This window comes from Heterocephalus glaber, unplaced genomic scaffold, assembly GCF_053883595.1.
Source record: "Heterocephalus glaber isolate CG9 unplaced genomic scaffold, H.glaber_assembly_v1.0 deba00000621, whole genome shotgun sequence".
Classification (NCBI taxonomy): Eukaryota; Metazoa; Chordata; class Mammalia; order Rodentia; family Bathyergidae; genus Heterocephalus; species Heterocephalus glaber.
The window spans coordinates 33,159,814-33,230,882 of record NW_028258153.1 but is presented as its reverse complement, the minus strand read 5'-3'; the positions used below and the strand labels follow the sequence as shown (position 1 = coordinate 33,230,882).

Genomic DNA, 71,069 nt, shown 5'->3' with positions numbered 1-71,069 from the left:
ACAGGAGTGGTGATAGTGGACATCCTTGTCTTGTTCCTGATTTTAGTCCAAAGGATTTCAGTTTTTGACCATTTAGTATGATATTGGCTGTTGGTTTTTCATAGATGGCTTTTATCAGATTGAGGTAGAGACCATCTATTCCAATTTTTTGTAAGGTTTTTATCATAAATGCATGTTGGATTTTGTCAAATGCTTTTTCTGCATCTACTGAGATGATCATATGATTTTTGTCCTTGGCTCTATTGATATAGTGTATTACATTCATTGATTTGTGTATGATGAACCATCCCTGCATCCCTAGGATGAATCCCACTCTGTCAGGATGTATGATCTTCTTGATAATCTGCTCCATTCTATTTGCCAGTATCTTATTAAGGATTTTTGCATCTATGTTCATTAGAGAGATTGGCCTATAGTTCTCTTTTTCAGTTGGGTCTTTCTCTGCTTTGGGGATCAAGGTGATGCTTGCTTCCAGGAATGAATTCGGGAGTATTGCTTCTCTTTCAATTTCATTGAAGAGTTTAAACAGTAGTGGCAGCAGTTCCTCTCAAAATGTCTTGTAGAATTCAGCAGTGAAGCCATCAGGGCCTGGGCTTTTCTTAGTTGGTAAGCTTTTAATTACGTTTTCAATTTCATTGATTGATATTGGGTTGTTTAGAATTTTTAGGTCTTCTTCGTTCAACTTTGGTAGTTCATACATATCTAGGAATCTATCCATTTCTTCTGTGTTTTCCATCTTATTTGAGTATAGGTTCTTGAAGTAGGTATTGATGATCCTCTGGATTTCTGCTGGGTCCATTGTACTCACCCTTTTCATTCCTAATTTCATGGATTTGGGCCTTTTCTTTCCTTTTTCTGACAAGATTGGCTAAGGGTTTGTCAATTTTGTTGATTCTTTCAAAGAACCAACTCTCAGCTTCTCTGATTTTTTGTATCATTCTCTTACTCTCCATTGCATTGATTTCTGCTCTGACCTTTACAATTTCCTCCCTTGTAGGAGCTTTGGGTTTGTCCCGCTCTTCTTTTTCTAGAAGCTTGAGGTTCAGCATCAGGTTGTTAAATTGGGCTCGCTCTGTTTTCCTAATATGAGTATTCATTGCTATGAATTTCCCTCATAAGACTGCTTTCATTGTGTCCCCTAGATTCAGATATGCTGTATTGTCATTGTCATTTAATTGAAGGAACTGTCTGATTTCTTCTTTAATTTCCTCTGTGACCCATTGGTTATTCAGAAGCATGTTGTTCAATTTCCATGTGTTTATGAAATTCATGTGGTTTCTTTTGCTATTGATCTCCAATTTCATCTCACTATGGTCTGATAATAGACAGGGGATAACTTCACTTCCTTTGCACTTAAACATGTTCTATGAGAGAGCATGTGGTCTATTTTGGAGAACGACCTGTGTGCAGCTGAAAAGAATGTGTATTCTGATTTTGTGGGGTAGAACACTCTGTAAATATCTGTTAAGTTCATTTGTTCAAGAGTTTGATTGGGTTCTAGTATTTCATTACTTAGCTTTTGTCTAATTGATCTATTTGTGACAATGGGGTATTGAGTTCCCCCACTACTATTGTATTATTGCATATGTCTGATTTTTCATGTCCATTAGTATTTGTTTTATATAGTTGGGTACACTAGTGTTTTCTGCATATATATTTGTGTTTGTCATCTCTTCCTCTTGGATTGTTCCCTTTACAAGGATGTAGTGTTGATAGGGAAAAGTTTTAGGAAACTTAGTAGATTGAATATTAAGGTAGTTGTAGGAGCAAAACAAGTAATGTATTCATTTAAGATTTGTTTTTCCCATAACTCTTGTTGTTTAAGGTGATGGTTATGTGATTCTTTTTTTCCCCCCATTAACTTTATTGTACATTTTAGGTATACAATACAGTTACATTCATCATTCGGATCTTGTACCATTACGTGAGTCTCTTGGTTCTTTTTTTTTTTCCCCCTTCCCTTGCCCTCCCTTCCCTATTTGCAAAGACTTTGTTTCCATTTTTTTTCCTCTTCTCATATTTTTTCCTTTCCCTTTTTTCCCTTCCCCTATCCTTCCCATTTCCCCTGCTCTTTTAGACCTTTTCTTCCTGTTACACAATATCAGTTATATATTTTTTAAATTACAATATTAAGATCTAGGAGACATTACCACAGATTTTACAGAATTTAAAAGGATATAGAAAGCATATTACAAAAATCTTTTTTGAAATAAATTTGACAACTTCTAAGTACCTTAGAAGACAAATTAATGAAAATAACTCTGGAGGAAATATAAAATTTGAATAGCACCTATTAAAGAAAGTATATTCCTAGCTTGAAAACCTACTGATATGACAACAACAGGCTCATACACATTTTAACTGATAAATTATATCAAACAATTTAAGCAGAAAAAAGAAGGAACACTTCTCCCCTCATTTTAGGAACTCAACACTGTGCTAATCCTAAAATTGGATAAAGATAATAGAAGAAAAAAGTATGAACATAGATAGAAATTTGTTTAATAAAATTATTAGAAGTCAGATCTGGCAGGATGTAGAAAGTGGTTTTGTAATAGGGATGGCAGTGTTGGTTCAGCATTGGAAGATCCACCCCCAAAAGTCATCATTTTAACAGAGGAAAGGAAAAAACCATATGATCCTGTCACTAGTTGGAGAAAAAGTATTGGACCAAATTCTACAGCTGTTCATGGTAAAAGCTATCAGGAGACTAGAAGTAGAACAGAAACTTCTCAACAAATTAAAGACATATACTCCCTACTTCCAGCAAGAACGCCTTGTATGAATGGAGAAGATACAATGCTTTCTCCTTAAGGTGGGGAACAAAGGCAGATATGCTTACTCTTTATCTGTCCATTAAACTTTGAAACCTAGTCCCCACCAAAATAGTCTGGCAATAAAATGACACAACTAGGATAGGATTGGCACAGCAGAAGCAAAATCTTTTTATGTAGATGAAATGATCATCTACAGAGAAAATACTAAGAAATCTCTAGGAGCCCCTAGAACTTGTATTTGAATTTAGCCGGATTAGAAAACACAAGGTATATATAAAAATTCAGGTGTGTGTATACTTGCTATAAATGAAGAACTGGATATTGAAATTTAAAAGTTATGTAGGAGTACAAAGGACCAGAAAAGCCAAAAATAAAAACCAAAACAGTGTTGGAAGATGTTTAGCACCCAATTTTAAGACTTCTTCTAAAGCTACAGTAATCAAGGCAGTATTGGTGTAAGGAAAGACATATAGATCATTGGAATAAAACAGAGAATCTAGAAATAGAACCACACATATATGGTCCACTGAGTTTTGAAAGATTATTTAACATTAGCATTTTTTAGAATATAAACTCGATTCAAGAGCCAAGGAAGAGATAGTGTCTTCAGCCAATGGCACTAGAACACCTGGTATTAGTATATAAAAAATTAACCTCAACCTTTTTTTTCCATACATGAAAATAACTTGAATGGATCTATGAGCCTAAATAAGAAAGCCTAAAAGTATAAAACTTTAAGAAGAAATTATAAGGGAAAATATTTATGAATTCAGGGTAGGCAAGAACTACCTAGGATACAAAAAACATGATGTATAAAAGAAAAAAAAAAACGATAAATGAGATTTCATCAAAATTTAGAACTTTAAATGATATCATTAAAATGAAAAGTAGTCCTTAAACAGACCATATTTACAATGCATATAATCTATGAACAGAATATATAAAGAATTCTTAGAGCTCATTAATAGACAACTCAATTAAAATGTAGACATAAGACGATGATAAAGAGCCAGTATAGCGCAAGGAATGGTGTGCAACTCTAGAATCAGAAAAATACTAATCAGTAAAATAATAAGATTGAATTATACACTCATTAGGGAGATGAAGTTAAATGTTTTAAAAGCCTTGTCATGACTTTTTCTTTTTGTTGGATTCTCCCCCTTTGTGTTTAATTTGTCATGCCCAATGGATTCATTCTGCTGGGTTTCCTGGGGTTGTGATCCTCATTGTCTTTTCCTAGGGTATTGTCTAAAATTTTTTGGAGTGCTGGTTTGGTATTCATGAAGTTCCTGAGGTGCTCTTTATCATGAAAGTGTCTTATTTCTCCATCAATTTTGAAAGATAGTTTTGCAGGGTACATCAATCTGGGTTGGAGGCTGTTTTCCTTTAGGGCTTGAAATGCATCACTCCAAGCTCTTCTTGCCGTGAGGGTTTGCATTGAGAAGTCTGCTGTGATTCTGATGGGCTTTCCTTTGTATGTGATTTGTTTCTTTTCTCTAACTGCTTGTAGAATTTTGTTCTTCTGTTGGATTTCTGGAATCCTAACTATAATATGCCTATGTGTAGATTTTTTTTGATTAAGGCTAGCTGGAGTCCTATATGCCTCACTTATCTGTATGTGAAGTTCTTTTCCTCTCCTTGGGAAGTTTTCTGCCATCACTTCTGTGAAGAGTTTTTTTATGTCATCTGCACTCTCTCCTCTTTCTTCATTGACTCCAATCAGTCTTATGTTATTCTTCTTTGCATCATCTAGAAGCTGCTGGATTGATTTCTCGTGTTCCCTTACAATTTTAAAGCAATTTTTCTTTTCCTCCTCACTAATTGCAATCTTATCTTCTATATTTGAAATTCTATCCTCACATTGGTTCATTCTGCTGTGCAGACTTTTGATGGAGTTTTTAATCTCTTGGAAATCTGTTTGCATCTGTTTTATGGATTCCATTTGTTTCCTATGTTGGGATTCCATCATATTCCTCAGATCCTCTATTTTTTTAATCTGTGTCCTCTCTAGATTTATTAATCATGTCTTGCACCATGAGCACAATTTTTGCTGTTATCTGAATAATTATTTCTGATTTCATTTTTCCCAGATCCTCTTTTGTTGCCAGTTCAGAGAGTCCAGGTGGTTGAGTATCCGAGTGTTCCATCTCGTTTCCCTTTGTGGTTGCTGTAGGTGATGCAGAAGTCTGTTTTTGAGGCTTGTTTATGTGTCTTCTCATTTCCACGGAGGCGGGGTGGGGGGGATGCTTCTGGCACCCACACAGCTCACCTTCTCTGCCCTAGGAGCTTGGGATGGCAGTAGGGGAGCTTCCTTCCAGGTGCTGGGACTGGCTGAGCTTCACTGCCCTAGGAGCCTGGGGTGGAGGCGGGGAGCTTCCTTCCAGGTGCTGGGACTGGCTGAGCTTCCGGTTATGTGATTCTTTAACCAGTAACTTCATTAGAGATAACATTTTAACCTAACAAAGTTGTGATGCCTGGGTAAATTTACAACGTATATGTGTTTATCTTGTGTCTGTGACTTGTAAATAGGAACTGGAATTGTATTTACACATCAAAGACCACCAGGAATGAGATAACGGCTAAAAAGGATATAAAAAGGAAATGCCAAACAAAGGGCATGTAGACACTGACCAGACCGGTTTCTGGAGGTCCTGCCTGCTTGCAAGTAAACTTTTATTATTTTACCCGAATTTTTGTCTCCATGTATTTCTTTCTGTGATTTTCTGGAACAGTGTCCTTCTTTGTCTCTCTTAATCAGTATTAATTTGAAATCCACTTGATCTGCAAAGAGGATAGCTACTCCTGCTTTTTGGGGGGTTCCTGTTGCATGGAGTATTGTTTTCCACCCTTTAACTTTCAGTCTATGAGTTTCTTTTTGAATTGAGTGTGTTTTTTGTATGCAGCATATTGTTGGATGTTGCTTCTTGACCCATTCTGCCAGTCTATTTCTTTTGATTGGTGAATTGAGATCATTAACATTGATGGTTATAACTGATACCTATTGACTTATCATTGTCATGCCTTTTTCTTTTCTTTTGGATTCTCCCCCTTTGCATTTAATTTCTTGTCATACCCAATGGATTCATTCTGCTGGGCTTCCTGGGTTGTGATTCTCATTGTCTTTTCCTAGGATATTGTCTAAAATTTTTTGGAGTGCTGGTTTGGTATTCATGAAGTTCCTAAGGTGCTCTTTGTCATGAAAGTATCTTATTTCTCCACCAATATTTTTTTTTTGGTACCGGGGATCAAACTCGGGTCCTTGTGCTTGTGAAGCAGGTGGTGGAACCACTGAGCTAAATCCCCAGCCCTTCTCCATCAATTTTGAAAGACAGTTTTGCAGGGTACATCAATCTGGGTTGGAGGCTGTTTTTCTTTAGGGCTTGAAATATGTCACTCCAAGCCCTTCTTGCCTTGAGGGTTTGCAGTGAGAAGTCTCTTGTGATTCTGATGGGCTTTCCTTTGTATGTGATTTGTTTCTTTTCTCTAACTGCTTGCAGAATTTTGTTCTTCTGTTGGGTTTCTGGAATTTTAACTATTATATGCTTATGTGTAGATTTTTTTTTAACCAAGGCTAGTTGGAGTCCTATATGCCTCACTTATCTGTATGTCAAGTTCTTTTCCCCTGCTTGTGCAGTTTTCTGCCATAACTTCTGTGAACAGGTTTTTTTTTTATGTCACCTGCACTCTCTCCTGTTTCTTCATCGACTCCAATCAGTCTTATGTTATTCTTCTTTGCATCGTCTAGCAGCTGCTGGATTGATTTCTCATGGTCCCTTAGTATTTTAAAGAAATTTTTCTTTTCCTGGTCACTAATTGCAATCTAATCTTCTATATCTGAAATTCTGTCCTCACATTGGCTCATTCTGCTGCAAAAACTTTCAGTGGAGTTTTCTTGTTGTTGTTGTTGTACCAGGGATCAAACTCAGGTCCTTGTGCTTGCAAGGCAAGCAGTGGAACCACTGAGCTAAGTCCCCAGCCCCTGGAGTTTTTAATCTCCTGGGAATCTCTTTCCATCTGTTTTATGGATTCCACTTGTTTCCTATGTTTAGATTCCATCATGTTCCTCAGTTCCTCTATTTTTTTATGTGTCCTCTCTAGATTTATTAATCATGTCTTGTACTATGGACACAATCTCTGCTGTTATCTGAGAAATTATTTCTGATTTCATTTTTTCCAGATCCTCTTTCATTCAGGGAGTCCAGATGGTTGAGTATCAGATTGTTTCATCTCATTTCCCTTTGGGGTTGTTTTAGGTGACCTGGAAGTCTGGTTTTGAGGCTTGTTTAAGTGTCTTCTCATTTCAGGGGCAGAGGAGATTGTGCTGCTGGCGCCCTTGAGGCTCACCTCCTCAGCACTGAGGGCAGTGGTGCGGTGGCCCGTAAGGTTCATCTCCTTTGCACTGAGGATAGCTCTGCTCCTTGGTGCTGGGGGAAGTGGTACTTCGGCCTGGAAAGTTCATCTCTCCTGTAGCTTCTTGTTACCCAGATGGCTCACAGGTGGTATCATGACTTTTAGGTCTAACTACGTATCTTTGATTTCCACCCTTTAAGTCTTTTGCATAATTTTTCCAACAATGAACCCCTGGATTAAATCTCTTTCTGTTTGAAACATCTGGAGTGATTTCTATTTCCTGCATATCTACACAATTATCTTAGGGAGTGTGTTAGCTCTTCATCTCTATAACAAAATACTTGAGATAATCAACTTATAAAAGTTTACTTTGGCTTATAGTTTTGGAGGTTCCATAATAAGATAACCCTGTTGCTTTGGGCCTGCTGGCAGCAGCACAGGGAAGAGGAAACTGCTCACCCCATAGCAGCTAGCAATCAAAAAGAGAAACAAGAAAGAGCCATGGTCCCAACATCTCCTTCAGAGGCACACCCCAAAATGACTTCTCAAATATTTTTACTACTTCCCAACAGCACCAACCCTGTGGACCAAGCTTTAACACACGGACTTTTGGGGAACACTTACCCAAACCATAGCAGAGAGTTTGGACTAGTTAAGCTCTTTATTTAGTCAAAGTAACTGTCCCTCAAGAAGTCATATCCAGGGCTGGGGATTTAGTTCAGTGGTTCCACTGCTTGCCTTGCAAGTGCAAGGATCTGAGTTCGATTTCCGGTACAAAAAAAAAATAGAAGTCATATCCAAATCTGACTGAGAAGACAACAAAATATTCATAGTTTCTGGATTTGGGTGCAGCAAATGAATAGACTTCAGTTTCTCACTGAGAAGTAGGGTATTATGTATTGCCTGTAGGTGTGGGCTTTATTTAAAGAAAAAGTGCTGTGCAAAGAGGCTGTTTGTCTTTGAAAATTCAAACATTTCAACTCAGCTACACAGACTGCAGCTGTGAGGTGAACATCTGAGCCTTTCTTTGGACCCCAGTATGGAGAAGTCAGCTCAATCTTCCACCAAGACTCACAGTATATGAAATTCCCCCAATATGGCGAAAGGTTTCAGATGCTGGGAACCCCCCAAAAAACACAAATCTCCATAGCAGTAGTTTGGTTGAGAGTTTGGAAAATGAGGTGTCCATAGGAGCTGCGCTGTATCTAATGTAGCCTCAGGAAATGAGTGGAGATGCGATGTTAACCAGGGATCCAGAAGGATGGGAGGGGTGGCAGTGTCAGACATGAAGGACAGCACTAGATGACAGTGGAGATGATGATATGTTGAAGTGCAGATCCTATCTCCATGTATCTGAGCTCATAGATTCAGGTCCATGCCTGTATCTTTCTAACCCTGTACTTCAGTTTCCTCCCCTGTAAAGTAAGGGTAGTAGCTAACTCACTCCTATAGCTTGGATCTCAAATGTCCCTCAGAGGCCCATGGGGTAAAGGTTTGGCCCCCAGTTTGGTGCTATTGGGAGGTGGCAGAGAGTTTAAGTGGTGGGGTCTAGTGGGAGATTTGGAGGTCACTGATGGTAGCCCTTGAAGGGAAGAGTGGGAACCTCAGTCCCTTCTTCTCCTCCCTCTCACTTACAGCCATGATGTGAGAACCTTTGCCCAGCACACACTGCCACCATGTTGTGCTGCCTTACCACAAGCCCAAAAGCAACAAGGCCAATCCATCATGGACTAAAACCCACAGAACCATGAGCCAAAATTAATCTTTTTTTCTTTGTAAGTTGATTGCATCAAGTATTTATTATAGTAACAGAAAGCTGAACTAACACAACCAGGAGGATTTGGTAAGGACTACTGAAGATAAACCGCTCATGGCTTGAAAATAATCTAGGAAAAAAGTAAACAATAGCTACTTATAATGAAAATAATGATAGTAATAAGCATTTGGTGTGTGTGGCCCAAACTGTGGATTCAGTGCATTCTGGAGCTACATCCTACTGGCTGCAAGAGCCCACTATTAAATCTGCAGAATCCTTGGCCCTGATGTTAAACTTGGCCTCCTGAAATGTTCAGTTATACACACTTACAACTACATTTTATTAAAATCACAGTAAATTCACAATACCCATAACTTCCAAATTATTCTGCTACATTTTACTATTATCTATGCTCTTAAGGTTATTTATATCTATGTATCTAAATGAGGAATCGTCTCGCGATACTGTACATCTGTTCTCAATGCCGTTCAGTCTGGTGACATTGGTAGCTTGAAATTGACCATGGATAGATCATTTAGGCTACAGAAATCACAAAATTCTATAAATTGGACCTTTAATTTTTAGTAGGAAAGCAAATCATAAGATACCAACCTATCCACTATCTGATATCTATTATTCTTGTTGCCATGGAACAAACTGTGGGCCCCTTATTCATATGTAGAAGCTCCAACCCCTAACTTTACTATATTTGGAAATGGGACCTGTAAGGAGATGATAAAGTTTAAATTAGGTCATAAAAGGGTGAGGGATGGAACTAACAGAGCCGGTGCCATTATAAAAAGAGAAAGAGACATCAGAGGGCTCTTTGCACCATGTGAGGACACAGCCAGAAGGTGGTTGTCTCCAAACCAGGAAGGCAGGCCTCACCAACAACTGGACCATGCTGTTGCCTTGGGTCTTCAGGACTGCGAGAAAATAAATCTGTATTGTGCAAACCCCTCAGTATATGGTATTTTGTTATGGTGGCCCAGAAAATCAGTATACTTGCTGTTGGTGGTGTTGTTATTAAAGTAGAACGTTAGTATATGGGAGGACTTCTCCTTTCCCCTCTCTCTTCTCCTCTTCCACTCTGCCCCCTCTGCTTCTTCTTTGTCCCTTATCTCAGATGGAAACACTTCACTTCCAGCTGTGCCCCACGTGGAGTCTTTAAGCTGCACACAGCCAGCAAAGGGGTTCAGATGCCCTTTGTGGGGCCCTGAGGTTGCAGCTCATGGCTGACACCTCTCTGGTCAGAGGGCTCTGGATGTTGAACCTTATCTGATATGTTATTGGGAAGATTTCCTCCTAGTAAGTTTGTTTGTTTATTATTTATTTTTGTTTCTGGGATTGAACCAAGGCCTTTGCTCTGAGCTACACCCTCTCAAAATTTTTTATTTTGAGACAAATCTCACTAAGTTGCCCAGGTTTGTTGAAAATCAGCCTCACCACAAAGTCATGGGTTAATTTCTGGGCTCTCAAGTCTATTTCACTGATCAATTTCTGGAAAAAAGATCATGTAGAATTTCAATAGGGTCTATATTTAATCTGTAGATCAATTCAAGGAGTACATCAGAGCTTCATGAAACAAAATGCCCCAATGAAGAGACACTGGCAGACAATCTGACTGTTGGATGGTATACCAATTGTACACCTTCTCCAGAGCAAGCAACAGGACCTTCTGCCACCAGACACTGGAGGAGGGAGGTGGGGGTTCAGGCAGGAATCCCAAGGGAGAGAAATATCGACTTATCCATCAGGGGCAAGCCTGGGAAGACAACCAAGCCGTTTCCCATCCAGCAGCTCTATCATTGAAAGGCTGTGATTATATTAAATCAATAACTTTTACCAACTGAAATGTCCTCTTTCTGGACCAAGAGAATTGTTTAGAGGTCAAAGATGATGAACTCAGATATTTCTCACTGCATTAGTGAGGTTGCAGGATACCAAAACAAGGTGCAGGCTCCCCAGTGGAGTTAAAGTATGGCACATCGGTGCCATGGAGTACTGTGCAGCCATAAATATACATGGTATTCAGCGGGACCCTGTCTCAAAATTAAAAATAAGAGAGACTGAGGATGCAGCTCAGTGTGAAAGCCCTGCTGTCCATCCCCAGTACCACAAAAAATGCGATAGAAAACTATATATATATACAAATGTATACACACTTCAAGAAAAGAAAAACTCATATGAATACTTTAATACTAAATTTATTGAGACATCATGAGATTAATACAAGTTACTTTGGGGCTCTTCAATTACAAGAGCTGCTCAAAGTGGTGGCCATTAGCTTATATATATATATATATATATATATATATTTTTTTTTTTTTTTTTTTTTTTTTTTAGGTACCGGGGATCGAACTCGGGTCCTTGCACTTTCAGGGCAGGCGGCAGAACCACTGAGCTAAATCCCCGGCCCCAGCTTCTACATTTTTATTAGTATGGCAAACTGCTGCTTGGGCAACCTCGGTTATTATAATTGCTGCATGTGCATTTTCAATTTCTTCTCTAAGGGCTAGAACTGTAGTGGGCTTTCTGTGATGTACAACATCCTCTAGGGTTCCCCATATGAGGGTAACACCAAGTATGGAAAAAAATCATACTACTTTTCTTTTCTTGAAGTATGTTTACCTTTTTTTGGTGGACCCCCCCATGTATATCCCCTTGTGAAGGGTTTACTTTTCTCTGTGTATTTTGTGTGTATAAATATGTCTAACATAGATATCAGTGTTGTTTCTGATAAAAATGAACACTATAGGGTTAAAACCATGCCCATCACACTAGAAGCCACAGGCCTGGGGATGTAGCTCAATGGTAGAGCACTTGCCTAACACATGCAAGGCCCTGAGTTCCATCTCCATTACTGGAAGAACCCTAGAAGACACAGCATATGTATTTTCGCAGTTTTTTAAACTCAAGAAAATAGGTATGCCCTGGAAAAGTTAAAGTTAAATCACTCTGATTTTAGTTGACACATGGATAATTAGGTAAGCCACTAAGATATAGAGCTTTTTACTTCATTATGATTAAGTTTTAAAATTCTGAGATCACTGTTGACTCACATGTCATTTTTAAGAAATGAAACAGAAAGTTCTTGGTGTAGGGTTCATCCATCGCTCCCGTATTTTCTCCAAAGATGATACACAGATGGCCCATAAACACACCAATGAATTCTCAGCCTTATAGTTATCAGGGGAACAAATACAAATCAAAACCATGAGACACCACTTCACAGTCATTAGGATGGCTATTATTTTAAAAACAGAAAGTAGCATGTGTGGGTGAAAAATGTGAAGAAATTGGTACTCTTGTGTGTTACCAAAGGAAATGTTAATGGTGTAGCTGCTATGGAAAGCAAAAACTAAATAGAGTTTTCAGATGACCAAACAAGTACAGTTCTAGGGATATACTCCAATGAACTGAAAGCAAAGACTCAAACAGAAATTTGGACAACCATATCCACGGTAGCATCATTTAAAATGCTACTTGAATTTTGCATTCAAGGCATGGAAACCACTGGTGTCCACCAATGGACAATAAAGAAAATGTGCAATAGTCATACACTGGAAAAGTATCCAGCCATGAAAGGAAACCCTGAGGCCCTGGAGCCCCTCATAGCCCTGAGCCCTGCAGAGCTGGGAGGCTGAGGCCCAGCTCAGTCTCTTGTGGGTCCCATCACACAGCTTCCTTTTGCCTTCCTCAGGGCCTGATCCCTCATAATCCTCTTTTATTTCAAACTTTCTCAGCAACCAATTCCCACTACCAGAGAACCCAACTGGTCACAATTCCCAAGTGATTCTGGTCAATACCAGCTTGGTAACTGATGATGCAAATATTGTGACAAGAGTTTTACAGTCTGGTGCTACCCCCCTTTCCCTCTCCTGACACATATATGAGTGTGAACACACACACACACACACACACACACACACACACCCTATCATGTCCAGCTGCACTGAATCCACCCCACCCCCAGACTACACTCACCTATAATTCCACATTTTTGTGTCTGGGACTTTCTCTCTGAGGTACATCTTCTGTGCCTGACAAACACAAGCTCATCCTTTGAGGCTCAGCCCTTGTTTCCCAACTCCATGCTGCTCTTCACAGCCTCCAAGGCCCTGCATACATCTACATGATCTCAGTACTTAGCCACTCAAGTCTGTTCCCTCTGCACTATTAGCCTTTGAGGATGGGGCTGTATCCTGCTCCCCCCAGGGATAGCTGGGGTGAGGTAGGGAGCTGGGATGTGGAGTCACATAGATCTGGATTTAGATCCTAGATTTCTTCAGTTATACTATATGCTGCCCAAGACCCTCTGCTGTCATAGAGCATGGATATTCAGGGAGGCCACATCGTTAACCTTCTAGACAGCTGAGCCAAGTACACCTGGGTAGGATTGCCTGACAGGGAGAGATTTCTGCTCCTTGGCCAGCCAAAAGGGGCTCATGTGCACAGGCATAGCTTTCTAGGGAACAATGAGTGGGCAAACCTGCCAACATGGCCCAATGTGGGTCAGGTCTCAGCGGGGGACACATGCATAAAGATTCTGTTGGCTTCACATGGGATGTTGGAGATTTTGCTCACAAAGGCAGAGCAGGTTGACTAGGAGGACATCACTCCTCTTTGCTCCCAGCTCCCTGGCTATGTGGTCTAGCCCTTAATGGGGCCACCATATGCCTGCCTTTCTGGTACCCTCAACTCCCCACCACAATTTGCCCCATTCCTTCACCTATGCCAGGGCTGCCTCCATCCTCCTGCGCATTCCCTGCCTTCCCACCAGAGGGGGCATGTGACCAGGGAGCAGTGCTCCTGAGGCCAGGCTGGCCTGTGGGGACTGAACCCCTAGGGACTCTGGCGGGTGCCTCTGATGTGGGCCTGGAGATACTGGGTCTTGTCAAGCTCCCTGACACTCATTGGGATGATCCATAGTGTAACAGGACACAATGTCCAACAGAGGAAAATGAATGAAGCCAGGAAGGGAAATTGAGTACCAGGAGGGGGTCTGAAGGGACAAGCCACTCTGGAGCACGTGCAGCCTTGGAGGTGGCCATGGTGATTTGGCTTTGATTCTGAAAGGGTTTTGAATAGAGTAGGGTGTGACTTGACTTGGGTCTCAGGGACCCAAGCTGTTGTATGAGAATAGATTGGGCAGGGCGGGGGGGGGGGGGACAGGGAGGGCAGCATGGAGTTGACTGCAATGGTCAGGTAGTGGGAACAGGGTTGTGGCAAGGAGGGGTGGTTGGGACCAGCGGGAAGTCTTCACGCAGGATTTGTTCTGAAGCAGGGCAGACAGCCTTTGTTGTCAGAGTGAATGGGTTAAGGAGATAGGAAGTCAAGTGTAGAAGTCAAGAGTGATACCAAGGGTTTGGTCTTGAGTCTGCTTCCTCCTTTGTGAAATGGATGGCCTAATTCAAGATATCCTGAAGACTGAATGAGCTGATGCATGTCAAGGACCTGGCAATGTTGGAGTCCCGGGGAGCGGGGGGGGGGGGGCCTCATTGTCTGCAGGACAGGGAGGATCAGCTACTTCTCTTATCCTTGCAAGTCCTCTACTCCCCCATCTTGGCCAGGCTAATTTCTGTGCATCCTCTGGGTCTCCCTCAAGTATCCCTTACTCCGAAAAGCATTTCCTGATTCTCCCACCCCTACCTGTCACATACTGTGGGTCCTAGACTCCTCCTTCACAGCCCCAGCCAGTTGGTACTGTCCCTTCTGCAGGAAAGAAGTCTACAATAGTAGTGACAGACACTCTCCCTATAACTGAATGTGCCTGAGACCTTCTTAGCCCCTTCTGCCACCAGTTGGCTTCCAAGTTCTAAATACCCTTGTCAGTCTTTGCACCTGATTCCTGTTGCCCTCTCCCTCTCTCCTCAGACCTGCCCCATAGACAGTTATGGGGAGTGTGTGGGAGTTAAGGTGGGGAAGTTCCTGTCAGGCCGGGCTAGTTTAGGTGCAGACATTCCCTCGGGTGGGTACTTGTTGGAACAGGCTTGTTTCTCCTTTTCCTTAGGGTCTTTCGCACTTAGCACGAACAGCTTGCCAGGCCTGAGAGTGGGACTTTGTGTGTAAAGCCAGGACAGCCCAGGCAATCAGGCAGTTGGTCACATTCTGCTTCTATCATGGCCAAACTCTCTAAAAATTACTTAATTTCAGAAATCAAAATACATCTTTCATCCTTTAATTTCAGAAATCAAATACATCCTTCTTATTCAAATAAGACATTAAATTGCCACAAAGAATCAAGACTCTGTAGGGAAATGGCTTATGCTAGCTCTGGGACACAATGCACAACACAATCCTGATCCTGGAATGACTTGTGCCAGGAAGTGAGAAAGTGCTAAAAAATTAGGATGGCTTTAAAAGGATACAAAGTCAGCGTGGAGGAGTTCCCAGTGGCCAACTTTGCTAACACTGGTATCAGAGTAAATTAGCAGAGTAACGAATTGTAATTCATTGAGTAAAAGAAGAATCCATAGATACACACTGCAAGTGAACAAATGAGCAGGAACAGCTTTCTCTCAGTACAAAAGCAATTTATAAATGGAAAAGGACAGGTGGAAATAGTAATGTATCTAGTATGGTAATAATTTATTCAGGCAAGAGGTATCAATTAATACTAAACTATAGGTCATAGCTTGAGGAGTAATAGGATATTTGCAAGGCCTATGTCTTACCCTGTGAAAAAAACAGCAGTGGCATGCAAATCCACCCATGTATCTCATAGGGTGCCCTGAGAACTCTGCAACACCTCAGTAATGGTCTTGCCAAAAATGCACAACTTAATCTACTCATGAGAATAGGTCAGTATGCACTCACTGGTCTGTTCTCTTCAGAAAGGTCAGGTTGAAGGAGATTAAGGAAACCTGACAACTGAATGCAGTTGGATCTTGAAACAGAAAAGTCCTCTCTCTACAGGAGTGTTGGGACCTCAGGGAAATTGAAATGTTGATTGTGCATTGGAGAATAGTGCCAGTGCTCTGTGTTTCACGATTTCTAGTGTTATGGTTTCTTTCTAATTTGGTCTTGAGGTTTCCCTTTTGAGTGGCTGTAAGTCAAGATAGCCATGGTCACTCTCTAGAAGAGGGGCAGGTGTTGTGTCAGGTGACACACATTAGGAAGTGAAACCAAAATGCATAAAACAGAAATTTGTTACTCATCCGTCCTAGGGAGGCTGGGGGGTGGGGCAAGAGAAGAAGAGTGAACTGTAGGACTGTACCTTTTTGAGGTCCACGGGCACTATCCTTTAGGTTTTCCTTGGGAAGAGACCAATTGTGCATTGACTAAACAGGAGAAAGGATGACCTTATTTATTCGACCCCTGTTGACTATCAGGTTTATGGTGATCAGCAGCTATGGGGTATGCGTGGTTTGGGGACAGTAAGAGGACCAAGTGGGTTATATCCAAACCACCATACAGGGTGGGGAAGTTTTATGTTGGCTCAAGGTGAACGGTACGATTGTGTTTCAAGTTATTTAAATCACGCCTAAAAACGGGTGCCCAGCTGCAACTGTGTTAACCACATGGACGTCACTGGCTCACAGAACTCGCTTCACTCCCACGAAACACACCCTGAAGGACTGGGGGTCACAAGAGGAAGTAGCGGTTGGGCTGAGGCTCTCTTGAGCACCTAGCCGCGCTAGGCTAACCCAGATCCTTTTGTCGCCTCCCGCAGTTTGCCACATTTTCATCCACAGACGGCGCACGGAAGAGGAGCCACAGTGTCCAAGTTTCCATCACAAGCCGTACAATGAAGCTGTATACGCCGCCTGCTCCCTCGCCGTCCGCCTAGTTCGTCGATGGCCTGGAGCTCGAGACCCCGGCATCTTCCAGGTAGCTACAAAGATCCCGCTGACAGGTACCGTCTACTAGACGCGAGGCTCAGAGCTTCGGTCTGTGACGTCAGCGACGCAGGCCAATCACAGATGGGGACTGGGCGGGCACGGGACACTGCGCGCCTTGTAGTGGGCGCAAGGGCCGGACTGCAGCTCCCACAAGGCCCAGGCAGCTGCCGCTTCCCCGCGTTTGAGAACGGCTCCCATTAGTGTCCAAGCCAATCAGAGCAGGGATCGGTCGGGCGCGGGGCACGACGGGAAATGTAGTTGACGAGCCGCAGGACTGCAGCCCCCAGAGTGCTCCGCGCGCGACAGGGAGAAGAAGTGAGGCGGCCCGGGCGGCCGTCGGGGTTGGGCGGTGGCGGCTCAGGAAGGCCTGCTGGAGCTTCGGTGGGAGCCGGCCTCGGCGCGCAGCCACCATGTCGACGCCGTCAGAGGAGGAGGAGTACACGCGGCTGGTGATGGAGGCGCAGCCACAGTGGCTGCGCGCCGAGGTGAAGCGCCTGTCTCACGAGCTGGCCGAGACCACGCGCGAGAAGATCCAGGCAGCCGAATATGGGCTGGCGGTGCTCGAAGAGAAGCACCAGCTTAAGCTGCAGTTCGAGGAGCTGGAGGTGGATTATGAGGCCATCCGCAGCGAGATGGAGCAGCTGAAAGAGGTGAGCCGCAGCCCCGCCCTGCCGCGCGACACCGGCCCGCGACCCCTGCTGGGGCCGGGGCCTGGGCCTGTAAAGCGAAGGTCACCCTACCCCGCGGGGAGGGGCCCGCGGCTGGACGTGGGGCACTGGGGTTTGGTCTTGGCCAGCGGGCCAGTACCCCGCTGCGGCTGTGGGTTCCTGGCTCTCGGAGCCACCTCGCTGGCCAGCCTGCTTGGCGGGTCTCAGCGACCCCTTTCCAAGGGCTGATGCTCTGCGGAGGTTGTCGTTGCCAGGGCGTATCTGTGTGTGGGCGGGGCGGGGGGGGCCCAGATGCTAAAACCTGAGGACATGGACACAGGTGACCCGCTTGGAAAGACTGGGCCTGGGTCTCTGTGGGCGTTGCTCTGTCTGTCACCTTTAAGCATATCTTCCCCTCTAGGCGCAGCTGCTTTCAGGGCGTTTCATCTCATTCAGTGAAGGCCCTAAGGACTCAAAAGGGAGTGAATAGGAGCCCGAGGAAGTTGGGACTCTGGGTGCAGTGGCTGTTGTCACGGGCTGGGTTACCCCGGTGTCCCTTTGCTATCCCTGAGCTCTGTCCGTACCGTGATTGTGCTCCCACAGGCAGGGATGCTTGACTTCCCTCGCCCACTTCTGATCCTCCTCTCCCTTCCGGGTTCTCCCCCTCACTTAGACCCCTGGAGGAAGACCAGGGTCCTGTGTCCTTCCCACTGTGGGGAGAGGAGGTTAGAACCAACAGGCTGATGGCTGAGGCCATGGGCAGTCCTCCAGGAATGACTTAAATATTAGTGTTTCCCATCTACCCTGACTCCTCAGCCCTTTCGTGAAAGTTTGGGAGGGAAAATTTGCTTTCTGAGTGAATACACTCGAGTTTGGACCCAGGCCCCGCCCTTGGTTAGGGATGTGGCTATGGGCAAGGCCCCTTCCTAAGCCTTACTTAGCTTCCCCCACCCCTGCTGCAAAATAGGGGTACAGCACTGCTTGCCCACACTGTTCTGAGGATTGTGCATTTGGAAAAGCCTGGTGTGGAGTTAGACAGGTAGCCTGACAGTTTGATAATATGTCTACTTTCCCCCAGACTCTATCCCAGCCATGGGGCTCACCTCCTGGCACTTCTGCTCCCAGCCAGCATGGGCAGGTGCGGGACCTTTTGAAGCCTTGTTGTGTTTCTGGGGAGACCAGTAGGATCTCTCTCCATGATAGTAGAGAGGAGAGAATGAATTAATCCTTAAAACCTAGGCAGTACAGGTGTTGGGTTAGCACCAATAAATGACTGCCTGTCTGGACAGCTGGGCGCTGGGTCCTTGCACATAATCCTGAGGCCCTCAAGTGTGTTGTCAGCAGATATTGGCGCCTTCTCCAAGCCAGTCTCCACTGGCACTGGATCTATAAGAGGGTTGGGATGTGTGGCCATCCTGAATTGAGGTATGTGACAGAGGGGAGGTGGGGCTGTGAGAAAGTGTGGTATGTCCTTATCCCATTTCTGGTCTCCACCTCCCTCCCTCCCTCCCAGCACTATGAGCTAAAGCACCTCTTCCCTTAGCGCACCCCCTCCATGGAGGGCATGTGAACCCCCTCCTAGGCAGCCCCCACGGTCCCTTTTGTGTTACTAGCTTTTCTTCTGTAGTATTCTCTGTGAGAAGAGACCATTGATGACCTAACTTGTACCCATTTTGGAGCCTTTCAGTGGTCAGCTCTTTGCTCTATGAACACAATCGTTTTTGGTATAATGAAGAGTCATGGCATAATCTTGTAGCATGAATCTGGAGGGATAGTCCCTAGCAGAATTGGGAAGAGAGTGTAACCGTTTCTGTACCTGCTGGTTAGGTGTCTCCTTGCTTAGTTTAATGTCACCTCTGGCCTCCTTCCCATCCTGGCTACATGACCTTGAGCAGATTGCTCCTCTCCCCTTTGTAAGGTGGAATAAAGTTTCTGCTTGAAGTTCCTCTGGATCTAGAGGAATGCACATCAACATTGCGCCTCATACCCATTCTAGCACCGGCTCTGGTTAGCCTGTTTAATTTTGCTCAATATCATAGTGAAAACATTAACTCTTATTTAAAAAGTCAAGATTTAAGAAGATAGTATTTGTGGATGAGCCACCTTAAGTATTTTAAGTTTATTTCTTGAACTAAAGTGGGTTTAGTTACTAACAAATACTACAAATGGAGTTGTTTGTGTTCCTAGGAGCATTTATAGATAAAAATCTCTTTGAGGGAAGGAAGCTGGATGGCGGGTCCCAGGTAAGGGCGTTTATGTCCAGAGCTGAGGGGGGTCCTTTGGTGGGTGAGTGGAGTCAAGACCTACTCTGCTGCCTTTGTCCTGCGGATGCTGTGGCACACGTGGTGGCCCAGTGGCTGATTTTGCTGGTAATTTTCTTCTCAGTTTTAATCTTTTATTAGTATATGTTTATAAAACATAATAATTACATTTCTTGTGGGGAGTTGCTACCTGTACATAATGCATCTTAATTCTTTTTTTCTTTACCTTCCCCTAACTCTCTCCATCTCTTGATCCCCTTCTCCTTTGAAAAAGATCTATCTCCCTAGTTCCTATTATCTATATTTTATTTTGCTCTTTATTTATATTTTAGGTTTCTCATATAAAAGAAACCATGTAATATTTAAGCTGTGTGTCTGATTTTTTTCATTTAACATTATGGTCTTAAGGTATATCCATTTTCCTGCAAACGACTGAAATTTATCCTTCTTTATGGCAGAGTAGTACTCTATGGCATGTAAATAACACATTTTCTTTATCCATTCATCTTGTTGATGGACATATAGGCTGTTTCCAAACTTTAGCTGTTAAGAATTATGTTGCTGGGCCGGGGATTTAGCTCAGTGGTTCTGGTGCCTGCCACACAAGCACAAGGTCCTGAGTTCGAACCCCAGTACCAAAAAAAAAAAAAAAGAATTGTGTTGCTATTTGCTAATAATCTTTTGAGCCTAACTTATCAAGGGCCACAACTGTCCCAAGTCACTCTATTTCCTCTCCTTCAGCATGATAATGGGAGAGAATTTTATGAACTTTGGTCATCCACATAGTGTTTGTGGTCCCAAATGACCATGAGACATCCTTGTTCTGTGTCTTCAGCTGCAGCTTCCTGGAGACAGGTGTGCTGGGCTGGCAGGGCGAGGAAGGTACTGTTGGTACATTGGCTGAGTCTGGGTGCCTTATGTTTCTCATCAGAGAGGGGACTATGAGTGGGGAGGTCCATGAACAGTCTTGGCTCCACCTGGGCTTGGGCTGCAGGGTATGTCTGAACGCCCTCACTGCTTGCTGTACTGCCTTGGGTGGTGCTGAGCTCTGGGGTGTCACCATAGTAGTTTGAGTGGTGCATGTGGGTGGACTTGGGCATCAGCCGGGCATGTCACACAGCAAGTGCTTTGTCAGCTTCTCACCCACCTTGCATAGGCCTGGATCTCCTCATTGTACCTGCAGCTCCTCCCTGCAAGTGCCCCCTGTCTTTGTCCTGGCTCAGTCTTGACTGGCTCCTGTTGCCTCCCCCTGAGGGCCACTACATGTGTCTTGCCCTGCTAGTTCATGGGACCACGCTGCTTCTCATGGTGTTCCTGGAAGTCCAGCCCACCTTTCAAGCTTTGACATTTCTTTCTGGAAAGCTTCCCTGGCTGCTGCCTTCTGGACTTGCCCTTGCTGTTCCCAGCACTCGGTTCTCTGGAGGAGGAAGGGGTAGTAGGGGGACTTAAAGGAGCATCCTTATAGCCTCTATCAAGTTACTAGAAGTGAAGCCCAACCTCCTAGAGCAATGGCGGTGAACCTATGGCACGGCACACAGCAGGCTGTTTCTATCATTGAAAGCACTGTCCTAGCGTGTTTGCTTCTGGAGCAGGAAAAGTCCTGATTTTAATTAAGGCAAGTAGATTCTTCTGCTCCTCTAATCCCCACTGAGACCATCCTTGCATCGATTTCTTCAGCAGAGGTCTATTGGGGGCTTGGAGGCTCTGGGAAAACTAAGGATGTTTCTGAGGGTCAGGTGGTAGGTAGTATGGATATGTCTTTGTGAGAAAGCCTGAATTGAGGTGGAAGCTGGGTCCTGTAAGTCCTTGAGGCACTGAAAGTAGCCCTCTTCTCACAGTCCAATAGTCAGGAAGAGGTAGCTATAGGTAATGGGTGTGCGATTCCACTCTTGTCACTGACTGGTGGGTGACTTCTTTCCTGCTGGCCCCCTTTCCAACTACCAAATGTGGAGTGGGGGTCATGAAGGAATTTTAAAGGGCCCTTCTCTTTTAAAACTGTCTGAAAGTCCCACATCAAGTCCTGTTGCTGTTTGCTGCAGAGCCTAGGGACTAGGCCTGGTGGAGAATCTGCCCTAGGCATGTGGATGGCTGTTCCAGGTTAGCCTTGCCAACATATTGAGGCATGTGGCATTGGCTACCTCCCGCTGGACATGTGGCTGGCACAGCTATGATGGAGCAGGCCCATCTTTGAGGATGCCAAACACACTTTGAGGCTTAGCAGGTGGGGCCAGAGAAAAAGCCAGGAGTCCGTTGGCCCTGGGGAGCCAGGCATTGCCTGGGTAGGAGAGGAAACTAACTGCCTGTGGTGGGGGCTAGCCCTGAGGTTTCTACCCTCTGTGGTGACAGGCAAAGTTTGGACCCTACTTGGGCCCTCAGGGACTGTGTGCCCCTAGATGAGCCACTTTGCCTGGCTGGGTCACAATTGGTTAATACTGATGCCTGTCACAGCAGCCTGAACACTTGGGTGGTCTCTGTCCTTCTGTCTTAGTTACTTTTCTGGTTGCTGAGACAAAATACCCAACACCCAAAGTTAAAGGAGGAAAGGTTTATTTTGGCTCACAGTTTATAGAGGTTTCAGTCCATAATCGGCTGGCTGCAAGGCAGGGTGGCATGGCAGAGGGGCATCACAGAGGAGGGAGGAGGCAGCAGAAGACAAGCAGCAGCAGCAATAAGCAACAAATGACAAGTGATCACACTAGCCCTCTTTCTGTCCCTTATATCTTATCCAGGCTACCCACCCTTAGGGTGAGTAGCACTCACACCCTTAACACTTGATCTTAGCCAAAAGGCGAGAAGTGATGAGCCTTCACACCCTTAATCCTAGCGTCACACTGAATCAATCCCAGCATCACATCCTTGATCCTAGCAGCACACACTCTAGATCCAGCCATCTCTGAAAAGCCCCATGTATGACCTCATGAGGCTTTGGGGAGACATCTAGACACAAACCATAGCACCTTCTCTTGGATTTGAGCATCCAGGGCCCTGTAAGAGCCCTGGCCCAGGTTCATGGGGGATTCCTCCTGGGCCCCTGTCACTCAGGAACCCAGTTTCCTTTGAGAGCAGAAGCCAGTTTTGTCCTTGTCAGTTTGGGGCCGTACCCCAGCAGTCAGACGTGTATCTCCATGGACCAGGTGACAGGCTCTTATGCACACAGGGGTAAAGAAAGATTTGGTGTCTTCTTAGACAGTGAGCAAGGAGTTGGAGGTGGTGGCAGCCTGAACAGGACTGTACAGGCTCTGACAGATGAAGTGTTGACCCTGGACCCCATGTTGTCCAGTGGTCAGAGGGTGGCCCCTTGAGCCAAGCAGGAAAGGGCAGTGTGGCTGCCCAGCTTCCACCTCAGGATCAAGTCCCACCATCTTATGCCAGGCAAGCTCAGCCAATGGAGATGGGCAGAGAGAAGGGGGTTAAGGGGCAGGGCAGGTACCCCTTGCCCTGCTCAGGTGGATGATGGCATGAAGAAGGACTGGTGACTGGCTTTGTTTTTAGAAGTTACTGTGTTTTAAAAATTGTTTTAGGAACCTCAGAAAGTAAAGAGGACCAGTGCAGTGTGTCTGTGGGACCTGTGTAGACAATGGATGATACATGTGGCAGCATTGGGCATTTGTCCTTGTCGATTTCTTCTTCCCGTGAGTGGGCCAGATCCAGACACTGATTATACAGGGGAAATACTTAGTGCATTTATCACAATTTTTTAAGAAAGAGATATAGAGGGGTTGGGGATTTAGCTCAGTAGCAGAGCACTTGCCTAGCATGCAGAAGGCCCTGGGTTTAGTGTCCCATAGTGGGCTGGCCTGGGCTGGGGGTGGGGGATGATGAATATTTGAAGACAGCTTTTTGCATGGTTCCCTCCTAAAGACTTGTACTAATTTTTTAAAGCCACCTTCCCTGTTGGAAGTTTTTAACATAGCAAAAGTAGAGAAAGGGACATGGTGAGCCCACCTGTGCTTCTGCCGCTTCTGCCTGCGCCTACAGTTTGTAGCTGTGGCCAGTCTTGCTTTTGTACCTTAGTTAATCTTGTGTGGCTACTTTTAAAAGTACTTCAGTTCCGCTGAGAAAAGGATTATTTTCTTACAAAACAACCACATTTGATTTTTTTTACACCTAAAACCTAACTAATTTCTTAATGTGTTGTCTGCTGTCCAGACAGCATTTGGATTTCCCCAATTTGGCTCATAAATTTTGTTGTATGGTTGCTTTGTTTCTGTCAGGAGCCAGATAGGGTCTATTTGTTGCCTTTGGGTAGATGGAGCCACATGGGGTCTCTACCCTACAAGTGGGGACTCTGCAGTCAGAGTGAGAACTGCTGCCCATGCTCTCATGATTGTAGCCCTGACTTGGGTGCTCTTGACTTGACTTGTGACCTGAGTTGTCCCTCCCCTCTTGGCCTCTCTCTTTGTTTTAGGCCAGCACATACCTGATGCCCTTGCACTTGGGCCAGCTTCTCCTTCTGTGATGGTGGCAGTGTCTAGTAGCCTAGGATGCAGTTCCCCTGCATGCACATGCTTCTTCCTGCCGGGCGTCCCTGGTCACTTTGTTCTGTCCTACCTCTGTACACCCTGTGCCTCTTGGCAGTGCCTTCACAAGGCAGATGCATGGGCCCAGGCTAGTTAATGACCAGTATGTCCTTCAGCTTAAGGGGCTGGTTTTTGGGTGTGCTAAAAATGTGACCTAGGATAGTAGTATCTCACCATGCTCACTAATGGGGGCCAGTTTTATTTCTTTTGTGAAACAGTTCTACTGTCATGCCTTTTATATCAAAGCAGATTTGGAGTGGGGTGTGGTGGCACACGCCTATAATCCCAGCACTTGGGAGGCTGAGACTGGAGGATCACCATGAATTCAGGCCAACCTGAACTACATAGTGAGACCCTGCCTCCAAAAAAAAAAAACAGATTTGGAATGGGGTTATAGCTCAGTGATAGAGCCCTTGCTTAGCTGCATTTAGCACTGCAAAAAAGAAAGAAAATAAGAATTTGTTCCAGAGTCATTGATATATGAGGGAACAACTTGCGTATAATGAGAATTTGCATTTACCTGTTTCTAGTTCCTTTTTTTTTTTGTTATCAGGGATTGAACTTGGGACCTTGCGCTTGCCTTGCAGTGCAGGCAGTGGAACCACTGAGCTAAATCCCCGGCCCTCTAGTTCCACTCTTAATGAACACAGAGCCCTGCACCCAGCTGACCTGAGCCGTGTAGAAAGAAATGCACAGGACATGTACACCCATATCTAGTAGTACACTCCCTATCCCATTTCAGAAAGCTGCTCTTCCACCACCTCACAGCAGCTCCAGAGCTACCAGCCCATGACACCACATCCACTAGCAATCCTCAGTGCCTTGTTAAAATAAAGTGTCAATGTATTGTAGCATTTGTGTGTTTGTAACTCATTTAACATGTGTCAAATTGTGCTGTCTTTTGATCATTAATTGTAAAAAAGAAATAGCCTTAGAACAGTTTTAAATTTACAGAAAAAATCGTAGGGAGTACAGAGAGTTCCTACATCCCCCACATCCAGTTGCCCCTGTTATTAACATCATGCATTAGTGTGGTACGCTTTTTACAATGATGAACCGGTATCAAGGCATTGTCATTTAAGCCCATGCTAGATCTAGATTGCCTTGGTGTTTACCTATTGTCCTTTTCCTGACCCAGCATCCCATCTAGGATATCACATTACGTTTAGTCATTATGTCTCCTCAGGCTCCTTTTGGCTGTGACAGTTTCTCAGCCTTTCCTTGTCTTTGATGACCTTGACAGTTTTATGGAAGATTGGCCAGGTGTTCTGTTGAATGTCCCTCATTTAGCATTTGTCTGATGTTTTTCTCCTGACTAGACTAGAATTGTAGGCTTGAGGGAATACAATGATGGAAGTAAAGGGCCTGTCTCATCACAAATCACCTATCATGGTTCCTGTTGACCTTGATCTCGTGACTGAGCTAGTGTTTGTCAGGTTTCTCCTGTCTAAAGTGATTCTTTTCCCTTCTTTCCACTCTGTACTCTTTATTTATTTCTTTATTTGGTATTAGGGATTGAACTCAGCACCTTGCACTTGTGAGGCGGGTGGCCGCACCACTGAGCTAAATCTCCAGCCCCCATTCTGTACTCTTTGGAAGGAAGTCACTGTGCAAATTGTTTGAAGTTTTTCTATATGAGAGACTTATTCCACTTACCCTCCCTTCCTTTATTTTATCAGTATAGACTCATGAAAATTTTATACATTGGGTTATAGTCCAATACTGCTTTGTTTCGTTGCTCAAATTGTTCTAGCTTTGGCTGTCAAGAGCTCTTTCTATGTCCTTGTGACATACTCCATCGTTACTTTTTGCTTTCCTTCTTTAAAGGGCCTTTTTAACTTTCTGACACTATAAGATGTTTTGAGCTCATCTCATGTATTTCCTGCCCCTGTCTTAGAATCAGCTATTCTTTCCAAGAAGCTCTGGGTCTTTTAATTGGGAAAGGTATTAGAAACCATTATCTTGTTGCTAGGTGTGCTCATTGCTACTGGTGTGTCTTTAGATTCTGGGCCCTTCCAGCCACAGAGTAAATATGCCTGTGTCCACTCATAACTATAAACATTTCTTTAACCATCTCTATATATGTTGAGTTAAACATGAATTCATACTGCTGTATCCAGCTCTAATCCATTACCATTTGGATCAGTCCCATTACCTCCTCTTGCTTATTTGTGACCTCCTGTCCCAATAGTGAGACACCTAACTCCTACCATCCACCATGCCATAATGTAATCATCCATTTCAATTCACATATACAACAGTGTCCTAATTGTTAACCTGTACCCTAATGGGCTATATTACCAGCCAGAGTAGTTTCTTTTGCCTTTAGTTTTATAGACTTTTTCCTCAAAGTTGCTTAAATCACCTCATTATTCTCCTACTTCTTTCAGTGAGGCTGTTTAATTAATCTGTAATATAGTTTGATTATTTTGCCATGTTCTGCATTCCATCTTAGGATCCCCTGGTCTCTGAAATGATTTTTTAAAAATTCACATACATTAAGATTCACTTTTTGTGGTTTTGACTAATGTGTAGTGTCATTTTATCATAGGATCGTAATTTAATACCATTCCAGTATCAGTTATTTTATTGCCTTAAAAAAATCTATTTAAACCCTATTTCCCATGAGCCCTTGCCAGCCGCTGATCTCTATAGTTTTTGTTTTTTTCCAGAATATGACATAATAAGAATTACAGATTTAAGATTCATCTGTGTCTTTTCATGGCTTGGTAGGGTTTTTTGTTTGTTTTTAGTTTTGCCGTTATTGTTGTTGTTGTTGTTGTTGTTGTTGTTGTTGTTGTTGTTGTTTTGAGATAGGGTCTCAAAACAGACTGGCTCAGACTGGCTTTGAACTCTGGACAATCTGTCTGCCTCTGCCTCCTGAGTACTGGTATGACAGATAGGCACCACGACGCCCAGCATAGTTTTGCATTTTTTTATGAGTTTGTGGTCCACTTTGAATTAATTTTTGTGAAAAATATGAAGGCTGTGTCTAGATGATTATTTCATGTGGGTGTCCAGTTGATCCAGCACCGTTAATCGAAAAGACTTTTCTTCATTAGATTGCCTTTGTTCCTTTGTCAAAGATCAGTTGACAGTATTTGTGTACTTCTATTTCTGGGCTCCTTGTTCTAGTCCATTGAGTTCTGTGATTCTTTTGCCAATACCCTGCTGTTTGCATGACAATGTGTATTTTTCTGTTAGGCTTCTATCTTTCTTTAGGTGTCACTGATGAAATTAGGTCCCTCACTCATCTTTCCCTGAACCCCTGCAATTTTGTACAGAGCAGTGAGTTTTAGAAATACATTTCATAGGAGCCAGAGCCTGAGCCTGTCTCTCTGCTTTCCTGACTGGGTTTTGCCAAAGGTCCAGGTCTTCAGCCTCAGACTAGCTAGGTTGCCCTTGGTCAGTGTCAGTCATTGATAGTACTTTTTTGTTTTAAGCTTGAGAAAAGGTAATAGAATTTACACATGAATTTTTTTTTTTCACTCACTAGAGTTGGTTAGATTTTTCATAAACATGAGCATGGCATTTCTCTTCTTCCAGTACATCCCTGTGCTTTTGCTTCTAAGTCTGTCCACTGAACAAGTTTCTATGTTATTTTCTTCTGTCTGGGTCAGCTCAAGGTTAGACTCACTCCTATAAACCAGCCTGATGATGGAGCCAGGTAGGGGAGGGATGTAGAGTCAGCTGACAGTCAGTCTGGGTTTGAATTCCATTTGTGGATTTATGGTCACTTGGGTGGTGCGTGACATTCCAGGCCAGGCCATATCGAGTCTCCTGTAGGGTAGTTTCCTGTCCTTATCTGAGTCTCCCTGCACAGGCACATGGCTGCTGTCCCCCACTCGTTCTCTCTACCCACTCTTGAAATGTGCTCTTTTCCCATCATGGAATCCTCATTTCCCACTGTGGACTCCTCCCTGTCTACACTGGCTGGAGTCTGAAACACTATCCTGTTATCAGGACCAGTGAGAGAGTTAGGCTCAGGGGACAGTCTTGCATTTTTTGTTTTTCTGTTGCATTTTCTGTTGCTGTGACAATACTTGAGATGAGGTCACTTATAAAGGAAATGGTATATTTTGGCTCATGGTTCTGGAACCTAGAAAATCCAGGAGCATGGGAGCAGCACTTGCTTGGCTTCTGGTGAGGGCCTCATGCTGCTTCAACTCATGGATGAAAACAGAAGAGCAAGCAAATACATACAGAAGAGAAAGGGTGCTAAACTCCCACAAGAAGGGCATTCATCTGTTCATAAGGGCTCCACTCCCATGACCCAGACATCGCCAGCTTTCTCCTACCTCCCAATACTGCCACATTGAGGAACTAAGCCTCAGTATGAGTTGTGGTGGGGACAAACTATTCAAGCTATAGCAGCCTGCTCAGGGCAGTCTCTGCAAGAGGATGTCCAAGATGACTTCTGTGAGGGTGATATTGATTGACAGCACAGAAGGAAGGAAAGGTTTCCCCTAGGTGACCTGTCAAGGGCAGGCCTCAAGGCATGAGGGGACAGACTCAGGGCTGGGAGACCAGACACCTGAACTTGCTCTGCCTCTTAGGACACACCAAGTCCCAGTATCTCTTGGCCAAACCCTGGGGGTTCTTAACTTCAGAGTATGCAAGCTGCTTGTGGCTGGACCCTTAGGGGACTTGGCTTGAATGTGCACCCAGGTTGCCTTTCACTGACTACTGCAACCCTGGCTTAGAGGCTGTCTCTCATCAGGTTCTTGGGGTGTGTCAGGAGATTCTGAAGGCACGAATAGCTGGCCCACACCCTTCCAGAACTTAGGGGCAATGGAGCATTGGTGTTAACTCATCCTGTGACTATCTCACCTCAGGCTCCTCTTATTACAGTCCCATGATGGAGCTTGTGAAGAAGTAGCATACGTTTGAGGTTCTGCCACTTGCCAGCTGTGTGCCTTGCTGATGTCCCTTCCTAAGATGCCTTAATGAGGTGAAGAAATGTGATGAGGGTTAGAGAAAAGTGAGAATAAAATCTGGCTGCTGCCACGCTCTCCTGTGGTTTCCAGGCTGACCTGGGCTGCTCTGCCTGCTGAGCAGTCTTCTCTGGCTGGGAGCAGATGTGAGCTGGATAGCTGCCTGCCAGGGCCCCTGGGATACCTCTCCTGCCCTGACCACAGGCTGTTGAATGGAGGTTTGTGTTGGGGCAGCCAGCTGCTGTGGAAGATGAGGGCTGGCCTCCCAACCCCAGGACTGGGTTCTCTGTGCTTGGCTGGTGGAGGCAGGGTCTCTGGGGACTCAGCTGGCCAGAAGCTTGTCTGCTGACACTCAGGCAATTAGGGTATAATCTTCTCTAAATGGCCCCCAATTCCGGCTAAATCCCTTCTGCCCAGGGATGAATCCCTGGTTTTCTAAAAGCAGCTTAGCATTTGGACACTGCCCAGGGCAGCTGGAATTCTCAGTTGGCAGTGGGACGGCTACTGCAGGCTGACATGAGCTTTACAGACGTGGGGCTGTGGGTAGGCAGGAGCAGGCCACAGCCACCACAGCCCCATGCTGTTCTCTGTGCAGGTGTCTTTCAGCCCCTTGCTCCTAACGATCCCACAGTCACAAGTGTAAGGCTCCTAGGAGAAAGGGAGCCGTGCAGTGGGAAGGGAGAGCTGGCTGTCTCAGCCTCTTGCCATGGAAGGAACAGATGAGAGTTCAGAGGGGCCTGGCTAGGATGGGTCTGAGGCATGCGGTTGATAGACAAGTGAGCACTGCTGGACAGCAGGTGTGGGCAGAGGTAGGTGGGCACCGTGCCCGCCTGGCCTCTAATCCCCAGAGGCCCTCTCCCTCTCTCACGGGATGTTGCAGCCTTCCTAGGCTGCTGCTTGCCTGGGCTTGGCCGTCTTCCCTGCCCACCTGCCAGATGAAGCTGTACTTCCTTAGGGGTCAGCTTGAACTTCGGTCCCCTCCCCAGGATCCTCGCCCCTCGTTGGACACCCCTTGCTTTGGGAATCACTGTGTTGCCAAAAAAAAAGAGAGTTTTTGAAGTGAGGAGCCCTGTGGTGCCACTCAGATAAATTATCAGAGCTCACTGAGCCGTAGTTTCCTTACCTGTGAAATGAGAGTGGTAACAGGTTCTACTTCAGGGTGGCAGTGAGGGTCAGGTGAGACTCCTTTCCCTTCCTGAGGTTCCCTGGAGCCCATGTTGTCTGTTGGAACTCTGCGTCTGCTTGGAAAGTGCCCTTTGAATGAAGGGAGGAGAGAGAGTTGGTCCAGGAAGTCCTTCCGGTAGCTCCCTCTCCCCACAACTGGTTGAGGTGGAAAGAGCTGGCTAGCTGAGGGGTTAGTGAGGTAAGGTCTCCTGTGAAATGCCTCTCAGGTTCATTTGGGTGAGTTGGCAGGTCCATGTATCCAAATCTGCCTGCGCAAACGATCACCTGGGACTCTCAGCATTCCAAAGCCCTGGCCACACCCAGGCCAATTAAATCAATCTCAAGAGTGTTTATCCTTCTGAAATAATCTTGTGGGAAGACAAATGTGGGAACTACCTGTGTAGTTTACTCTGTAAACTATTTCCAACCCAGTACTTCCAGAGCTCCCTATTCCCTAGCCTCACCCATTTCCATGCTGTATTCCAGCACTGCAGCATCTGTCCATCTACTGGACCTGCTGTCCCCATCTGCCCACCTCCCAGCTGTGTCATCACATCTGTCCTCCCTTCATCCCATAGGTTCGTGCTGAGTGCCTGCCACTTGTTGAGGGTGGGGTCATTCTCCATACCTGCACCTGCTTAAGAGAAGAGGTTTAGACTTAGTGCCAGTCAATGCCTCCAGAACATGCCTGGCCCCTCGCATGGAAAACGCACTGTCCCACCCAGTCTTGAATTATGTACATGTGTCTGAATGGCTCCCTCTGCCTCTGGCTTGAAGCAGGCTGCAGGCTGAGAGTGGTGTTGACCTGGGGAGGATTCTGCTGTTCTGGGGGAGCTACTGGACTCTTCCTCCCTCCCTAGTGGGTCCAGCCTTCCCTGAAGACCCTGGGGCTTACCCCATGCCCTGAACTGTATTCGGGAACTGTCCGCACGCAGGGCTCCTGTGATAGACTTAGAGGACTGGAGCCTGCCAGGGCATTGGGAATGGGCACCATCGTGCATACCCACTTCCTAGACTTTAGCAGGGTCTGATGCAAAGTGCTTTTCCACAGTGCTGCTTGACTTCCCACACTGGGCCAAGACACTGTGGCCACTGTGGCAGGGTGGACGGTGCTTAGTTCATCTGAATCACTGGAAACACCCTGGCTCCAAGTCGTGGCCTGATTGGGACCTAGCGGGGAAGTTGCAGAGTCCTATCTAGTTCTCCATGAGTTCTTTCTTTGTGTGGGAGCTTGGTGAGCTAGACCCCACCACCCATCATTAGAATTAGGGTGGTTTGGGCCGGGGATTTAGCTCAGTGGTTTCGCTGCCTGTTGCACAAGCGCAAGGACCTGAGTTCGATCCCCAGCACCAAAAAAAAAGAATTAGCGTGGTTCATTGTGAGATAGAACTGAGCCCTGTTATAGGTCAGGTTGTAGGTAGAATTTGTCCATAGTAAGGTGCAGTACATTTACTCAAGTGGCTGCCCTTTGGTTGAAGGTTACCTGAAGTCCTTGGCCTGCCTGTTTACCACCCAGAACCTGTCTGCTCAGCTCAGTGATCTGAGGGCTGTTTGGGATGCAGCTTTTCTCAGCCATCATCGTTGTGCATGTTAGGAGTTAATTTTCTCACTGCTGAGTAGCAGCCTGTGTGAACTGTGCACCAGGCTTGGTGCGGACATGTGCTTCCATCTGGATCAAGCAATAGGCAGGCCTCCAGTACTGTCCTCCCTCCCTTTCAGAGCCCTCCAGGCAGAGATCACTCTGTGAGGGTTTCTAGTGGTGCTCTATGGCTGTTCTGTGCATGTGTTTATGGGGTGACTTGGAGCATATGGCCATGGATAAACTTGCAGTCCATTTCTTGTCACCATTTCATGACCCACACCCTATGTTCCAGTATCAGGTTTTTACTGAAGTGCCTTTAGGGAAATCTGATCTTTCATCATGTCTCTGATACCATCCTTTTTTTTTTCTTGATACCATCCATTTTATCAGTAATGGGTAATTGAAGTCCCCGGAATATATCCAGACTGGGGTATATTTAGTTTGGAGTTTTATTAACCTTTTCACCTATAGTTACATGTAGTGGACTGCACAGACTTTAAGTGCGTGTGTGTATGCTGGCAGATATGTGTACCTTCCCTGGAGCCCATTAGTGTTTCTCTTCCCTTTCTTCTTTTTCCCGAGGGATGATAATGGCTCTTTGCTCTGGTGATTTGCATTTGGATAACATTTCAGATGTTGGGTCCCTAGTTTGCTTAGGGATTTAAAAAAAAAAAAAGGTTGAATCTATTTCAGTATTTGGTTTTAGGGATCATTTTGTTTCTCTTTCTATTGAAATATAATTGTCTTTCTACTTTAAGTTCTATACATAATAATTTTGTCAATTATTATTTTGTACTAGGTTTCTTATTAAAATGAGCTTTATTGGAGTGTGAGATACAGAGGATGTGAGGGCGATCTGGCTGTGACATCTGTTACCCTCATTGATCGCCAGCATTGATTTAGCTGGTCTGGCTGGCTAGGTGGGTGTCCCTTCCTCCCTCACTGCTCTATGTACATCCCTCCCAAAGCTGCACACCATCAGTTGAAGAGGATGACCACCCCCAATAGAGGAGGACCGTTTCTTCGCTCAGGGTTATACAAGTAGCTATGCTCTCCTGCTAGAACGTCCAAACAAGCTCTCAAGATGAATACAGAAACTACACAGATCATAATTGCACAGCTTGATGATTTATCAAGTGAATGCACTCACATAGTTACCAACAGATGGAGAAGTCATGTGTTGTCAGCCTCCCAGGGCTAATTCCTGGGTCTTCTTGAGGCTTCTGACACCATAGATTAATCCTGCCCACTTTTAATTTCCTACACATAGAGCCACATAGTTCTGTTTGTGTGTTCACTCAGTATTACTTTGTGAGACTGATCCTCACTGTGGCCTATACTTGCAGGTTGTTGGCACTCTTTGCTGTGTGGGGTTTGTTGTGTTGATCCACCCCACCTTCCTCACCCACCACCAGGTAGATAGCATTCTTGTTGTTTTTGTGTTCAACATGGATTGACCCATGAGCCCCTCCCTTTCGGAAGGAAAGGTCTGTTATGCATTCTTTGAGTGGATGTGGTAGTGGATAAGGATACTTTGGAGTTGGACCTGGCTTTGAGTCCTGCTCTGCCACACAGCACCTGGATTGCCTCCTGGACATGTGTTTCCTGCATTGGCCTCATTCTCTTGTGACGGGCCTACCACTGCTGGTTTTGCTGAGAGATAAACTGTGGGAACTGTATAGTCATATAGTTGGTAAGGGTTCAGTTCCCTAATTTTTTGTTTTGTTGGGTTTTTTTGGTACCGAGGCTCGAACTCAGGACCTTGCACTTGCAAGGCAGGCGATGGAACCACTGAGCTAAATCCCCTGGCCCCAATTCCCTAGTTTTAAGCGTGTGAACTTTGTACATCTCTGAAGACAATCATTAGGTTAAGAAGTGTACTAACATACTTGCTTTGTTTCTCTCTCTCTCTCTCTTTTTTTTTCTGGGTTTTTGTTGTGTTACTTCCCTTTTGTGAAACTTTTGCCTTCCTACTTTCTTCAGTTTCTGAAATCCCAGAGTCAGAGGTGCTGTTTCTTTTTTTAATCATTAATATTTATTTTTAGTACAGTATCCCTCCCCCAGCACAGTACTGCTTGGCAGTGATTCCCAGGTTTTGATATGATGTTTCCATTTTTTGTTTACTCAGTTTCCTGTTGTTTTGTTCTGTACACTGTCACTGATACAAACATTATTTAACAGATCATTTTTAAATTTTCTTATGTTTGGGTGCATGCTAAGACAGTTTTCTGTAGTGTTTTTTAGAACAGTTTTAGATTTACAGAAAACTTGTAAAATACTGTATCATGTTCTCCCATTGCGCACAAACTTGAAAGTGGCATTTCTTCCTTTTTAAGATTACTCTGATGTCATTACACATCCTTTGTGATATCATCATTCCTTGTGTCCTTATGAAAAAGGTCTTTCTTAGAAAGAAGGTTGTGTCCTCAGTTGTGCTGTTGAGATCATGCCAGTCTTTTGTGTTTATGCCTGTCCTGATTGCTTGCCACTTGCCACTGCAGAGATCATAGTGTCAGCTATCAGTTGAGTGTTCTTTTGCTCATTTTGAATAGAAATCACCAGTCAGTAAAGTGCAACTCCCTTAGTGCTCTGGGTTTTCAGTGCCAGTAGCTCTCTGTTTTTAGTGTTGCAGATCTTGGTGGTTCCTAGCCACCCCTGTTAGCTCCTCAGCAGCCAAGACTCATAGTCCCCTTGGCAACTTTGTGGAGCTCTTCCAGCAGCCTCTGCTGCCTCTCTGGGGCTCTCCATAGGTCACTATAGATTTGTTGGTCTCTGCTAGTCACTGCCACTGGTCTCCACTGGTTTCTACCTCTGGTTGCTATCGACTTCTGTCAGTTGCTACAGGCTCTACCACAGTCTGTGGAACTCTTTAGGGTTAATGGCCTCTACTGTTACAGGCTGTTTTTACTGATAGCTATATAGCCTACTGTACCCAAGATAAGAATCATGAATAGGCAGTAGGACCATGCAGTAAGGCGTTTTTGGGTCCTGGGCTGCGTCACAGAGCGTTAGTGCACAGCAGGGAGTCACCCTTGACTGTGCGGAAGCACTGCTTGTATAGAGGAGCAGCAGACCATGCATGTGCAGTTTTGTACACGCAGACCTATTTGAGGGCTTTTATAGTATGACAAAGAGGGAGAGTCATCAGGAGAGGCCACAGGGTAGAGCCATCTGAGTTAGGTCCATGTTTCCAGCCAGCTGCAGCCAAGGCAAAAATCTCCGGAAGCTGCCTCAGGGTATCTAGGATAGTTTCGACTGTGCTGGTGACAGCTCTGCTGAACTTCAGGAAAAGTGGCTGCTTGATTGACAGCTCCTGTGTGTCCACAAAAATGGCAGGACTGAAGTCACAACTGCTGCTGGTTTTGAGGAAACTCTAGGAGTGCCAGCGGTGGTGATCATGGCCCATTGGGGTTTGGTGACTTCTATGATATCAGCAATAGGTCCTAATCCCTCCCCAGTCTTTACCCTGTCAGGTGCAGTTTCTCAGCTGCTCCTCAGAGGTGACAGCACCACCTGGAGTGGCCCATAGCAGGAAAGGGGCATCACAGCTGTTAGCCAAGCCACCGTTCCTATCAGCAGGGAGACCACCAAAATAACCCCAGAGGTAGTGAAGACCCTGGGGTAGTTGCTGGCGGCTGCTCTTGAAGAGGCCAGGGGGAGTGATGGGGTGGGGCAGGACGGCTGTCATTTGGACCCTGTCCTCTTCAGGCTGCAGCTGGGAAAAGCGGAAGGGTTGGGCCTCATTTCTTTTCTATCTCACCAGATCTCTTGCTCTTTGTTTAGTTGCTAGTTTATGATAGATTTAATCAACCTTTGATGGTGAATTTAATCTCTTAATGCTATAAGTTCTTTATTTCAATAATAGTATTGAGCTTATATTTATATTAGCTTAATAGTCCGGAGCCCCATCTAAGGTTTAATAAGGCTTAATATTTAATTTAATAAAGTTTAATGCCATTTGGTGTCCTGAGGAATCCTGGTTATGCATGACTCTGTGAAAATAGCCGCAAAAAACTACCCAGAGTGGAGCAAGGTTTATAAACATGTCAGTGGTGGCTCTCATGCCCTCACATCCCACCAGCTACCTCAGATCCTTTCCAGGCCTCAGAGAGGTCAGGTTCTACTTTGACATCAAGCCATTTGGCTTGTGTATGCTCTGTGTGTCTGTGGGGGGAGTCCTTTCAGTCGAAAGGCATTTATTGAACTGCTGTGTCCTGGGGGACATGACAAGGTCTGCTGTCCCCACACCACTAGTGCCTGCCAGAGGCCAGGTACATAGTAATTGCTGATAAATGTTGCTGTTTATGCTAGGTTATAAAGGTTGAGGGCATGGAGATGCCCGCCCCTGGGGTTTTCTAATAAGCAGCCCCAGAGGTTTTAGGAGCAGATGAGGGTCACACATTTCCATTGCTCCCCAACCCTGACTAGGAGCTGAGCAGTATCTCTGCCTCAGCAGGTTGGGGGAAGGCTCTGCCGAGGCAGACTTGCCAGGGTGGGCAGCTGGTGCAACTCAGGGATTCCTGGGATTCCTAGACCTAGCCATTCTGGGAACTGAGCCCACCCTAAAGCAGGCATGGTAACCCTTCAGGAACAAGTGTGAGACCTACTATCTATGGGTAAGCAGTGCTAGATCAACCTAGACAAAGGAGTGGAAGATCCCAGCTTTGTTGTAGAAACTGCTTCCTGGAACCAGCCTTATTACCTCATTGGAATGCTTAAACCTGGCTGCCCTGGCTTGGCAAGTGCTGTGCCTGGTGCAGATGCCCAAACTGGTTTAGGTAGAAAGAATTCCCTGGGACAGCCCTGCCTGGAGGCCTGTTCCCTGCCCTGCTGGCATGGGCCTTCTCCCAGGAGTCAAGCCCCTTTGGAGAGTAGGGGTGGGGAAGTTGTGATCAGTGTCTAGTATACACTTTTTCCTAGGCTCTACGGAAGTTTGTTCAGAATCAAGGGTCAGCTTCTGCAGCTGGGATGGATGACAAGCTGTCATTGTGGAAATGCCCACGCTATTCCCAGGTATTCTCATAGTAAAGAGGGTGAGGTGGCTTTTTTGTGTGTAGATAAGGAGTCTGTTTCAGTAGGCATTCTTGGAACCAGGCAACCCTTCTGACTCTCTAGAGCAGAGACCTCTCCCATGTGGAGACGAACAATGGGAACATATAGAGACTCTGGCACATGGCCTTGTGGGGGATCAGCAAGGACTGGGCAGCTATAGAGCAGGAGGAAAGAGGAGGCTATTCATCAAGTCCTGCCACTTCTCATAAGCAGGCTGATTGTGAGTAACCCTGACCTATTGTCTATGCTTTCTCCACACAGGCCTGGGCTTCCACACACCCAACCTTGGGAGCTCAGCATTCAGCTCAGTTTACAGACAGGCCCAGCAGAGAGTTCTCACCTGGAGTCCTGGCTGGCCAGTGGCTGAGCCAGGATGTGGAGCCAGTCAGCCCTGCTTCAGGTGTATGCATACCAGTTTTCTCTCCTGCTCTGCAGCTGGGAAGTATTCAGAGAAGTGATGGATGGGGGCTGGGGATTTAGCTTAGTGGTTCCTGCCTCAAAAGCGCAAGGTCCAGAGGTCAATCCCTGGTACCAAAGCAAAACACAAAAAAAGAAGTAATGGTGCCTCTTGCATGGCAGTTGGCAAGGCTGAGAGTCTTGTGTACCCAAAGAGGTGAGGGAGGGGATTCTTGTCTGAGGGCTCAGAGGCCCTGGTGTGAGGACTCAGATCTCCCACCACCTTGTTCTGCCTCTATCCTGTGCCTACCCTGTTCCCTCTACCTGGGGCACCTCATCATCCTCTCAGCTGCCATGGTTTCCTCCTCTGCACCAGGCACAAGGTCAGGGATGCGCCCCTTCTAGCATACACTTAGAGATTTTCTACAATGAGCCATAGAAAGTAACACTCAAAGAGGTGTTCCAGGCTTGTGGGGGCAACCAGGTGGCAACAGGGAGCTTTGCAGACACTCAGGTCATGAGAGGATAAGAACTGTTGCCTAGACTAGTCTTAGCAAACCACAGCCTTGTGGGGCAGCCTGATTTTGCAAATAAAATTTTATTGGCACACAACTATTACATTGTCAACAATGTCCCAAGATCAAACTGCAGGAGGCATCCTGGCATTAGTCTCAAAGCCAGTAAAATCCTGCTTTTAAACTGCAGGAAGCACTTGCCAGTCTTTATCTTTTGTCCTGCTTCTGTTTCTGGTTCTTGGCCTCTGCTCAGGGTGGTGGGGGCCTGAGCAAGTTTCTGGTCTGGACTGAGGCCTGGGTGTTAGGCAGTTCACCTTAGAACCACTCAGCTTCCTTTGTGGTGCCCCCACCCTGGGGTCCCAAGGGTGGGGGTCTTAACATTTTGACCATGCTGACATTGGTCTAGTGAGGAGAACCTGCCAGGCTCAGGAGGTGTTGGCTCGCTCTGGGCCTTTGGGAAGGCAGAGGAGAATAGGGAATGAGTGATTTCCTGAACTTGTGCTGTATTTTAAGGCTCCTGTTGTTAGAGGTGGGTAGGGCTGATGGGGTGGGAGGCTATACAGGCTCTGGTAAGTGATTTGTAAACTAAACAAGCTTAAATTGGAGCCATATTAACCCAGGTTCAGATGAAGAAATTGAGGCACACTGACACCGTGATCAGTGCCCACCATAGCCATCTGTACCGTTGTAGCTTATTTCACCGGTAAACCAACCGAGGCAGCAGTTGATGGCAGCTCTGCTTTCCTAAGATGGGGGAGGTGGGCGTGGGTGAGTATGTGCTCCCACATGTACCCAGAGCCTCCCCCTCTTCTCTCTTCCCTCCCCGTGCTGTATGTCCCCTGGGAGTTAGGGGCGAGGACACTGGATTCATCTTTTAGGTGTGACCCCGATTCCCTGTCCTATCAGCACCGCCCCCACCATGACACTGCGCTATCCCACACTGCAGCCAGACTTTGTACCCTTACTTCGCAAGGTGATGAGCCTCAGTTTCTCACTGTGCAAAATGAGTACATACATGTGCAGGGTCTTCCCATGGAGCCATGGAACTGTCTTGCACACAGGGTGTGCCCAGTGCACAGCAGCTGCAGTCACGTGATGGTTTACACAGGTCACAGGTGGTGCTATCTTTGAGGGATGTGGTTACCCAGACAATATATGAATGCTTCAGACAAGGCCTTAGGGTGAGCAAGGAGGGGCCAGCCAGAGCCTGCACCCCCTCCCTCAGAGACCCACTGCCGTCTTTCCCCATGGGGCTCTTGCAGTGAGACCAAGGGTGTGAGTGAGGAGGGATGGAGTGACTCCAGACCTAGTGTGCTGTGTGCCAGGTATCCATACTTGTCACTCTTTCTACCCTGCTCCACAGATGAGGCAGGGAGGTCACAGAAAAAAAAGAGCTTGCAGAGAGCAGATGCTCCTTTCATGGCCTCTAGCCTGTCTCTCACTGTCTCTGCCCATCCTGACTCCCCCTATAGCCTTCCTGGGGTCTAGTTTTAGCCACTCTTCCTGCCCAAGCCCTCTCCATAATCTTCAAACCCTCACCCCCCCCAACCCGCCCCCATCTTCCACTACCCTCTGAGTGGCTCCTGATGTTTCAGAGTCCCCAGGACCTCCTTCTCCCATATCATTATTCATGTTACAGCCATTGTGATTTCTCCTCCTTGCCTGTCCACCCCCCCCCCGCCCCGCCCATTTAATAGGCCCAGCCTGGGTTCTGTAGCCTGTCCTGAGGCCATGTCTCTAAGGGAGGACCCAGCCACCTTAGCCCTGTCTGGCCCTGGCTCATCATAGGCACACATGATTGCTCCATGTCTACATGGGTGTGGTTGACCATGAGGCCAGTGTCCCAGGGGACTCTGTGTTGGCCAGGAGCAAGTATGGGCTAGGAGTGGGGACACCATCTTCCTAAAGGCGCCTGGCTGGCAGTGACCTCATCCCTGGACTCTCCCAGCTGTGTTGGATCTTGCTGAGACTGGGCAGCTTCAGAGCCTGTTTCCAGAACTACTTTTGCTGCAGCCAGGTGTGGTGGTGCAGACCTGTCTGTAATCCCAGCACATGGGAGGCTGAGACAGGAAGATTGCTGCAAGTTTGAGGCCAGGCTGGCCTACAGAGTGAGTTTAAAGCCAGCCTGCACAATATAGTGAGACCTTATCTCAAAAAAACCAAACCAGAACAATACAAAATAACCTCTGCTGGCCCAGCCCCTGGGATACATCACCAAGGCACTTCCTCCTCCTCACACCCCAGAGGAGCATTGTCCTGTGCTTCAGGAGAGCAGGGAGCTTAGGCCTTGTCCTCCTTGTCCCCCTTCTTTCATATAGCAGCTGGGCAAGTTTGTGGGCATGATAGATGGAGGCTCCATCTGGGACCCCCTTCTCATCCTGAATCTAGAAAGCTACTGCTCAGTGCACCACCTGGGAGGTCCATGGTGAAGCAGAAAAAGTTGCAAGGACAGCAAGCCCACAGCTGGCGACCCCCTGCCCCACAGGCCAGACAGGAATCCCCGCCCTGAGGCCCTGAGCACCTCTTCGGGAGGGGAGGGACTAGAAGGAAGGAACAACCGTGGGATAGGAGGAAGTAGTGAGGCCAGATGTCTTGGGGAGGGATTTTGAGATAGAATGTAGCTCACTGGCACTGAACCTGCCTAGCAAGCATAAGGTCCTGAGTTGGATCCCTGGTACTGTCCCCCCACCCCCAAAAAAAGTATGTAGGGTAAGGTGGAGGGTGTTTCGATCAGAAGAAATTTAGGCAGGTGGCCCAAATGACTGCCTCTCCCTCCTTGACACTCAGCCTGCTGGCAGGTAAGCTGGAGACAGTGGCCACAGCAAGGGGCTCCCCAGGGTCACGTGTTATGAGTTGGGGATGTGATACTTCAGAAACATCTAAGTCCTTTTCTTCTTCTCCCTCTCCCTCTCCTTTCTTTCTCCTTCTCCTCTTCCTCCTCCTTCTCCGTCTCCTTCTCCCTCTCCCTCTCCTTCTCCTCCCTCTCCCTCTCCCTCTCCTTTCTTTCTCCTTCTCCTCTTCCTCCTCCTTCTCCGTCTCCTTCTCCCTCTCCCTCTCCCTCTCCTTCTCCTCCCTCTCCCTCTCCCTCTCCTTCTCCCTCTCCCTCTCCCTCTCCCTCCCCCTCCCCCTCCTTTGTCCTTCTTCCTTCTTCCCTCTTTCTTCTTTCTTCTTTTTTTTTTTGGTACAGGAATTAAACTCAGGACCTTGCACTTGCCAGGCAGGCACAGCACCATTGAGCTACATCTCCAGCCCCTAAGTTGTTTTCTTAAGCAGCTTTGTTGAGATAATTCTGATGTAGTAAACTACATAAATTTTAAATATTCACTGTAAGTTTTCATATAGGTATATGCACATGAGACAGTCAGTATAACCAAGATAATGAACCTGTTCCTGAATTTCCATACTTTTCTCATCCCTATTTGTAATCCCCTCATCCCCTACCTCCAGGGGACCACAGCTTAGAATAGTTTGTATTTCCTGGAGTTTTATAGAAATGAAATTACATAGTATGTACCTTTCTTTGGTCTGGCTTTCCACTAATGTAATTTTTAGAAATACCTGTGTTAACATATGTACTAATGGTTGATTTTCTTTTTATGACTAATTTTCCACCATATGGTCATACTGTACTTTGTAAAAAGTCTTTTTCACTGGTAGTTATTTAGCCATATTGGCAGTTACAGATACATTTTTGTGCAAGACTTTGTATGGACATACACTTTTATTTTTCTTGAGTAAGCATGTACCTAGGAGTGGACACCTATGCCATATATTAGATATGGTTGGCCCTTTATGCACTCAGGTTCCACATCTTGGGATTCAAGTAACAAGGATTTGAAAATATTTGGGAAAAAATTTGCAGAAAGTTTTTTTTTCCCCTGTGGTTATTCTCTAAACAATGCAGTATAATTATTATTTTCATAGATTTTACATTGTAATAGACATTAGAAATCATCTAGAGATATTTAATATCAAACATTCTAATAGATATGTTCAGGTATCTCATTGTAGTTGTAATTTGTGTTTCCCCAGTGACTAAAGATGTTAAGCATCTTTTCATGTGATTCTTTCCCCCTACACCTATATTTTTAGGGAAATTATTTGTTCAGTTCTTTTGCCTATTTTTATTAGGTTTTTCTTATTGAATATTGAAATTTTTTTTTTTTTTTTTGGTACCGGGGATCAAACTCAGGACCTTGCGCTTTGCGAGGCAGAACCACCAAGCTAAATCCCCGGCCCTACTGAAAATTCTTTATGTATTCTGGATACAAGTTCTTCATCATATATATGATTTGTGAAGTTTCTCTCCAAGTCTGATTTGTCTTTTCACTCTCAGCATGGCTATCAAACACATAAGTATTGGTTTTGAAGCCCGGTTTACCAACTTAGGTATCATATCCAGGGTCACAAACCTTCTCTTTTTGTGTTTTCCTCTGGAAGTTTTATGCTTTTAATATTTCAGGCTAGGATCCATTTTGAGTTGTTTTTTCATATATAGTATGAGGTACAGTTTTTGTTTGCTTGTTTGTTGTTTGTGGTAGAGTCTTGCTGTGTTGCTCAGGCTGGTCTCAAACTCATGCATTCAGTTGATCTCCTACCTCAGCCTCCCGAGGAGCTGGGAGTACAGGTGTGTGCCACCATGCTGGCTTCTGGAGTTCATTTTTTAATATATGGATGTTCATTTATTTCAGCACAGTTTGTTAAAAGATCATTCTTTTCCCAACAAATTGCTTTTGTCAAATCAGTTGACCATGTTTGTGGGTCTGTTTCTTTATTCTCTATTCTGTTCAGCAGATCGGTTTGTCTGTCTGACCTCCCCTCTTTTGGTAGTGCTGGCGAGCATATAACCCTTGCACATTGTCTCTCAAATTTAAGCATAAGCATTTAGTATTTTTATGCTATCATAAATAGCCCTTTAAAATGCTTTCTGAAGCAAACTCAATTTTTGTATATTGATCTTACATCTTGCAAACCAGACTCACTATTACTTCTAGTAGCTTTTTTGTAGATTCCTTTAGGTTTTCTACATAGACTGTCATACAATATATGGATAAAGATATTTTTGTTGCTTCCTTTCAAATCTGGTGCCTTTGTTTTTGTTGTTGTTTGTTTTTTTCCTTCATTGCACTGCAGGCTGGGAATTCCAGTATTGTAGTGTTGAACAAAAGTGGTCAGATTCAGTTTTTTTCACTACGTAATGTTAGTCTTAAGTTTTTAGAAGATGCCCTTTATGAAGTTGAGGGAGTTCCCTTCTGTTTTACTGACTATTTATCAGAGGTGGGTGTTCACTTTTGTCAAGTGCTTTTCCTGTGTCTTTTGAGGTAGTCATGTGATTTTTCTTTTTTGTCTGTAAATATACTGCATTTTAGTAATTTTTCTAATTTAACCCAACTGAATGAGTTCCACTTTATTGTGATACGTTAGCCTTTTGTATGTTGGTAAATTCTATTTTTATGAAGACTTTTTTGTGTGCCTTTCATGAGGAATATTGGCCTGTAGTTTCTATTTTGTGCCGTCTCTGGTTTTGGTTACAGAATAATAATGGCCTCATAAAATTAATGGAAAGTATTCCCCTCTTTTCAGTTTTCTGAGTTTGTGTAGAATTGGACTTATATTTCTTCCTTAAGTGTTTGGTGTTATTTACCAGTGAATCCATCTGGATTCAGAGTATTCTTTGTAGGAAAGTTTTAAGCTATTTGTATAATTGCTTTAAAAGATACAAGACTATTTAGATTATCTATTTCTTCTTGAGTGGGCTTTGGTAGTTTGTATCTTTTAGGGGATTTTTTAAAATTTCATCTAATTTGTCAAATTTGGCATAGAACAACTCGTGATATTCCCTTAGTAGCTCCAGAATCTATAATGCTACCACCTCTCATTCTTGATAATGGTAATTTATGTGCCCCCCTCTCCCCAGATAGTCTAGCTAGAGGTTTATCAGTTTAATTGAGTTTAAATAACTTGCTTTTGGGGTTTTTTTAATTGCTTTTTATTGAGGAAAAAATACACAGCACATAAATCAGAAGTGTAGATTTTCATAAGCCAAACATATCCATGTTACGAGACCCCCAGATCAAGAATCAGGACTGCGTAACCCTTGGAATCCTCCTCTAGTACACCCCAGGCATTGACCTCCCTGTCCCAAGGCTCACTACTACTACTGCTACTTCTAGTGCTGCTGCTGCTACTACTACTAGTATTTCTTCTTCTTCTTATCCTCTTCCTCTTCCTCCTCCTTTTTTTTTTGGTACCAGAAATTGAACTCGGGACCTTGCGCTTGCGGAACCACTGAGCTAAATCCCCAGGCACCCCCTCCCACCGCCTTTTTTTTTAATGGTACTCAGGATTGAAACTAGAGCCTATACACTGACAAAATCTCCAGCTCTTTTTTTTTTTTTTTTAATTTTTTTACTTTGAGACAAGGTCTTAGCTAGAAGTCACTTATGTTGTTCTGGTTGGGCTCAAACTTTCAGTCCCCAGGCCATGCCCATGTGTGGCACTATGCCGGGCCCAAGGGTCACTTCTAACAGTGCTGACTTCTAACAGCATGAATTAGCTTTACTTATTCTTGAGACTTTATAGATAAGTGGAATCTATGCACTCTTCTTTCTGCCATTTTTACTTGTTATGCAAGATTCATCTATTTTCTGTATAAGGACACTTTATTCATCTTTCATTTCTGTGTAATTTGCTGTTGTGTAAATATATTACAACAAATTGATATTCTTTTGTCAACAGATACTTGGGAACTAACATTCTTATAAAAAATGCCTTTCTCTGTACCCATGTGGCATCCTCCCCAGTGTATGCCTAGAAGTGGCAGCGCTGGGTCAGAGAACAGATACATACTTAGTTTCAGTAGATACTGATTTCCTAAGGGGTTGTACCAACTGCATCCCACACTAGAGTAGGAGGGATGCTGAGGTTTTAGGTAAGGAGCGACAGGCTGTATCCTAGCACTCCATTGGTGCTACCAGCTATCTGTTGACCAACCAAGGGAACATGTGAAAATGCACAGCCCATGCTGCAGGGAAGACAGTTCTTCTGCCTAGGACTGGCTGAGCTCTCCTCATGGCACTCAGCTGATGCCAACCTGGGCCTAGAGTACCCAAGCTCATTCATAAAAGATGGAAACCGAAGTTGCTGATTGGACTGGTGTTTTTTTCTAAAGTAGATATTTAGTGTTATAAGTATCCAACATACCTGCTTATTGACATGCCATAAATTCTCATGTGCCTTTCATTTAGTTAAAATACTTTAATTGACACATAGGTTATTTAGTTGCCAAATATTTGGGGATTTTATAGAGATTTTTCTTTTAATTTGAGTATTCACTTGTCCTAATGTCATTTGTTGAAAAACTATTCTTTTACCATTGATTTATTTTTGGGCTCTATTCTGTTCTGGTGGTGTCTGTGTCTTATCTTGATGACATTATCACATTGTTTTGATCATGGTAGCTTCATACTGCATTTTGAAACCTGAAATTGTGAACTCACCCACTTTGTTTACCCTTTTTCAATGTTTTTTTTTTAGCTGTTCTAGGACCTTTGCAAGTCCTTGTGAATTTGAAAGTGGGCTTTTCCATTTCTGTGAAGAAAGGCTTTGCAATTTTAATAAGGATTGCATTGAATCTCAGTTATCTTTTAAAGAGACTTAATGAGAAAAAGAGATATTTTTGAGTGTTTACCCAGAGTGAGCCATTTCTGGTGCTTTTCATTCTTATAGATTTGGATTTCCATGTGGTACAATTTTGCTTCTGTGTCAAAGAGTTTTTTACTTAACTTAAAATGCAGGGCTGCTGTTGATTAATTCTGTCAACTTTCGATTGTTTTAAATCCTTACCCACCTTGCAAAGTTTTCTCTGGGGTTGGTGTTCTAGTTAACAGTTAATAAGAAGAGCTGTTTTATTTTGAAGATGTTGCCCCTGTCTTCTGGTGTGATGGAAGTGCTAGAGTCCTTGTCCTTGCTCCTCTGTAAGTCAGGCGTTATTTTTCCTCTGGTTGATTTTAGTATTTTCATCAGATCACTGGTTTCAAATAATTTTGTTATATCTTTTTTTTTGTTTTTGGTACCGGGGATCGAACTCAGGTCCTTGCGCTTGTGAGGCAGGCGACGGAACCACTGGCCTAAATCCCCGGCCCGATTTTGCTATATCTTAATATAGCTGTCTTCATATTTCTTATGCTTGGGGTTGACAAGCTGCTAACATTTTATAGGTATGTAATTTTCATCAAATTTGGTCTTTTAAAGCTATTTTTCTTCAAATATTTTTCTGTTCTCTTACCCTCTTCTGAAGGTACTTCAGTTAGTAGGATCCTTGACATTGTCCCACACTTCACTGATACTCTGTCTATTTCATTTTGGGTAGTTTGCTATTTCCAATTTGACTAATCTCTTCTGCACAAGGTACCTGCTGTTAATGCCTGCTTTTCCCTTCTACAAGTTCCACGTAGGTCTTTCGTATCTTCAGTGTACTCAGGATGCTCATTCTGTCCTCTGCGCTCAACTGGTGGGATTCATTTCTGGTAGCTGACATCTCAGGTGTCTGCTCCTCTGAAACTGTATCAGAGCTGAGTGCTGTCCATTGATCTTTCCCTCCTAGGAGTAGTTCCCTGGAATATAGCCTGTTGGTAGATAGATGTTTTTGTTTTCCTGTGTGTGCTTGAGCTTTGTTCTGGGATGTAGTGACTTAGAAACAGATTGGTCCTTTCAGGGTTTGTTCTCTACACTTTGCTCTGCCATAACAGCATTTTTTTTTCTTTTTTCTTTTTTCTTTTTTTGGCTTTTTTGAGACAGGGTCTCACTATGTAGTCCAGGCTGGCCTTGAACTCACTATGTAGCCCAGGCTGGCCTGGAAACTCATGGCAATCCTCCTGCCTCAGCCTCCCGAGTGCTGGGATTGCAGGCAAGCACCACCACACTGGCAAGAACAGCCTTTAATCCAGGCTGATTTTGCCAGTCCCTAGGAGTGCTCCATTTGCCTCCTCTGAGTTAGGAGAGCTCCATGTGGCTACTGGGAATGGGCGCTGATTTCAGCTATGAGTGGTGGAATCATTCCTGTGCCCCTCTCTATAGTCCTTTCTCATGGCTTCCTCAGCCCTGCATTGACCACCCACAGTGAAGATTTGTCCAGTCTTCAGGCTGGCCGGCCTTTTCTTCCTGCCCACTTTCTTCCAGCTCCTCCCCAGGTCTGCCACTTCCCTGCCACCACCCCTCAGTTCCCCTTTCTGTGGTGGGACTGGGGATTTTCTTTTGGAGGGTTGAGAGCCATCCTGGGGCTCCCCTCATCCCATCTCATTACCTGGTGCTAGTGACTTAAAAACTGCATATTCATTCATATTCTTCCTATCACTTCCAGGTTTTAAAAGTTTTTCACATAGAAGGTGGTCCCTGAGACTCTCTCTTCTCAGCTGGAGCATGTATTTTGTTGTGTTTGAAAAGCTCCTGGGGGAACTTGAAAGCTCCAGACTGGGAGCTTATGGGGAGAAGGAGATTTGGGGCCAGATCAGCTGGCCTGGAGTCTCTATCAGTGTTTAGCCATTGCGCCTTGAGAAAGCTTCTGAGTAGATGTCTGCATTCCCAACTCCAAGTTCATGGGTGTATCCTGAGCCGCCACAGGTACTGGACTTTTCAGTCAGAACTACCTGTGTGTTGGGAAACCCTGCTGCCCTGGCACTGCTCCATGCTGACCTGCAGCCCACAGCTAGCACCACCTGATCCAGGACTTGGGGCCAGGAACCCAGGTTGGCGGCAGCCCCATGTCTGGTTTCCCTTCATGTGTCCTCTTGGGGCAGCCACATGGGTCAGGTGCTGTGTGGACATAGCAATCTATGATTTGGTGCTTTCCTGGGACTAGGATGGAAGAAAAGAGAACAGAAATCACAAAGCGGAGCTGCTTCAAAACAGAGCAGTGCTGTGTCCCTGAACTGGGGGCAGATAAGCAAGACCCAGTCTTCTGCAGAGAGCCTGGGTGATGCAGATGTGCATGAGACACAATCCTAGTGCCCACCCTGGTCATCCTACTGGGCTGTGTTGTCCTGTGGGCCCATTCCAGGGCCTCCCTGCAGCACCATGGGACACATGCCATGGGACATGCCTTTGGTTACATGTGTGCTCTTGCAGGCGGGATCCTCTTCCTCATGGTGCTGTGAGTTGAGCTGTCTTCCCCGGGTCCCCTGTAGGCCCCATGGGACCCACCACTCAGACCAGATCTCGATCCATTTCTCCAAGTCCTCTGTCAGGAAGGAAATGAGCCTCTCTGTTCTGATTTGTTGATATTAGGAACATTTTAACTCAATTGCTTCCTTCATTCTCCCAGTTGCTTTTTGTGGATTGAATTCCTAGACTTAAGTATGATTTGTTAAGTAGTAAAGGAGAAAAAAATTTTCGTTTTTCTCTCATAAAACCAAAACAACCCATATATTTTCTTGCTCTTCAGAAGCCCCTCTTGCTCTTGCTTCCTGTCCTAAGCCAGAAGTCCAGTAAAGAGGCAGGAGCAGGGAAGGTGCCTGCCGAGGGCTTGGCCCTTCACAGGGACACAGAATGGGTGGTCAGGCTGACAGGGTCCTGAGGCATGTGTGCCACACAGCTGCTGACCTCACGGTGTGGGGAGACATGTGTGTCCTAGCCGAGGCTAGCACCCTTTGCCAGTCAGTCTCACTTGTAGGATCTTTTGTCTGAGCCCCAGGATTCTGTCCCCTTGCTCCTCCTCAGTCTGGGACATGCTGGTATACTCACCTTTGGGCCTGCATACACTGTGCTAGCCTCTCTAGCTGGTTTGTGCTGTGCCACAGTCCTTGGGGTCTGGAGCTCTGACTAAGCAGGCCAGGTTTCTCCTAGAACAAGTGAGGGACAGGTCAGAATCAAGTACCTGGATGGGAGACTCCCCTGACTCTTGTATGTGGTGGTTGGCTCCTCCTTGAGCCTTGGGTTTTCCTGTCTGAAGCAGAGAAGAGTGTGGGGCTATGTGGGCTGCTCTGAGGTTGTTCCTCCGTGGCTCAGCCAGACTCACATGTCTTAGACCTCGGCTGGTACCCTGAAGCTTCCTTGCTGGCCACTAGGTTGAGGCCTGGTGCTTGGTCCTGCACAGATGGTGTTTCTGCCACACCTGTCCACCTGGCACCCTGTCCTCAACACTGAGTCCTGCTCAACACAGACTTCCTAAGACCTGGGTTATCTTTATTACACACATGCGTGCCGTAGACACTCCTCCCAGGTCCAGGTTCTCCACTCTCACTGCAGCGTGAGCCTTGCTTTTAGCCCACATCTCCATTCCTCCGAGGCCCCAGGATACCCATTTTGTGACTGTCTTGTCTCCTGATGCAGGCATTCGGACAGGCACATACAAACCACAAGAAGGTAGCCGCGGATGGTGAGAGCCGGGAAGAAAGCCTGATCCAGGAGTCGGCCTCCAAGGAGCAGTACTATGTGCGAAAGGTGCTGGAGCTGCAGACAGAACTGAAGCAGCTACGCAACGTCCTCACCAACACACAGTCAGAGAATGAGCGCCTCACATCAGTGGCCCAAGAGTTGAAGGAGGTGAGTGGTTTGTGGAGGTGGGGTGTGGCACTGTGACAGTGGCACTATGTGGTAGATGTACCAATGCCATATGCTTCTGAACCATTTGCCTGTAAGCTGGGCATGGTAGCACATCCCTGTAATCTCAGTACTTGGGAGGCTGAGGCAGGAGGATTGCTGCAGGTTCAAGGCTAGCTTGGGCTACATAGTAAGTTTAAGACCAGTCTGGACTATATAGCAAGACTGTGTCTCAAAAAAAAAAAAGGAAGCAGAGGCTATAGCTTCATTCAGGCTGTGTCTGTGATCTCCTGTATTGTTCAAAAATGAACACACAAGCACTGCTTCATCTGGGCAGTTCCTGTGTCACAGGTGATGTTCCCATGAACCAGCCCAGACCAGGAAAGTGATCAGCATTTCAAGGACTTAGGTGTGGTGCCTATGTCTACCTATCACTGGACACCTCCTTGTCTGGGGAACTCTTCATCTTGCTGAGGCTTGGCTGTGCCAGGCTGTCAGGGCGAGTCCTGCGGGCCTTGGTCAGGGCCTAAAGCAGGCATGGTCCAGCTTGTGGTTGGAGGGCCATGGCTATGGGCAAGAGAGAGAAGCCAATGCCTTCTAAGGAAGAGTGAGGCCCTGTCATCAAGACGGGTGAGCTGGCCTCCAGGGACAACAGATAGACTTGGATGTCCCCTCATGAGCTGTAGTCCTGGCTGTGATCCACCTGGCCATGATCTTGGGGATTGGCCTCCAGTTTCTCGTGGGGGCATAGGTTGGTGCTGGCTTTGCCTCTCTTTGGTTGAGCCTTGAGGCCTGGGCAAGGCTTTGTCTTGAGTTCTAGCCTCAGTTTCCCCCATTTATATATCCATAGTCTCCAAAGGCCCTTGTAGGAAATACCTACCTGGGACTCCATCAATCCACACCCTCCAAGTACCTCTGGGCCCCTGCTCTAGCCACAGGAGCTCTACCCTCTGCGATAAATGTTATCATAAAGAAGTCAGCAGAGCAACAGCCCTGAGGGTGTTTGGTAATCAGGGCCCCACAGGGCTGGCAGCTGTTGGCCTAGCATTCCAGGACCAGGTGGCCAGCCATAGTCGGGAGTGGTTGCCCCCCCCACCCCCCGACTTGAGGGCTCCCTGGGCTTGAGAGGAGCTTGGCTTGGAGCTGGGGGCTAGCCCTCAGACCCTAGAGCAGTGGTGGTGAGCCTATGGCACGTGTGGTATTTGCTTTTCTTTTAAGATCTAAGATGTTAATGTATGAGTTGTTTTTTCTAAACTAAAACAGTATTCAGGTTTAATTGCAGTATTGGAACTTTGTGATAAATAAGTGGGTTTGGGGTTGCAGTTTATATACTCATCTCTAAAAGGTTCACCATCACTGCCCTAGAGCCGTAATGCCTGATCCCATTTTCTTCTATAAGTATTGCTCTGGTGAGGGTAGGAGGAAAGGCACTGAGGGGGAGAAGAAGCTCCTCCTGCCTTGGCTACCACCCAGCTGTCTGGCCTCCCTTTTCCTGAAAAGCCAGTGCAAGCATTCACTTCCACTCCATGTATTCTGCCCCTTTCCCGGGCAGCTGATTGACCCTGCTGGGCCGGAAATGAGCTCAGTGAGTGAAAGACTGGTGGGGAGAGATTCCTGCTGTTCCTGTTTGTGCTTCAGGAGGAAATCCTGACTCTCCATATATACCCCTGCAATTCTCTTTTTCTCCTAAGGGAGACTCACACACCAGTGGCACCCTGCCCCATAATACCACTTACTGCTTTCCCTCCACTGCTGTAGAGCCTTAGGAACCCCACAGGGACCTGGCTGGGATGGAAGCTCTGTTGCCAGTGGCACTTCTCTTAGCACCTGTCCCAGCCGTAGCCAGCTCCTGTGTCTGCTGCTGTTGCTTCCTGGTCTGCGCTACTGTGCTGATCTCTGTAGTCACTAGTATGGTTGTCCCCCACTGGCCAAGGCTTATTACCCCTTGGGTTGTAGAGGATCTCTGTGTCTCCTACCCACTGGTCTGCTGGCATTCAGCATCTGGCAGTGAGCTGTCCCCTTTGACTCACTACCCGTGTGCTGACAGCCGTCACCTTTTTTTTTTTTAAACAAATAATATAATTTTTATTGGTACATTTTACATATACATAATTATAACATTCATCATAGGGAAATTGTACCTGTGCATGATATATCTTCCTTTTCTTTTTTCCCCATTCCCCTCCCTACTTCCCCTCCTTATTCATTCTTACTGTTACATTCATTGTATAGCATAATTTTTATATCTATCCTATATTGATTATGTTTAATTTTAGTATCAGTGTAAACAGTGTTATACATATTCTATGCAAAACACTCCCTGAGATACCTACCTAAGAAACAAATTGCTGGGTAGTATTTTTAACTTCACTAAATAATATTAGTGTTCTCCAAAGTGGTTGTTCTAGGTTACAAAGTATATGAAAGCTGTAGCAATTCCATACCCTTTTAAAAAAAATTTTTTTTATTTTATTGGTACATTTTAGGTATACAATATAATGACATTCATCATTGGAAATTTGCACCTTTACATAGTCTCTCTTGGTTCTTATTTTTTCCCCTTTCCCCTGCCCTCCCTTCAACCCCTCCATCCCTCCCTATTTACAAAGACTTTGTTTCCATTTTTTCATTTTCTCATATTACTTCTATTCCCTTCTTTCCTTTCCCCTACTCCTCCCACTCCCCCTTCCCCTTTGCCCTTTTTCTTCCTATTTCACATTATCTATTATACCTCTTAGTCCTTATTTACACTTTCAGTTTCTCACACTAGAGAAACTATTCGGTTTTTATACATGTGTGTCCTATTTATTTCACTTAAGAGTATCACCTCAATGTGCATCTGTTTAGCTATAAATATCTCTAATTTCTCATTTTTTATGGCTGAGTAGTACTCCATTTTATTAAAAAACCACATTTTATCCAGTCTCCAGTTGATGGGCATTTGGGCTGTTTCCAAGTTTTAGCTATTACAAACTGTGCTGCTATGAACATGGGTGCACATATATCACTGTGGTATGATTCTTTTAATTCTTTAGGGAAGATACCCAGCAGGGGAATAGCTGGGTCAAATGTGGCTTCCAGTCCTAGTTCTTTGAGGTATCTCCATACTGATTTCCACAGTGGTTGCACCAGTCTACACTCCCACCAGCAGTGGAGCAGGGTTCCTCTTTCCCCACAGATCTGCCAGCATTTGTTATTGGTTGATTTCGTGATAGCAGCCATTCTTTTTGGGGTGAAGTGGAATCTCAGTGTTGTTTTCATTTGCATTTCTCGAATGACCAATGATGTTGAACATTTTTTCAGATGTTTATTTGCTATTTCTACGTCTTTGTGAAATGTCTGTTCATTTCAGATGCCCATTTTTGGATTGGGTCTTTACATTTGGGAGGTCTGATTTTTTAAAGTTCTTTATAGATTCTAGATAGTAGACCTTTGTCTGAGGGACAGCAGGTGAAAATTTTTTCCCACATTGTGGGTTGGCTCTTCACACTGCTGGTGGTTTCTCTTGCTGTGCAGAAGCCTTTTAATAAGAAGAGATCCCACTTGTTGATTGTTTGTGCTAGTTCACAGGCAAATGAGGTTTTGTTCATAAAATCTTTTCCTACACCAATGTCTTCAAGAGTTCTTCCTAAACTCTCTTCCAGCCACTTTAGTATTTCTGTTTTAATATTTAGATCTTTAATCCATTTCGATTTTAGTTTAGTTCATGGTGAGAGATACAAGTCTAGTTTTAATCTTTGGCAAGTTGAAGCCCAATATTTCCAGCACCATTTATTAAAGAGGCTATCTTTCCTCCACTGAGGGTGTTTGGCTCCTTTGCTGAAGATGAGATGGCTGAGTGTGTCTGGAGTTGTTCCTGCATCTTCTAATCTATTCCACTGGTCCTCAGGTCTGTTTCTTTGCCAGTACCATGCTGTTTTATCACAGTTGCTTTGTAATATAGTTTCAAGTTGGAGGTTGTGATACCCCCTGCTATGTCTCTGTTACCTAGAATTGCTTTTGGTATTCTGAGTCAAGATTTTTTTTTTTTGGTACCAGGGATTGAACTTGGGGCCTTGCACTTTCAAGGCAGGCAGTGGTACCACTAAGCTAAATTCCCGGCTACAGCCCTCATCTTTTTCCACCCCTGGGACTACTGGTCTAAGTATCTGCCCCATTCTACCCCCCCCCCGCCAATAACATGAGAACACATGAAAGTTTATAGTTCCAAACATACTTGGCCTCTGTCAAATGATTTTGACTGTCTGAGCCTAGTCATCATGATGATGGTTCCAGTGTTCTGCCATACATGAGGAAACTGAGGCTGGTGAGAGTAGAAGAGCCCTGGGGTCCTGACCCTTGAACTTTCTGCTGTGTGCAGGACCTGTGGTGGACATCTGGGCAGCTTCTGTCCTTTTGGCATTCTCTTTTTGGAGTCTGGTGCCCTGGTACGTGGGTGGCCATACTATGGAATGGCCTGGACAGGAACCTGGTGGGGATGTGGCCCCATTTTCCAGAACCTGAGCCCCCCTTGACTCCGCAAAGGGTTGGGTAGGGTAGGAGGCTGTCCTACGCTATTGAGGCAGAGACAGATAGCATGGATAGATCAAATTAGGAGCTCTGAGGTAGGTAGCAAAGAGGGCAGCCAGTCCCCGTGCACCCTGGCTCCTTGCTAGGATAGGACCCTGGTGGTCAGCTCTAAGCTGTGTGCCCACTTCCTACATGTGGGCTGTTCATCTGCACAGTGCCAAGCTTGTTCTCTGCACTCTCTTGGGCTCATGTCAAACAAGCTCACCTGGGTGGAGGTGCTTACCTAAGGGAAAACCAAACCCTCAGTGACCAGTCCCAGCCTGTCTAAGCTCAGAAGTTGGGCGGGTGCTGGGCAGAGGCCCATGTAGTAGGCCAACCAGCTTCACTGCCACGATGTGGTTTGGGACAGAAGCACAGTTGCTGTGGAATGAAAGTGCAGGTGTTTGGGTCCTGCATTGTCAGCAGAGATGGTGCCCTCACCTGCCACGTGGCATTGCCAGGCTAGCATGTGACTTTATATGCCTCTTTGTTCTTGTGTCTTACCATACCAGGACTGCATGGGCCCAGACACTTTACCAACAGAAGTTCTGTCATGACTGACACCCTGGATTCTGCCCTTGGGAATAGTGCAGGGACAGGTTTCCTTGTACACCTTGCCAGGCCCAGGATGCCAAGGGTGCCAAGAGCTCAAACAGATGGCATGAGCACTGCCCTAGGATTGCAGCACTCTCTAGGTGTCGGGGTTGGGGGGAGAGCTAGTGCTTCAGGCCTCTGACGCTTCTCTTACCATTGTCTGGAGGCCTCCTAGTCCACCTACAGAGCTGAGGGAGCTGATGGGACTCAGACCTTGCCTTCAGCTTCCACTCTACCAAGGAGCAGGCAGGTGGCCTCATGGAGTCATGGCACATGTTTGAGCACCAAGCACTTTTGAGTTAGCAAAGAAAGGGCAATAATTGGAGAACATTTCTGACAGAGAGGATCCTGAGGGCCTAGGCACTGTACTCCAGACTCTCAAGCAGGGGCCTGCAGTCCTTCCCTGTGGTGGCTGTGCTGGGGCTGTTTCCTTCCCTCCATTCCAGCTCATGTCTTATTACCCTCTCCCTTCACGAGGGGCTTTGCTGGCCTGTGGCCTCGCCTCCTCCTTATGTAGATCCTGTTTCTTCTGGTGTCCAGAAGGTCATGAAGAGTTTACACCAAGAAACCTCTTGTCATTTGCATGGATCATTTAATAAGAGAGCTCTGTCTGTTTGCCATCGATTTTAAATACCATCTTTGTTCCCAGTGGTAAGCACGTGTCGGTAGTAGTGCTTGCTCTATGAGTATTTTCCCTTTTCTGTTCACGATTGTTTGTGGCCCTGTTTCATTTTACGATCCAGTTACTGTTTTGTGTGTACCTACATGTTATCTTGGAGTCTTGTCTATCAGATGAACTCACAAATATTGATCAAGAACCACAGCGATGGTGCTAATGAGGACAGAGCTGAGGCCCAGAGGGTGAACAGGGCTTCTAGCCAACGGCTCTGGAGCAAGGGTGGTTGGTGCTTGCCTGGAGAGGCCACTTGGGCGTTGGGAACAGGAGTTAGGAAGGGAACAGAGTGCAGGGAGTGGGCAGAAGATTTATTCAGGGAACAGTTTTGTCCCCTGGGCCATGTCTGGAAACATCTTCACTTGTTAGCAGTGTGAAGGGTGCTGCCATCTTGTGGGCAGCGATCAGCCTCCACCACAGAAAATGATCTGGCCTTGAATATCTATCTAGCCTTGAATATCTTGAGGCCGAGGTGAAAGTGCCCAGGTCCACAGACAAGAGCAGGTTGAGAATTCCTGCAGTCTGAATTGTATTGCATTCACCCAAGCCTGTGCTAGCCTTTCCCAGTGATCAGCTCTTTGACTCTTCACAGGCAACTCAGAGGCAGGAATTAGTTTTTAATAGCTTTCTTTAGATAGTTCACACCCCATACAACTCACTTAATGTGTGCAATTCTAGCATGTTCACAGGTGTGCACTATCATACAGGTTTGTTTGTTTTTGTTTTTGTTTTGCGATATTGGGGCTGAGACCCAGGGCCTGGAGCATGTTAGGCAAGCGTTGTACACCCCCAACCCACAACATCAGTTTTTGAACACATCACTCCAAAAAGAAACCCTGTACATAGTTAATCCCATCCCTCACTGATCTGCTTTCTTCTCTATGGATTTGCCTATTCTGGGCATCTCATGTAAATGGAATCCTACAATGCATAACTTCTTGTGACTGGCTTCTTTCACTCAGCAGCATGTCATTAGCGTTCATTCATATTATAGCAAGTGTCAGGACATCATTCTTTATTATGGCTGAAATAAATTCCATGATCCAGATAGGTCACATTTTCTTTATCCATTCACTTGTCAGTGAATGCTTGGATTGCTTCCACCTTTTGGGCATTGTAGGTAAACAGTGCTGCTGGGAACATTCATGTACAGGATCTTGTGGAGAAGTGTGTTCATTTCTTTGGGGTAGATACTCTGTTTCAGCTGCCCACCAGCAGGGTAACCCCATCTTACAGATGGAGATGCCAAGGGTCAGGGCAGGGTAAATTACCTGCCGTGGGTTCCAAAGCTGAGAAGAGAGGGCTGAAGGGATCTGACTGGGCTATCTGCTGTTCCCTACACACCACACTGCCCTGGCTCCTTCTCTGCTCCAGGCAGCCACACTGGTGCCCAGAGGCCTGGATCCTAAGTCCTGTCTGTGTGCAATGCCCTCCTCTTGCCACTTGGAGGCAGGGCTGATGGGCTCACCTGTAGAAGCTGCTCACACCTGCCTTTCTGCCTGACAGATCAACCAGAATGTGGAGATCCAGCGAGGCCGCCTGCGGGATGACATCAAGGAGTACAAGTTCCGGGAGGCCCGCTTACTGCAGGACTACTCAGAACTGGAGGAGGAGAACATCAGCCTGCAGAAGCAAGTGTCTGTGCTCAGACAGAACCAGGCAAGGCTCTGGGTGGAGGCTGTGGGTGGGCACACAGGTCAGCACTGGCCCTCTCGGCCCTCTCACCTAACCCTCTTTTCTGTCTTTCTGTCTCATTTTCAGCTGGTGCTGAGACCCAGCACCAGCACCACCACAGTTGAGGCAGGGCCTGCAGCCAACAGAGCCTAGACCCTCCAAGACCATGGAACAAGATCTGTGGCTGCAGTGTTTGCTGACCCTCGGGCAGGCCAAGGCGAGAGAGGAGCAGTCCAGACGATGAAAAGTTTGCACCAAAAAACCTGAGACTAGATCTCTAAGTGCTGTCACCCTCGGGTTCTGGCCACAAGCTGAAATATTACCATGACCTGCCTGTAGCGGGGATGAAGAGGGTCCTGTCACCTATGATGGGGATTCTGAGGGTTTCCTCTGATGGGAGACAGTGATCCTGGATCTGGAGACCACTCAAGGCTTGAATATACTCCCCCCTCTCCAAGATCCACAACCCTGCAGGGAACCTTTTCTCCCAGGAAATCCCAGACCGTGCCCCAGAATATCAATGCTTGTCCTTGCTTTCCTCAGATCCTCTTTACCACCCAGATCCTCTCAGTGCAGAAAAGTCTCACCATCATGTGTATATGCAGAAGTCTCTGTGTTTTCAAAAGCAAGCAGGGAGCAGATTGCTTTCTTCAAGAAACCAGAGACAGAGCTCACAGCCCCATTGTGCAGTGACCGCTCATGCTTAATTATATGCATGTGAAAGGACCATTTGGTCATTGGTTTGCCATAGGCGGAGCCTGGCCCACAGTACCCCAAGGAGAGAAGAAGCCAAGGCTCAAACACACCCTGCCCTCAGTGGGGTTCCTCCTTCCACTCCTCAATGTCTGGGATCCCTCACCTCCTGATTTGTTGCACTGAGGTGAAGGGCTCCATGCCCATTTCCCATGAGCGTACCTAGGATGTGGTAACCGGTGTCTCTTCCTACCCAAAACCCCTAAAGATTGTTCAGTGTTTCATTTCATTTGTTTGTTTTTTAACAATACTACAAAATAAGACATGTTTTTAAAAAATTGCCCACAAGTTTTGACACCTCCCAATAAGCATCAGTTTCCATCTGTTCTTTTCCTTGTCCCCTTGAAATACAATTTCATGTCAACAAGACTGTACTTTCCTACCCACCTCCAGGTCTGCCTTCTGAATTTAACATTGAGACATTCTGCCTTCAGAACGTCTGTTCCTTTATTTTGAAATATGATTCAAAATAATGTTCATAGCACACACTGAAGTATATACTTTATGTGCCCTAAGATATTTGATTAGCTATTCATGTTAGTTAAGTATTTCATACAATTTAAATCAGTACCCACTTGATATTTTTAAGAATCCTCATAGAAATTGGGCAGCATAGATGTATGTTCTGAGGGCAGAGGCACTGCAGACTCGGTGTGTTCCAGACATTCGTGTTGCACATCCCTTAGGGCTCACTGGGCCTGGCAGTGGGCTGAATGCTTCCATGCATTTGCATCAAATGCCCTGGAACCTGTTAGCAGACACATCCCTCTGTAGAAGAAGTAGGTTCAGCGTGAGTGGCCACTGTCTATTCTTTAGAGCAGTGCTTTTCCTCATGTGTCACCTTGCTCTTTGCAGCTGGGGAGGTAGCGACCTGGTGCATTCTCTTAATTTATTGGACCTTAGCTGAGCCTTCCTATTGCTTTGATGTCGGACTGTTCAACTTCCCTTTCCCAGGTGGAGTTTGAGGGCCTCAAACATGAGATCAAGCGTCTGGAGGAGGAGACCGAGTACCTCAACAGTCAGCTGGAGGATGCCATCCGGCTCAAGGAAATCTCAGAGCGGCAGCTGGAAGAGGCACTAGAGACACTGAAGACAGAGCGAGAACAGAAGAACAGCCTGCGCAAGGAGCTGTCACACTACATGAGCATCAACGACTCCTTTTATACCAGCCACTTACAGGTCTCCCTGGATGGCCTCAAGTTCAGCGATGACACCACTGCTGAGCCCAACAATGATGCTGAGGCCTTAGTTAATGGTTTTGAGCACAGTGGCCTAGGCAAGCCCTTGCCAGACAACAAGATGTTCACACCCAGGAAGGATGGCCTGGTGCCACCCTCCCCCAGCCTTGTTTCCGATCTTCTCAGTGAGCTTCACATTTCTGAGATCCAGAAGCTGAAGCAGCAGCTGGTGCAGGTGAGTTGGCAGGGCCTTGAGTACCACCTCTACTGCCACCCTGTCCCTGTACTACAACACTGGCAGATCAGCATGCACTGCCTGAGTAGGCCTTTCCTGATAACTATGTTAATATTAATTTACTCACTTTGATTTTTAATTCTGCATCATTAACATAAATAAAACTCCATAGTGTAGAGAGGATAGGCCCAGAGAAATCATTTCCTGATTAGAAGGTGAGGTTTAGCTCTGTGGTGCCCATGTTGCTTACCATTACCCACACTGTCAGGGTGAAGTGATGTAGAGCTGGCCCTGCATGTGACACCTCCCCAGGATACAGCTAGAGTGACTGCAGGGCTGTGCCTGGACTCACCTCCAGGGAGATTGGTCACTCTTGATCTAGCAGATCATCGAGTGCCCTCCACAGCAGTATTCAGGAGGGTGGCAAGAGCCTCTGTCTTTCAGAGCGGAGAGCTGGGGCTGTGAGGGTCCCCTCCAACCTGCCGTGCCCCCCTAGAGCACCACACTCTGAGCCCAGCTGTCCTATCGAAAGAGTAGAGACAGGGCCCTCACGAGTGACCCTCACAGCTGATGGGCATGGTTCCAAAGGTCCTGCATATATTTTCCCACTCCACCTGTACCCTACATGTTACTGACGGTGTAGTCAGGAAACCCATTGCTGGGTCATCCTGGAGGTCCTCTGAGCCTGCTGCTGAGCTGTCCTGCTGCTTGTGCCTTTGCAGATGGAGCGGGAGAAGGTGGGCTTGCTGGCAACACTCCAGGACACGCAGAAGCAGCTGGAACAGGCTCGGGGGGCCCTGTCGGAGCAGGATGAGAAGGTGAGCCGTCTTACAGAGAACCTGAATGCTCTGCGGCGCCTGCAGGCTGGCAAAGAGCGGCAGACAGCCCTGGACAATGAGAAGGACCGTGACAGCCATGAGGATGGTGACTACTATGAAGTGGATATCAACGGGCCTGAGATCCTGGCCTGCAAGTACCATGTGGCTGTGACCGAGGCTGGTGAGCTTCGGGAGCAGCTCAAGGCACTGCGTAGTACACATGAAGCTCGCGAGGCTCAGCACACTGAGGAGAAGGGTCGTTACAAGGCAGAGGCCCAGGCGCTCTTTGAGAAGGTGTCCCTGCTGGAAAAGACCAGCTGCCAGGACCGCGAGCTGCTGACCCGGCTGGAGAAGGAGCTGAAGAAGGTGAGTGACGTGGCTGGTGAGACCCAGGGCAGCCTGAGTGTGGCCCAAGATGAGCTAGTGACCTTCAGTGAGGAGCTGGCCAACCTCTACCACCACGTGTGCATGTGCAACAACGAGACGCCCAACCGTGTCATGCTGGACTACTACCGAGAGGGCCAGGGCAGGGCGGGCCGCACCAGCCCAGGGGGCCGCACCAGTCCTGAGGGTCGCGGGCACCGCTCGCCCATTCTTCTACCCAAGGGGCTGCTGGCCCCAGATGCAGGCCGAGCAGATGGTATAGCTGGGGACAGCAGTCCCTCCCCCAGCTCTTCTCTGCCATCACCCCTGAGTGACCCCCGCCGGGAGCCCATGAACATCTACAACCTGATCGCCATCATCCGAGACCAGATCAAGCACTTGCAGGCAGCCGTGGACCGCACAACAGAGCTGTCCCGGCAGCGCATCACTTCACAGGAGCTGGGCCCAGCTGTGGACAAGGATAAAGAGGTGCTCATGGAAGAGATCCTCAAGCTGAAGTCACTGCTTAGCACCAAGCGGGAGCAGATCACCACACTGCGCACTGTGCTCAAGGCCAACAAGCAGGTGAGCTGGCCTGGTGGGCATCTCTTACCTTTGGTCTCCATCCCTCACACCTGCAGGGCTTCCTAGGCCTGTGTCATCACAGGGTGGAGCTGGCTCCAGGTCAGCTTCAGCTCTTGCCCTCCCCTGCCAAAGACTGCCCGGCAGGAGGCTGGACTGGGTGGGAGGGCTCAAGCAGGAACCATGTCTGGTGACTATCTCACGCCACTTTCTAAATGCTGAAGTAAAAACATGACAGCTGCAGCCTGAACTGCTGGAAGAGTGGTGGCAGGCTGTGTGAGGATCCCCAGGAGCGGTTTGGGGATGTTCAGTTCTTTCTGGTCAGGCTCAGCAGGTAGGATTCACTGAGGCAGCCTTGTCCCAAAAGCATGGCTGCTGGGGTTTATCTCCAGGGCTGTCTTAGAAGGAGGGCCTCTCCCAGAGTGGTTTTTTTGTTTTAAGAATAGGAAAAATCTATTGAGAGAAAGAAAGCTTCTGTCCAAGAGAGACAGAAGGGGGACCCAGAATGTTTTTTGAGGCTGCCTACACCACCTCGGACCTAGGGTCTCCATGATCTCAGAGTGGCTCTAGGATAACTTCACAACTTGAACCTGTCTGCCCTAGACGGCTGAAGTGGCCCTCGCCAACTTGAAGAGCAAGTATGAGAATGAGAAGGCCATGGTGACCGAGACCATGATGAAGCTGCGCAATGAACTCAAGGCCCTCAAAGAGGATGCAGCGACCTTTTCTTCTCTGCGCGCCATGTTTGCCACCAGGTAACTGCACCTGTGACCCTTCCTCTTCTGCAGCCTCAGTGCTCACCCACAGCCCCTGCAGCCTCTGGCCTGAGGCCTGTAGCCCTGCTGCATCAGGGCCTGTGTCCAGCTCTATCAGGGGCCAGCAGAGCTCAAGGTTTGGAAAACACAAACCCAAGCCTATCCCTGGCACAGGGGCTCAAGTTAGTGACAAGGCAGGATGAAGAGATAAACAAGGACTGTCACATCAGCACCCCCAGCTGGGCCCAGGACGAGTTGGCCTTGTGTGTGATGTGGGCAGGTTCCCCCAATGCAGTCTGTGCCTGGCAGGTGCTGCATGTGCTAACACTCGGCAGATGGTGTGCAGTCTTTCTTCCTGTTTCTGTGTCTGCCAGGCCCAGCCCCCAAGAGCCTGGTTCTGTTTTACTAGTAATGAAACCCTGGCAGGCCCAGTTTGTCTCATTTTGTACATGAGGCTGAAAGGCAGAGGGGCTAAGTGAGCTTTGGGGATAGGTGGGGTCCAGTGTTCATGAGGCAGACTTCTGTCTGTGGGTGATGAGGAGCCCTGATATCGACATGAGGCATATACATGCAGTAGGTCTGGAGACGGGGCAAGGTTCCTCTCCTGGCTAATGGGTTCCTGGCAGGACACCTCTGCATCGATCTGCACCCTACCACCCACCACTCACCTTGCCAGCCAGGGAAGTGAGAAGAGGGGCTTTAGGCCTAGGAGGGGAGCAGTTGTGTTTCCAGCCCTCCTGGGCTCAGGAACATCAGGCCCTAGACTGGAAAGCAAGGCCTCTGCCTTTCACACTCCAAAGACGGGTGGTGCCACCTAGCGGTGTTGTTATGGCCCAGGGGTTGGCCGTGTGCCCTGCAAACCCAACACAGAACCTGGTCACCCTGGCCGTCTGCTGCTGGGGCTCAGGAAGCTGAGGCTCTGAAGTGAATGGGATGGCAGCCGGGCCGGGGCTCATGTGCCTGCAGGGAGGCTCTGCCAGGGTAGCCAGGCAAGTAGAGTTCTGGGATTTCTGAGGAGGCTTTCTCTCTTCTTGGAGCTTAGGGAAGTGCTTGAGAAATGACTCCACGGCTCCTCAGTGTCTAGTTTGTAAACCGTAGCTCTTTTAACTTATTTTATTGAAAGATCTGACCTCTTAGGTGGAGCCAGGATTTCAGACCTGTGAAGAAGCCGCCACAGTGCATGTCTCTGTCTCAGAAGGCACTGTGAAGGGACTGCTTCACAGGGGGTGGGCACAGGCAGGGCAGGGCCACTGATAGAGGAGGCATTGCTTAGTGGCAAGCCACCCACTGCCCCAAATCCTGAGATTTGACCTCCGCAGGGTCTGCTTCCACCAGGCCCTGGCCAGACAGGTGAGCCAGATAGGAGAGGAACACCAGGAACAGAACAGAATAGGCCTTTCCTCCCCTCCCCAGCTCCACACCTGGCTGGGGCAGTTTTGTCACAGGTGGAGGCCGAGGTACCTCCCTGGCTCTGGCTGTTGCTTAGCATAGTCTTACTAAGCACCAGTTGTACGCTCACACTGTAGACAAGCCCAGTTCTCCCTTGCTTTACACCCAAACACTGGAAGCCAGTGGTATCTCAGCACCTAAGCTTCCTCATGGCCTTCTGATGGGTAGATCACACCACCAAAAGGCAAATTGCTGAGAGTCATAATATCTTTAGGAAACACTTCTAGCTGAATAAGCAAACCACCCCCACCAAACCAACACAAAATCTAAGCCAACCTTACAGGGCTGGCTGCCTGGGGTGCTGAGGGCCCCTCTGCCTGGTCCCACACCTCATCAGGGCTTTTGTCTAAGGAAGCCTTTTGTAGGGGACAGGGGAAGGGGACGTTACCAGAACTTCTGCAGCGAGTTCTGGTCTCCTGTGAGCCACGGCAGTACACGGCGAATTACAGGAAAGGTAGAAAAATGAGACTGAGAAGAAGCTGGGCTTTGGGTCTGATCAGTGCTGCTCTGGGCAGCAAAGACAAAAGCCCCCAGTTTACCGCACCTTTTATTCAGTACATCGGGAGAAACAAATGTAACAAATGACTTGCAGAGAGTTCAATAGTTCACATTGGGATAAACAAGGTGTAACGGAAGGCTTGCAGAGAGTTCAGTACATCTCCGGCAAACAAGATGTTAACAGTCCAAGAACAACGAGGAACTGAGCAGATGTTTGTTCTCCCAGGATGTTTCTTGTCCTGGAGAATCACAGCATCACTGGATCACTGAAGTCTCAATTGTGACCGGAGGCCAAACTGGAGTTATTCTGTAGCTGGGCTGTAGGCAAGAGAACTAGGCTAACCAAATGATTTTTCCCTAGAATTATGTAGCATTGCTCCCAACAGCCTTTCCTAAAAGAAATGACAACAAGCCTCCCTTGACCTTGGTCTCAACCCAGGCACCCCACGGAGGGACAGCCCTGGGTGGATGCTGTCCCTGGCGTGGCCCTCCATTTGTGCTCTTGGTCCCCACAGGTGTGACGAGTACATCACACAGCTGGATGAGATGCAGCGGCAGCTGGCGGCTGCCGAGGATGAGAAGAAGACACTTAACTCCCTGCTGCGCATGGCCATCCAGCAGAAGCTGGCACTGACCCAGCGGCTGGAGCTGCTCGAGCTGGACCACGAGCAGACCCGGCGGGGCCGCACCAAAGCTGCCCCCAAGGCCAAGCCAGCCACCCCAAGTGTAAGTCACACCTGTGCCTGTGCCAGCGACAGGGCTGAGGGCACCGGGCTCGCCAACCAGGTGTTCTGCAGCGAGAAGCACAGCATTTACTGTGATTAGGGCCGTGGGGCGCCGCACGCTGCAGCTAACGTCCGCTTCACCTCAACTAACTTGGCAGCGGCGGGACAGTGGTGCTAGGCCAGTCCTAACGTGACTAATGCACAGAGGGCAGGATTCTAGCTGAGTGGCAGCATGGGGCATGGCTGTCACCAGGACACTCCTGTGAGTTTGGGTCACTTCCTACTCCAGTCCTCTCAGGAGCACTGTGTCAGCTGCTGTCTTAAGGGGTCAGAGGTGGGGATGGAGCTGACAGTCTTGTTGGTAGACAGATATACAAAAGTGTCTCCCAGGGGCCCTGGACACCTTAGGGAGAGTCCTGGTCCCACCCCCTCAGCACCCACAGAGGACAGAACCTGAGTTGAAAGTTGCATGTTCCTTGTATGTGTCTAACGTCAGTACCTGCAAGGAGTTTGAGAAGGTTCCTGTGTGCATCACAGGTCGAGCCTTAGAGGAAGGCTCTGTTGGCAGAGTTCTTTGGAAAGAGTTATGTTTTAGTTTGTGCAGGATCTCGCTATAAGTCACATTCAGGACAAAAGTGCAGAATTTCATCCCTAGACCTAGAAAAGAGTGGTCCTGAGCTCCTACTTTCTGCAAATGAGACTCACACACAGTTGCCCGTAGCCAAGGAGAGCAGAGTACCCCAGTGTCTTGTCTCTGAGGTCTGTATGCTGGTCTGCTGGCCTATAAGGTGACAAATTGGTGGGGCCTGAGGCCAAGGGCTTCCTTTTTAATGAGAAAAGTGTTCCAAGTGCCTGGCCAGACCTTGTGGTCCTCAGTGTGAAGCCTGTCCTTTTGTACTTGGGTAACCTAGCCACCTGTTTTCAGGCTTTTGTCTCAAGGGGCTTCAAACCTAAAGAAGAAGGTCTTGGAGAACCGCAACCTGAAGTCTTGAGTGGCCAGCAGGCTTGGCTGAATTACTGGACAACCACAGTGGTAGCAGAGCTGAGCCCACACTGGGAGGGCATGGTCAGGGCCCAGGGCTGGTTCCCAGAGCTAGCAGGATGTGAGTGGTTCTCTAGTACAATTTAGGGGTGCTAACAGAAAGAAAAAAGTCAGCCAAGGGCTCCCCTGTTCCTCAGAGGCTTCATCCACACCACAGCTCTGGCAGTAGGCATCTGAGTTCACATGTGCTGAAGCAGAACCCTTCTCAGTATTTCCCTCCTGATTCCCAGGGGGCAGCAGGCCCGATGCTGCCATCTGCTCGCCTGTCTCCCTGTAGAAAGGGGGTTGGCGCTGTTACACCACAAAGGGTCATGTTGTCCCCCACATAGCTGTCTTTCCCACTCTTTCCATTAGCGTCGAAGGCGACGTGGTCTTCTCCAGACTATAGGCAATGCGTGGTGCAGGACAGTAGGAAAGTAGGACAGGGCATGGGTGTGCTCTGCACATCCATCCTGGGGATGGCTGCCTGCATGCCTGCCCCCTTCTGCCTCGCTCTTTCTTCACCAGGCCAGCACGCAGCTTCTCTTGTACCTGTAAGGGCTTTGTGGTCCCTCAGAGCTCCTGGCCCCCCTAACACAAATGCAGGTCTCTTCTGCCAACTAACAGGCTCGCACACTCAGCACAATGAAAACTTAGTTGTCAAATGAGCACAAGTGGCCCGTTTCTAATGCTGTCTTGTTTTCTCCCATTTTCAGCTGTAGAGTAGCTGCTGGGAGGACGTGGCCACCCGGCCCTGTCACACTGCAGTCCCTCCCTCCCTCCCTTCCTGGGGCCCATGCAGAGAAAGGAAGGGTAACCTAAAAGTCCACTTAGAAATGTTTTGGATATGCCACTGCAATTTTTTTCAAAATAGCATTCCCCAAGTGTTAATGGGAGGAGAAAAAGCTTTAATACTGAGAATGCCGTGAGCTGCTGCTTGGAAGGGCCTCTGTAGAGCCGAAGAACCTGCTTCCCAGCCACCACCAGGCTCGCTAGGAGCCCGCTGGAACACTCACCACAGGGGTCTCCTTATTACACATGTTCCTTTTTTTATCTGATCAACCTGTGCACTTTTTGATATTTTGATATTATATTTGCTTCCTCGATTTCTCTCTTAGACGGTCTCAGATGTCATGGTCTGTGCGCGTGGTCCTGTAGCTGTCCGTTTAGCTCAGATGTGTTGATCTGGCATCAGCACAAGACAGGGCCGTGTGCTCCGTAGCATGTAGCTCTAGACTGGAGACGAGGCTTTGGCCCAGCGAGGAGCTCGGCTGAGTAGCTCCACGCTGTGGCTCAGCAGCCTTTTAGATCACACAGCATTTGGGTTCACGTTTGAAATCACAGATTTTAATACCATGTTCATTAAGAAATCCAGGGTGTTCCAATTCTGGGGTTTTTCATATGGTATTATTATTATTCTTAGGAATAGTTCAATGTAACAAGAAGAAAACTTGACCTTTGCTCTGGTTAAAATAGTAACAGGCACTTGAAAAAAAAAAAGATAAATTATTGAATAAGTAGTATTACCTACAAATTCCAGAATTTTCTGGGTTTTAGGACATTGTGAAGCATGACTGATTAACAGAATTTTACACAGCTGTACCAGTGAAATTCCAAATTGGAATTGTTTTGTTACTCTGGTTGTTGTGCCAAATTATGGCACACTTAGAAAATTCTACAGTTGTCGATTTTTAGGGTGTTCTATTTCAACACCTTTTTGTTAGTAATCATTGCCAGTAGTGCCTTCATCAGTTAAGGGAGGTGTCTCAGCAAAGTCATTTCACTCAAATGGGCAGTGAAGAGCTAGTTGGGAATGCTGAAGGCCAGTGTGGACCAACAGGTGGAAGTGCACTTGCCTCACACCTGTACCTGGGCATCTTCATTGAGGGAAGGAAAACAGTAATTGTGCAAAATTCTGTTAGTCAGTGATTCTTTACTTGCAAATTCAGGGGCTTAGAAAACAAAAACAAACACAAAACCTTGAGTGTGCTTTGGGAACCAAATGGACTTACTAGGACAAACTTAAGTAAGCTATACGAACACCACGTTTGTGAAGAGCCAAGGGTGTCAGAGCCGGCTCAGTTGGTTGACATGTGGGTGAGGGGTGAGGGTTAGCCATAGTATTCTTTGCAAATGTGAAAACAAGATATTATATCTTCTCTTGCTTGGTGTAACTAATCACTGTTAATTTCAGGAAACAGAACTCATTAAAGCTCCTCAGCAAACTAGGTCTGCATCCTGTTCTGTTTGCTGAGTGAGGTTCACGGGTGTGGTCAAATTGGTACTAGTGGAGGAAGAAAAGCTGTCCTCCGTCCTCCAAAAAAAGGACAAATTATAATAATATAAATTACAAGAATTGAAGAATTCTGTTTCCTGGAATGAGCATTTCTTATTCCTAATTGTTGGGACTCCTGTTTTGACCTTCTGTTACAGTGTTGATTCATAAAAAATATTGTTACATTTGAGATAACTTCATCTGTATGGGGTATTTATTTGCAATGTCTATGTACTGTATTTTTTTTGTGCATTACCTTAGTGTCAGAATGTTGGTCTTTATTTTAAAAGTCATATGCATGTTCTCCTGCCAAGGAACCTTTACACAGACCCAAACAAAAAACAAAAACAAAAACAAAAAATGTAATAATAAGCAAATGCCTCCAATTTCTGAGAAAATGAGGCAGAGCATGGAAAAGGAATAAGAAAGAAAAATAATTGAGACTCTCAAGACACAGACACGTGGCATGAATGTCTACAAGGCCAGCACACATAGGAACAGTGGGCCTGGGTAAAGAATCTTGTTGGTAGGACCAATAAATAAAGAGTAATAAAAAGACACAAAGCACATGGCTTGCTCTCTCTTGTTGCTTTGACCCCTGATGTAGATGACTGTAATCTGATGCCAGCAGTGCACTAGCCTTTGGGTTCCCCTGATGGGAGGAGCCGGAAGCATTCTGGGGGTGAGGGGAGGAGATGCGTGGGCCACACCCTGGTTCCCACACAGCTCCAAGTACCCAGCAGCTATGTGGTCAGAATACATTGTGCTTACATGGATTAAAAGCACAAGTAGCTTATGCTGTCCTGACTTGGAAGCAGTAGTTTGGATAATGTGGAATCCTATAGTAGCCAGAGTCTTGCTCCTTGAACCCAGGAGTGAATAGATTCAGACCACAAGGCTTACCTGTGGTCTGAATCTATTCATCACCACAGACATCTATTAAATTTTAGGCATGCATACCAAGATATACTGGGCACATTGAAATGATTGCTCATGGGCATGTGAATATAGGACAGTAGGTACCAGGGTGCACTCTGGCCAGCTCTTGACAGCCTTACTCACCCAGGGCTTCCCTCTAGAGGCGTCTCAGCCCAGGGTCTTGCTGCAAGGATTCCTCTGAGGGTCTCACACCTTTGGAGCATCCTACCACTGACAAGCCCATCCCTCTTTAGTAGCAGCTGCCATGACCTGTTTTTGGTTTGTATCATTTTCTTTGGTTGAATAAAGAGGCTGTTATCTGGGAGGAGTGGTGCATGCCTGTAATCCCAGCACTTGGGAGGCTGAGGCAGGAGGATTGCTTCAAGTCCGAGGCCAACCTGGACTGCACAGTGAGTTCAAGGCTGGCCTGAACTGCATAGCAAGACTCTGTCTCAAAAAAAAACAACAACAACAAAAAAAACGCTATTGTCCCAGAGTCTGAGGAAAAGGTTGAAGGGAGAGCTGTCAACTGATCTGGAGAAAGACCCCTAAAGAGTAGAACAGTGTGGGACAGCAGAGCCCCATGAGGCAACCCTACTTCTCATTGCGTGTGTGGCCAGCTGCAGCCTGGCTCATTTCTACTCCTCAGGCTAAGTGATTCACACAAGCATCCAGATGCTGAGCTCACACCCCTCACATCCTGGGTCCTTAAATGCTCCCTGTTCTGGGTCTTCCATTTCAGGGTGGAGAACAGCCTCAGCAGATGGGATCCCAGCACCCTGCAGGAGGGAGCAGCCATGCTGAAAAGCTGCCTATGAGGTCTTCCTGTCTGAGATCTTCCATCTCCCTATAAGAATTTCACCCCCATACCTGCTGGGTTACAAGGGCTGAAAACAATAGCACAGACTTGGTAGCTGGACCACTCACTGACTGGTTGGATCGCCACTGGTTGGTAGCTGGCTGACCTTGGCTGACTTAGCCTCTCTGGAAGGCAGTAGTTCCTCTTAGAAGTCACTGAAGCTTCATCAAGCCCTTGATGATCTGGCATACACCAGACGTTCAATGGAGGATTGTTAGTAACGTGGTTCTGACTGACATCATCATTATCAGTATTACCAAGGCCTTAGGCACAGGCCAAGAAGCAGGACCTTTGTCCTTTGGGAAGTATAATTTTAAGTCAGCTTCTCATCCAAGTGTAATTTGCATCTAGGAAAGTACACATAGTGTATAGTGCCGAATTTGCACACAGTAAACAGCTCTATAGCAGCTATGAAGCTCCCCAACAACAATAGCAAAATACATATTTTTACTAAATGAATATGTAACATTCTCCAAGATAGAACATAAGAAATCTCAATCAACTTAAGACTGGAATCATGCAAGTTATATTCTCCAGTGACAACGGAATAAAATTAGAAATAAGACTACAATTTGGAAGATTAAAAATATGTGAAAATGAAACAACACTTTTTCTAATAATCAGATATCACACAAGTGAAAGAGTTGAAATCAATAACCTAACATATCTGTATTGGAAAAAATGAGGCTTATTTGGCCTGAGTGGCCAAGTTACCCTTCAATGAAGTGATTAATGTGGATCAGCCAACTCAGTGAGAACCAAATGCCATTTATCAAGAAAGCAAGGAAAAAAAAGCAAGGTAAGTCGGCCGTCTGATTTACAACAAGACAGAGCATATTTTCCAAGAAAGTGAAAGGACCCCAAAAGTATTTTGGGGGATCAATGGGGCTTCCCCTTCCATCACAGGCCAAGAGTACAAAGCTGTGGGTGTATAGCCGCCTTCACCTAAAATTCAAAGGATGCAGCAGAAACCATGAGGTTCAGGCAAAGGATTTCCTCAAGAATGGGCCATCAGTGGAGCCAGGGGAGTGGGACTGTCCCTTTGACCCCAGAGAGATAGAACCACCAGTGCTTGATTAAACCTTGGGTTCATGGCTGAGGCACAGAGCTATTGAGGTGGGGCTACTGGAGAGAACCACTGTGTGGGAGATGAGTTACCTCAGGCAGGCTGTGTTCTGAATGTGGTACTATCACTAATGGGGCCAGAGAACACAGCATTGAGCCAAAGATTATTCTTTTTCTTTCTTTTTTATTTTTTATTTGAGACAGTGTCTCACTTTGTATTTTAGGCTGGCCTGGAACTCACTGTAGCCCAGGCTGGCCTCAAACTCACAGCAATCCTCCTGCCTCAGTCTCCCGAGTGCTGGGATTACAGGTGTATACCACCATATCCAGCAAGATTATTGTTGAGCTTTAGAGTGAATATTAGCATCCAAGGTGATGATATGAGGATGTGGGAATCTTTGGAAGGTGATTAGGTCATGAGAATGGAGCCATCATAGTTGGCAAAGCACCCTTATAAAAGAGATCCCAGATACTCAAGTTTTTAAAAGGCCTGGGGATGTACCTCAGTGATAGAATGCCCCTGAGTTCAATTCCTAGTATGGGGGGGAGGGGCCTACAAAGAGAAAGAATGGAAGTATGAATGAATATATCACATTTCACTCTACCATGTGAAACTATAGCTGTCTATAAGGCATGGGTCCTCACAAGACACCATGTTTACAACAAACACTTTGATGTTGTATTCCCAGCCTCCAGAACTGTGAGAAATAAATTTCTACTGCTTAAGCCACCCAGTCAATGGCATTCTTG

At 46.4% G+C, this 71,069-nt stretch overlaps 1 protein-coding gene across 3 annotated transcripts; it reads left to right on the top strand.

The window, feature by feature from the left end:
- The first annotated feature begins 17,012 nt into the window (after positions 1–17,012).
- Bicd2 (BICD cargo adaptor 2) lies at positions 17,013–69,323 on the top strand. 3 transcript variants are annotated; one of them, XM_087206354.1, is made up of 8 exons: positions 17,013–17,377; positions 49,127–49,339; positions 56,658–56,810; positions 58,533–58,991; positions 59,714–60,757; positions 61,358–61,509; positions 63,972–64,182; positions 69,138–69,323. In XM_087206354.1, exons 1-8 carry the CDS (start codon positions 17,138–17,140, stop codon positions 69,246–69,248), a joined length of 2,583 nt encoding a protein of 860 aa, XP_087062480.1. In that variant the 5' UTR covers positions 17,013–17,137; the 3' UTR covers positions 69,249–69,323. The 3 variants fall into 3 exon arrangements, with proteins under 3 accessions (XP_087062480.1, XP_004870131.1, XP_004870132.1); XM_004870075.4 differs by lacking the exon at positions 69,138–69,323 and adding an exon at positions 65,919–67,672 and having other exon boundaries at positions 17,014–17,377; XM_004870074.4 differs by lacking the exon at positions 69,138–69,323 and having other exon boundaries at positions 63,972–64,446.
- Positions 69,324–71,069: the final 1,746 nt, after the last annotated feature.

Excerpts from the sequence above, each read along its gene's own strand:
- Bicd2 (XM_087206354.1), top strand. The coding sequence starts at position 17,138 with ATGTCGACGCCGTCAGAGGAGGAGGAGTACACGCGGCTGGTGATGGAG. Across the intron at positions 60,758-61,357 it reads TGCTCAAGGCCAACAAGCAG|ACGGCTGAAGTGGCCCTCGC; the intron begins GTGAGCTGGCCT and ends TGTCTGCCCTAG. Across the intron at positions 61,510-63,971 it reads CGCGCCATGTTTGCCACCAG|GTGTGACGAGTACATCACAC; the intron begins GTAACTGCACCT and ends TGGTCCCCACAG.